Source organism: Thalassophryne amazonica, chromosome 11 (genome assembly GCF_902500255.1).
Source record: "Thalassophryne amazonica chromosome 11, fThaAma1.1, whole genome shotgun sequence".
Taxonomy (NCBI): Eukaryota; Metazoa; Chordata; class Actinopteri; order Batrachoidiformes; family Batrachoididae; genus Thalassophryne; species Thalassophryne amazonica.
The window spans coordinates 26093000-26165088 of record NC_047113.1 but is presented as its reverse complement, the minus strand read 5'-3'; the positions used below and the strand labels follow the sequence as shown (position 1 = coordinate 26165088).

Sequence of the window (72089 nt, the reverse complement as noted above, 5' to 3'; positions counted from 1 at the left end):
CAGCATGAGGAGTTTATTCGGACATTCCATTGTTAATAGACATTTTGTAATGAAAGAACGTGCGGGCAGAGTCGCATGTCGGGCCTGACCCGACCTCGGGGGGTCGCGACAGGAAAAACACCTCCGTTGGAAACCTTAATGGGCAAGTTGGAACATGCCCAAGCTGTTAAACAATTTCTCAGTTACTCACTTGTTGAAAGCAATCAAAAGCCGCCTGAATTTTACAAATGGTTTTCAACACGGAGGTGTTTTTCCTGTCGCGGCGCACACAGATTCGCCGAGTCGTCACGGAAACGACTCGGCGAATTTGCACGCACGTCTTTCATTAAAAAATGTCCTTAAACAGCGGAATGTCCGCATAAAGTCCTCATGCCGGCCTGTTCTGAATCTTCTCTGTTCTCTCACGACATCCTGGGTGAATTAAGCCTTAAATTAGAATGTTTTCAGGTTGAAACAGGCCGACGACGGCGCCTGGAAGCGCTGCGTGACGTCCCGCTCCGTGGGAAGTCCTTACAGCGATAGAAACACCCCATTAGTTCCCCCCTGGCAGATCCTGGGCAGTCGGGAAAGCAGGCTGACTGGGTGACTGTGAGGAGGAAGCGTAGCCCTAAACAGAAGCCCCGTGTACACCGTCAACCCGTTCACATCTCTAACCGTTTTTCCCCACTCGACGATACACTCGCCGAGGATCAAACTCTGGTTATTGGCGACTCTGTTTTGAGAAATGTGAAGTTAGCGACACCAGCAACCATTGTCAATTGTCTTCCGGGGGCCAGAGCAGGCGACATTGAAGGAAATTTGAAATTGCTGGCTAAGGCTAAGCGTAAATTTGGTAAGATTGTAATTCACGTCGGCAGTAATGACACTCGGTTACGCCAATCGGAGGTCACTAAAATTAACATTAAATCGGTGTGTAACTTTGCAAAAACAATGTCGGACTCTGTTGTTTTCTCTGGGCCCCTCCCCAATCAGACCGGGAGTGACATGTTTAGCCGCATGTTCTCCTTGAATTGCTGGCTGTCTGAGTGGTGTCCAAAAAATGAGGTGGGCTTCATAGATAATTGGCAAAGCTTCTGGGGAAAACCTGGTCTTGTTAGGAGAGACGGCATCCATCCCACTTTAGATGGAGCAGCTCTCATTTCTAGAAATCTGGCCAATTCTCTTGGATCCTCCAAACTGTGACTGTCTAGCGTTGGGACCAGGAGGCAGAGCTGTGGTCTTATACACCTCTCTGCAGCTTCTCTCCCCCTGCCATCCACCCCCGAGTCACACTAACTGTCAGAATGCTCGTAGCACGGGCCGGGGCGGAGGATTAGCAGCAATCTTCCATTCCAGCTTATTAATTAATCAAAAACCTAGACAGAGCTTTAATTCATTTGAAAGCTTGCCTCTTAGTCTTGTCCATCCAAATTGGAAGTCCCAAAAACCAGTTTTATTTGTTATTATCTATCGTCCACCTGGTCGTTACTGTGAGTTTCTCTGTGAATTTTCAGACCTTCTGTCTGACTTAGTGCTTAGCTCAGATAAGATACTTATAGTGGGCGATTTTAACATCCACACAGATGCTGAGAATGACAGCCTCAACACTGCATTTAATCTATTATTAGACTCTATTGGCTTTGCTCAAAAAGTAAATGAGTCCACCCACCACTTTAATCATATCTTAGATCTTGTTTTGAATTATGGTATGGAAATAGAAGACTTAACAGTATTCCCTGAAAACTCCCTTCTGTCTGATCATTTTTTAATAACATTTACATTTACTCTGATGGACTACCCTGCAGTGGGGAATAAGTTTCATTACACTAGAAGTCTTTCAGAAAGCGCTGTAACTAGGTTTAAGGATATGATTCCTTCTTTATGTTCTCTAATGTCATATACCAACACAGAGCAGAGTAGCTACCTAAACTCTGTAAGGGAGTTAGAGTATCTCGTCAATAGTTTTACATCCTCATTGAAGACAACTTTGGATGCTGTAGCTCCTCTGAAAAAGAGAGCTTTAAATCAGAAGTGTCTGACTCCGTGGTATAACTCACAAACTCGTAGCTTAAAGCAGATAACCCGTAAGTTGGAGAGGAAATGGCGTCTCACTAATTTAGAAGATCTTCACTTAGCCTGGAAAAAGAGTTTGTTGCTCTATAAAAAAGCCCTCCGTAAAGCTAGGACATCTTTCTACTCATCACTAATTGAAGAAAATAAGAACAACCCCAGGTTTCTTTTCAGCACTGTAGCCAGGCTGACAAAGAGTCAGAGCTCTATTGAGCTGAGTATTCCATTAACTTTAACTAGTAATGACTTCATGACTTTCTTTGCTAACAAAATTTTGACTATTAGAGAAAAAATTACTCATAACCATCCCAAAGATGTATCGTTATCTTTGGCTGCTTTCAGTGATGCCGGTATTTGGTTAGACTCTTTCTCTCCAATTGTTCTGTCTGAGTTATTTTCATTAGTTACTTCATCCAAACCATCAACATGTTTATTAGACCCCATTCCTGCCAGGCTGCTCAAGGAAGTCCTACCATTATTTAATGCTTCAATCTTAAATATGATCAACTTATCTTTGTTAGTTGGCTATGTACCACAGGCTTTTAAGGTGGCAGTAATTAAACCATTACTTAAAAAGCCATCTCTTGACCCAGCTATCTTAGCTAATTATAGGCCAATCTCCAACCTTCCTTTTCTCTCAAAGATTCTTGAGAGGGTAGTTGTAAAACAGCTAACTGATCACCTGCAGAGGAATGGTCTATTTGAAGAGGTTCAGTCAGGTTTTAGAATTCATCATAGTACAGAAACAGCATTAGTGAAGGTTACAAATGATCTTCTTATGGCTTCGGACAGTGGACTTATCTCTGTGCTTGTTCTGTTGGACCTCAGTGCTGCTTTTGATACTGTTGACCATAAAATTTTATTACAGAGATTAGAGCATGTCATAGGTATTAAAGGCACTGCGCTGCGGTGGTTTGAATCATATTTGTCTAATAGATTACAGTTTGTTCATGTAAATGGGGAATCTTCTTCACAGACTAAAGTTAATTATGGAGTTCCACAAGGTTCTGTGCTAGGACCAATTTTATTCACTTTATACATGCTTCCCTTAGGCAGTATTATTAGACGGTATTGCTTAAATTTTCATTGTTACGCAGATGATACCCAGCTTTATCTATCCATGAAACCAGAGGACACACACCAATTAGCTAAACTGCAGGATTGTCTTACAGACATAAAGACATGGATGACCTCTAATTTCCTGCTTTTAAACTCAGATAAAACTGAAGTTATTGTACTTGGCCCCACAAATCTTAGAAGCATGGTGTCTAACCAGATCTTTACTCTGGATGGCATTTCCCTGACCTCTAGTAATACTGTGAGAAATCTTGGAGTCATTTTTGATCAGGATATGTCATTCAAAGCGCATATTAAACAAATATGTAGGACTGCCTTTTTGCATTTACGCAATATCTCTAAAATCAGAAAGGTCTTGTCTCAGAGTGATGCTGAAAAACTAATTCATGCATTTATTTCCTCTAGGCTGGACTATTGTAATTCATTATTATCAGGTTGTCCTAAAAGTTCCCTAAAAAGCCTTCAGTTAATTCAAAATGCTGCAGCTAGAGTACTGACGGGGACTAGCAGGAGAGAGCATATCTCACCCGTGTTGGCCTCTCTTCATTGGCTTCCTGTTAATTCTAGAATAGAATTTAAAATTCTTCTTCTTACTTATAAGGTTTTGAATAATCAGGTCCCATCTTATCTTAGGGACCTCGTAGTACCATATTACCCCATTAGAGCGCTTCGCTCTCAGACTGCAGGCTTACTTGTAGTTCCTAGGGTTTGTAAGAGTAGAATGGGAGGCAGAGCCTTCAGCTTTCAGGCTCCTCTCCTGTGGAACCAGCTCCCAATTCAGATCAGGGAGACAGATACCCTCTCTACTTTTAAGATTAGGCTTAAAACTTTCCTTTTCGCTAAGGCTTATAGTTAGGGCTGGATCAGGTGACCCTGGACTATCCCTTGGTTATGCTGCTTTAGACGTAGACTGTGGGGGGGTTCCCATGATGCACTGTTTCTTTCTCTTTTTGCTCTGTATGCATCACTCCGCATTTAATCATTAGTGATCGATCTCTGCCCCCTTCCACAGCATGTCTTTTTCCTGGTTCTTTCCCTCAGCCCCAACCAGTCTCAGCAGAAGACTGCCCCTCCCTGAGCCTGGTTCTGCTGGAGGTTCTGCTGGAGGTTTTTTCTGCTGTTAAAATGGAGTTTTTCCTTCCCACTGTAGCCAAGTGCTTGCTCACAGAGGGTCGTTTTGACCGTTGGGGTTTTTCATAATTTTTTCATAATTATTGTATGGCCTTGCCTTACAATTTAAAGCGCCTTGGGGCAACTGTTTGTTATGATTTGGCGCTATATAAAAAAAAGTTGATTGATTGATTGATAATCTCTCATCAGCCGTTAAACTTTTTACCGAAAACCAGCTTAATTTCTCGAATAGTGTCCACTCGGATATCCCTCACAGGTTTTATTTTTTGAAAAAAATAAAAAGGACCACTTTTTTCATCACAGACCTCGTAAACCCAGAGAATATATTCACGAGAGTTTTAGGCACTAGAGTTTAATGCTGTTGTCCATGGAGCCTGAACAGAGTGTCTGAAATGAAATTGTCCTGTCGTGATCGTACTGAGATTACATCATCCTACCCATAATGCAGTGCTAGACACAGCATGTGCTCACAAAACCTTAAAAATTAGCGCATTACTTTAAAACTAAAACATATATCTGATATTTTCACTTTAGAAAACTTCAGACATGACAGTAATTTTAAATAACTTGTCCAAAATTAGTCTGGTTAAAATTTGAACCATAAGTTAAAAATGTATGCCTCTGGATGACTTAGGTGCTATTGCTAGCATACCAGTATGGTATTAAAGGAAATTTTTTTTTTTTTTTTTTTTTTGGCCATTTTGCCTTTGTCTACAGAGGATAGAGATGCTTTTCATAGAAGCAGCTCTCTTCTGTTAGCTCCGGGTATAACTGTCCATCTGTTACAAAACTTTTAACAGGTAGGTGCTGAACTGATGTTAATTTTTAAAAATGCTTGTTGCTGTTCAGTTTTGTTTACTAAAATTAATCGGAAGATAATTGGTCTGATAATGGTTTTTAAAGTTATCTAAAACGATAATCCGATAATAAAAACATTATCTTCGATAATTATCTGTTATTGGATTATCGGAAGTGTGCCCACCACTGGTCTACTACCTGCACTCTTTTACTATGAAGCCACACTGTTGTAACATGTGCAGAATGTGGCTTGGCATTGTCTTGCTGAAATAAGCAGGGATGTCCCTGAAAAAGACGTTGCTTGGATGGCAGCATGTGTTGCTCCAAAACCTGGATGAACCTTTTAGCATTGATTGGGCCATAACACATATGTGAGTTGCCCATGCCATGGGCACTAACACACCCCCATACCATCACAGACGTTGACTTTTGAACTTTGCACTCGTAACAATCTGGATGATCCTTTTCCTCTTTTCTCCAGACAACACGACGTCCGTGATTTCCAAAAATAATTTGAAATGTGGAATCATCAGACCACAGCACACTCTTCCACTTTGTGTCTGTCCATTTCAAATGAGCTTGGGCCCAGAGAAGGCTGCGACATTTCTGGATGTTGTTGATGTATGGCTTTTGCTTTGCATGGTAGAGTTTTAACTTGCACTTGTAGATGTAGTGACGAACTGTGTTAACTGCCTATGGTGCAGTGCTGCCTGAGCGATCGAAGGTCACGGGCATTCATTGTTGGTTTTCGGCCTTGCCGCTTACATGTATAAAGTTCTCCAGATTCTCTGAATCTTCTGATAATATTATGGACTGTAGATGATGGAATCCCTAAATTCCTTGCAATTGAACATTGAGAAACATTGTTCTTAAACTGTTGGACTATTTTTTTCATGCAGTTGTTCACAAAGCGGTGATCCTCACCCCATCTTTGCTTGTGAACAGCTGAGCCTTTTGGGGATGCTCCTTTTATACCCAATCATGACACTCACCTGTGTCCAATTAACCTGTTCACCTGTGGAATGTTCCAAACAGGTGTTCTTTGAGCATTCATCAACTTTCCCAGTCTTTTGTTGCCACTGATCCAGCTTTTTTTGAAATGTGTTGCAAGCATCCATTTCAAAATGAGCAAATATTTGCACAAAAACAATAAAGTTTATCAGTTTGAACATTAAATATCTTGTCTTTGTGGTGTATTCAATTGAATATAGGTTGAAGAGAATTTGCAAATCATTGTATTCTGTTTTTAATTACATTTCATACAACGTTCCAACTTCATTGGAATTGGGGTTGTATACAGTTGTTGTATATTCTTTGTAGTAGTATCGCGCCCGTGGCCGACGTGCTTAATGAATTCCTCTACAAAAAGTAGTTCCCAAACAATGCTGTATTTGTGATGATAGTGCGTTTTCATGGGTAACAAAAACAGTTGGCACAAGAACTTGTGTATCTCATGTGTTTTTATGCCTAAATGATCGTAAGTCAACATACACACACTCATCCAGCAGCATCTTCTCATGTCGACAAATTCAGCGCTGGGTCACGCAAAAGTAGTCTGGCGAGCTTTCCCACAGTTGCCAAAATAGGAGATGTCGCTCCAGTGAGAGCGGCACACTGTGCAGGGTGGGCTTAAATAAGGACAGACTAATAAAGGTGTAAATGGGGAACAGGTGTGTAGAAGGTTCTGGAAGGGGCGTGACAGAGGAAGACAGGGCTGGTGCAAGAAGGTGCAGTGAGACAAAAGCAAAGCGGACTGGGGCAAGATAAATAAGTGACAGAAAAACCAACGGTATAAAACGTGAAGTGCTTGACAAACAATAATTAATGTGAACAAAATAAAAGGGGAAAACTAGGAAATAATGTGTCTAATCAGTGACAAAAGAATACAGATGAAGCAACAAAGGAAAACACAGATGATGTTAATCAGTCAAATCACCTGGTGGAGTCAGTGGCTGCAATGAAACCTGCACCCTCTGGGCCCTTTCTGGAATACTTTGGACACCACGGACTAAAGTAATTGAACTACAAAAACTCAATAAATCAATAACACTAACAACACTGTTAAACTATCATGAACCACAATAACAACATTTAAAACCCGAACTCCCATGGTGCATTGCAGTACAATGTCCATTGTTTACTGGTTAGCTAAAATCGCCAATTTCTAAAAAAGTATGTTTCCTATCAACTTTCCATTTTCACAGCATTCATCCTTGACCCAAAATACATAAGTATACCAAACGGCAAAGGTCAGCTGTCTCTGGTTTCACCGTAATTGAAGCCATACACACACACAGAGGCCACTTGGCTATTATAATATATGACATATGCTGTAAGTGTTCATGAGAGAATTGTTGCCTTATAAGAGATGCTTGATGGCTGAAGGTCAATGTCAAAACAATTACACTCTTAAATCCAAACAGTGCTAAAGTACTCTGTAGAGTGTTGAAAAAATATTTTCATATGTCATAAAGTAACAGTGTCTGCAGGTTAACACTATGAAACAGTTAATATTATAAAAAGGCTGAGTGTAACTATAACTCTACCCCATGAGAATTTTATAAACACAGAAATATTGCTAATTTTAACACTGTTCAAGTTGAATAATCACTGTTTGCTGTGTAGTTTGTCAGACTTTATGAAACAGAAAATATCAGGCAATTTTAAACACGTGAGGCTACAAGTGAGCTTTTTCTACATCATATTAAATTCTGTGCTCTACACCATCTTTTCTGGGATGGGTGGTAAGGCTATAAAACAAATGCACCAAAATACAGATAAATCCTTCAGGTCTTTGTAAGCATTATGGACTACATCAGCTTAGAGCCACAAAATCTTTACATTTATACCACCCATACATGACACCATGGGAATGCGCATTAAGACATAATCATACTGAAACACGTGTGCCGCAGCTAACTGTGAGATCATAATCAATTAATCAATCAATTATTCTCTCAAGCCCTGCAATAGGCTGGCGACATGTCCATGGTGTACCCCGCCTCATGCCCTGTGACTGATAGGCTCCAGCTCCCTGTGAATCTTGACTGGAGTAACTGGAAAATGAATGAATGGTTTTCTTGATTAGTTGTTTGGTTTGGACGATGTCAAAAAAAGGTGAAAATGTCAATCAGTGTTATCTAGGGCCAACGATGATGCCTTCACATGTCTTGTTTTGTCTACAGCCTGAAAATATTCAGTTTGCTTCCAGATGGGAGTAAGCAGATGGTAAAATAAACCACAAGATATTTATATCCAAGAATCTGAAATCAAAGAATTTGAATATTTAAAAATAATGACTCAAAACTATGAATCAATTTTCAAAAAATAGCTGTTGCTTAATTCAATAATCAATTAATAATTGATTAATTGTTACATCTTTAGTGAGATGAGGAACACAGCAGCTGAAGTATGTTCAAAGCTTCTGCAATGTGACAGCTCCCTATTTCCATTTTACAACATCATAACATGCATTGTATCAAATCAAAATCAAATCAATTTCATTTATATAGCACCAAATCACAACAAACAGTTGCCCCAAGGCGCTTCATATTGCAAGGCAAAGCCATACAATAATTACAGAAAAACTCCAACTGTCAAACAACGCCCTGTGAGCAAGCACTTGGCGACAGTGGGAAGGAAAAACTCCCTTTTAACAGGAAGAAACCTCCAGCAGAACCAGGCTCAGGGAGGGGCAGTCTTCTGCTGGGACTGGTTGGGGCTGAGGGAGAGAACCAGGAAAAAGACATGCTGTGGAGAGGAGCAGAGATCAATCACTAATGATTAAATGCAGAGTGGTGCATACAGAGCAAAAAGAGAAAGAAACACTCAGTGCATCATGGGAACCCCCCAGCAGTCTAAGTCTATAGCAGCATAACTAAGGGATGGTTCAGGGTCACCTGATCCAGCCCTAACTATAAGCTTTAGAAAAAAGGAAAGTTTTAAGCCTAATCTTAAAAGTAGAGAGGGTGTCTGTCTCCCTGATCTGAATTGGGAGCTGGTTCCACAGGAGAGGAGCCTGAAAGCTGAAGGCTCTGCCTCCCATTCTACTCTTACAAACCCTAGGAACTACAAGTAAGCCTGCAGTCTGAGAGCGAAGCACTCTATTGGGGTGATATGGTACTGTGAGGTCCCTAAGATAAGATGGGACCTGATTATTCAAAACCTTATAAGTAAGAAGAAGAATTTTAAATTCTATTCTAGAATTAACAGGAAGCCAATGAAGAGAGGCCAATATGGGTGAGATATGCTCTCTCCTTCTAGTCCCTGTCAGTACTCTAGCTGCAGCATTTTGAATTAACTGAAGGCTTTTCAGGGAACGTTTAGGACAACCTGATAATAATGAATTACAATAGTCCAACCTAGAGGAAATAAATGCATGAATTAGTTTTTCAGCATCACTCTGAGACAAGACCTTTCTAATTTTAGAGATATTGCGCAAATGCAAAAAAGCAGTCCTACATATTTGTTTAATATGCGCATTGAATGACATATCCTGATCAAAAATGACTCCAAGATTTCTCACAGTATTACTAGAGGTCAGGGTAATGCCATCCAGAGTACGGATCTGGTTAGACACCATGTTTCTAAGATTTGTGGGGCCAAGTACAATAACTTGTATTGTATGGTGTTACACAGAGGTTATAACATTCAGACAGACATATAAAGGGGTGCACAAGTGTATACGTGTGCGCGCGCACACACACACGCGCGCGAAACTGGCAGCAGCCAAAAGAAAAACATGCGGCCAGTGTCCAGACTTCCACAAACAGATTGCGTGAGTAGGAGATGCATGTCTTTGTTGTTGAAACACGGAACAAAATTAGACAAAAGAGGAAAAAAAGGAAAGAAAATATGACCATCTCCAACTTCAGAGGTGTGCATGGATTCTTGAAGTTGGTCAAAGAGAGGGAAAAATAGAAAATAATGGATTGTGTCCAAAATCTTATTGCATGTAGGTGACATATAAGATGGTTCCATGGAATTATTCATTTGTGAGCATAAGTACTTAAATAATTTGTCAAATCATTGTAAAAGGCGATGTCCTGGCTCATTGCACGTCGCTGTGAGCAAACAAAATCTATTCTCTGCTCATTAAAAATGTGTTTTTATTATACACATAAACACCCATTGTTAACGTCTGTCATTGTAATGAATCTAGTCAAGGACCCCAGTGTAGAGAATGACAACGAAGGACAGTTTGAACAGATTTTATTGCCCAACAAGTTGCAGCAGCAACGTGACAGACAGGAAGAATGGTCGTGCTCACTGCAGGTCCAGTACACAAAAATCAGTTCAAATTTATCTCAGTTTCACTGAGGGAAGAACATATGTGATTTTCCAAAGCCAGGCAGAGTTTAAAAACCAGAGTTCATTCATCTCAACAGTCTATCAAAGGATAAAGCAATAATATTGACTAAAAACGTGAGTTCAAAAACAGGGAATTCTCATACAACAAAGTCCAAACAACAGTGAGAGTCCCGGTTATACTCCCAGGAGCAACCCCAAAGTCATAATTCCAGCTCATAAACGCATACAAACCCCACTTACTCTGAGTTCACAATCCAACATGACTGCTCCTCATGAAAACCCACACTCTCACAAGCGCCACTAGCTTAGCTTATGACAAGCTAAAAGTGGACGCTCTCGTTATGGCCAACCAAATTTCCAGTTTCTGGATATTCTGTGTTAGTACTCGCCCGCGGCCGACGTGCTTGATGATTTCTTGCACAAAAAGTAGTTTCCAGATAATTGTAATATATTCCTGTGAGATAATGAGTATATCTCATCTAAATTCATTCTAAAATTTTACCAGTAATAAAATTATGAAGATAAATGAAGTTTTAAGAGTGGCCATAATAAATATTTAAGAAACTTATATGAGCATTGTAAACACTGACACGATGGAGTTTGATGTGGAAGAGTTCAGAACGATACGATGGGAATGGTTTGATGACCATTTACAGTTGACAGTGAAAGACTTGGGTGTTAACTTTGTGTTAAATTCAGATCAGGGAGACAGACACCCTCTCTACTTTTAAGATTAGGCTTAAAACTTTCCTTTTTGCTAAAGCTTATAGTTAGGGCTGGATCAGGTGACACTGAACCATCCGTTAGTTATGCTGCTATAGACTTAGACTGCTGGGGGGTTCCCATGATGCACTGTTTCTTTCTCTTTTTGCTCTGTATGCACCACTCTGCATTTAATCATTAGTGACTGATCTCTGCTCCTCTCCACAGCATGTATTTTTCCTGGTTCTCTCCCTCAGCCCCAACCAGTCCCAGCAGAAGACTGCCCCTCCCTGAGCCTGGTTCTGCTGGAGGTTTCTTCCTGTTAAAAGGGAGTTTTTCCTTCCCACTGTAGCCAAGTGCTTGCTCACAGGGGGTCGTTTTGACCGTTGGGGTTTTACATAATTATTGTATGGCCTTGCCTTACAATATAAAGCGCCTTGGGGCAACTGTTTGTTGTGATTTGGCGCTATATAAAAAAAAAATTGATTGATTGATTGATTAAAGTCAGAACAAGAAGCTGCACTGAAAGAGATCTATTTGGGAAAAGACACATTCTGTGTTTTGTTGCTCCAACAAGAGCGGCACGCTGAGCAGTGCAGCGAAAGTAGTCCGGCAAGCTCAGTCTGTTGGCATGAGCTATCCCACAATGCTAAAATAGCATTGATCACATTTATCTTGGGCGTGACGTCATTCCGAGGTGCAACTTACAACTTCTAAAGTAAATGGAATACAGCATGAGATCAGTGATGCTGTAAAAAAAACACACACACACACACACACACACACACACACACACACACACACACACACACACACACACACACACACACACACACACACACACACACACACACACACCAACAGCAGGGAAAAGCAGAACTTCACAACAACAGTCAAAGCCAGCAACGCTGAGTCAATAAATACTGTAATGACAGTGCTAGAGAGAAGGGTGGAACCTAATACAATCTGTCAACTAGGAGACATTCTTATGGTTTTTATAATGAGCATGGAGTTATAATGCCACATTCACAACGGGCGCGATCAGACGCTACAAATTTGCGGGGGTCGCGTGGAGATGGATGCGCCTCCTTCGCCCAGTGTGTCGCTCTGCTTGGGTGGGCTTTCGCTGCGAAAATTCGCTCCAATGCATCATCAAATAGGAGGAGCTTCCATTCCGCTCGGCGTCAAGTCATCATGGCGGACTTTGATCACACGGAGCGAGTTGCTGTGGAAAGCTCCCAATACTGAGAGTATCATCATTTGCTGCAGGAGCTGCGTCTGGATGACGGCCGCTTTCAGTGGTCCTTCCACCTCTGCGGGACCCAGTTTGAGGACCAACTGTCCCGTTCACGCGCGCACATGTAAACAATAACAAAAAAAAAAAAAGAAACTCCGCTGCTTGCTGCAGCTCACTCTTCCCCCCCAAAAAACTCTGTCATAATTGTGTTTAGAAACCAGTCACCATTTGATTTATTATACATCTGTGTAGTTAATTAATAAAATATTCTCCACAGACGATTCACTCGCGCGCGCACGTAAAAAAACCCAAAAAACAAAGAATGAAACTCCGCTGCTTGCTGTGAGGCTGCTCCTCGCTCTTTCCCAAAAAAACTCTGTCATAATTGTGTTTAGAAACCAGTCACCATTTGCTTTATTATACGAGGTCTGTCAATAAAGTATAGGTCCTTTTTATTTTTTTTCAAAAACTATATGGATTTCATTCATATGTTTTTACGTCAGACATGCTTGAACCCTCGTGCGCATGCGTGAGTTTTTCCACGCCTGTCGGTGACGTCATTCGCCTGTGAGCACTCCTTGTGGGAGGAGTCGTCCAGCCCCTCGTCGGAATTCCTTTGTCTGAAAAGTGGCTGAGAGACTGGCGCTTTGTTTGATCAAAATTTTTTCTAAACCTGTGAGACACATCGAAGTGGACACGGTTCGAAAAATTAAGCTGCTTTTCAGTGAAAATTTTAACGGCTGATGAGAGATTTTGAGGTGATACTGTCGCTTTAAGGACTTCCCACGGTGCGAGACATCGCGCAGCGCTCTCAGGCGCCATCGTCAGCCTGTTTCAAGCTGAAAACCTCCACATTTCAGGCTCTATTGATCCAGGACGTCGTGAGAGAACAGAGAAGTTTCAGAAGAAGTCTGTTTCAGCATTTTATCCGGATATTCCACTGTTAAAGGAGATTTTTTTTAATGAAAGACGTGCGGACGGGTCCACACGTCGGGACGCAGCCGACGCGGTGCGGCGGCACAGGAAAAACACCTCCGTGTTGATAACCATTTGTAAAATCCAGGCGGCTTTTGATGGCTTTCAGTGGAGTGAGTATATGAGAAATTGTTTAACAGCTGGACATGTTCCAACTTGTCCTTAAGGCTTCCAACAGAGGTGTTTTTCCTGTGGCGGAGCGTCGCGGCGGCTGCGAGCCGACGCTGCAATCCGCCCGCACGTCTTTCATTAAAAAAATCTCCTTTAACAGTGGAATATCCGGATAAAATGCTGAAACAGACTTCTTATAAAAAAAATAGTCAGAAATAACTCAAACAACAGAACTGGAGATAAAATCTGACTTATACTGTAATATATCCTGCAGGGTCTTAATTTATATCTGAGTCCTATTTGTGGAACTGGAATTTTGATACAACAGAGACACTTTCATGTTTGCAGGAACTAATCAAACATTGGCAATAATAAGCTTTTGTACATGCAGTAACATTTTGAGTGTGGAATGAAATGTGGCCTTGTTACATATTAATTTCTCTCCCACTCAAATTCTGCATTGACCACAGATGGGACAACCTGTGCAGCGCAGCTCCTGCTCATACTTTAGTTTGCAAATACTGGCGCACACCGGAATATGCATGCTGTTTTCTGCATTTCTTCTTGAATATGTTTCTGTATTATGGTAATACAATACTGCATTACATCTATAAGACACAGTCTTATGTGTTATCAGGTATTGTGTGGCCGCTAAAACTTTATGCTTTCACAGACTTTTCTGGACTCTGTCTTCATAATTTGACTTTCTTGGACTTTCTTTTTTAAATCATCAGCAGACCCTTCCACGTGTCTGACATGGGTCTGGTTCTGCTTCAAAATATGAAAATCTGTTCTGTCTTTTAGAGAAAAAGAATAATGTACTAATAAAGTACTAAAATGCATGTTGAACCTTTAGAGATGGGCTCCTTTTGATGTAACACACAATCATGTGTTTTTTTTTTTTTTAATGAGAAACCAAACAGGAACCCTGTGATGTTTCTCAGTGATAAAGTGTAAGACTGGAATGCTGGGTACCTCAGAGGTATCACACTTGAACAAAAACTTCATGATCCCTCATAAACACAAAATGCCTGCACACATAAGCATAAACAATTTCATGCACACTGTGCACAGCAGGCGCATGAATGGGAGCAGATTGCATGTTCAGATCTTGTCAAATGGTTGTCCTGCTGAGCTCCACGTGGTGCTGATGTAAGCTTCATAGGGTGACAGAAAAGTCAGAAACCAAAACAGAAGCTTTGTGTTTTCTTTGGGGTTTTTTTGGGGGGTGGGGGGCAAACATTAAAATCTATTTGACCAAGTTAATATTATGTTGATTCCAAACCATCAACAGGTGTGGCAGCTGTAGGTAATGAGTAAAGAGCAGGAAACCCGTAATACTAATTAAAAAAAATGGTTATGGGTTGAAACTTACCTTTATTACTGTCCAAGATGACAACAAACTCTACTGTTGGTCCGGCGTTATTTGCTGCTACAACAGGAAATGAAGCTGCCCTTCTGTGTTTGTGTGGCAGGAGGTTTGTGGATGTATTTGTGTGTTTATGGAAGGTGACGGGATACTAATGTTTCATTATAATACAAAGACACAAACATGGATATCTGCCAAAACATGTCAGCTGACAGTGGACAGTCCTACACACACACAGTGTCATTCTACCACTACTAAAGTCCCCTGGGGCATCTGAGGTGAGAAACCATCCCGCTGGACATCTTCCTCTCGCCTCTGTGTCGTCGTCACAGCTCACCTTCTCACTCCCGCCTGTTCCAAACAGCCGATGTGTGGTGTGATAATATGCTGTCATGTTTGTCCTTGGACACTAGATTATCTACTTTTCATCTGTTCTACTGAGTTTGAAACGTTTCAAACTTCTGTTTCCATGCTACATTATTTTACTGCTATATATGTACTACTATGCAATATTATATACAGGGGGGGAAATAAGTATTTGATCCACTGTCAATTTTGCAAGTTTTCCCACCTACAAAGAATGGAGAGGTCTGTAATTTTTATCTTATGTACACTTCAACTGTGAGAGACAGAATCTAAAAAAAAAAAAAAACTCCAGAAAATCACATTGTATGATTTTTAAATAATTAATTTGCATGTTATTGTATGAAATAAGTATTTGATCCCGTACCAACCAGCAAGAATTCTGGCTCTCACAGACCTGTTAATTTTTCTTTAAGAAGCCCTCTTATTCTGCACTCTTTACCTGTATTAATTGCACCTGTTTGAACTTGTTACCTGTATAAAAGACACCTGTTCACACACTCAATCAATCACACTCCAACCTGTCCACCATAGCCAAGACCAAAGAGCTGTCTAAAGACACCAGGGACAAAACTGTAGACCTGCACAAGGCTGGGATGGAATACAGGACAACAGGCAAGCAGCTTGGTGAGAAGATTATTTATTAGAAAGTGAAAGAAACACAAGATGACTGTCAATCTCCCTCGGTCTGGGATTCCATGCAAGATCTCACTTTGTGGGGTAAGGATGATTCTGAGAAAGCTCAGAACTACACAGGAGAACCTGGTCAATGACCTGAAGAGAGCTGGGACCACAGTCACAAAGATTACATTAGTAACACATGATGCTGTCATGGTTTAAAATCCTGCAGGGCAGCAAGGTCCCCCTGCTCAAGCCAGCACATGTCCAGGCCCGTTTGAAGTTCACCAGTGACCATCTGGATGATCCAGAGGAGGCATGGGAGAAGGTCATGTGGTCAGATGAGACCAGAATAGAGTTTTTTGGAATCAGCTCCACTTACCATGTTTAGAGGATGAGAATAACCCCAAGAAAACCATCCCAACCGTGAAGCATGGGGGGTGGAAACATCATAATCTGGGGGTGCTCTTCTGGAAAGGAGACAGAACGACTGACCAGGAAACATCTGACCTCTGTAATGACAAATGTTTCAATCAATCAATTCAATCAATTTTATTTATATAGCGCCAAATCACAACAAACAGTTGCCCCAAGGCGCTTTATATTGTAAGGCAAGGCCATACAATAATTACGTAAAACCCCAACAGTCAAAACGACCCCCTGTGAGCAAGCACTTGGCTACAGTGGGAAGGAAAAACTCCCCTTTAACAGGAAGAAACCTCCAGCAGAACCAGGCTCAGGGAGGGGCAGTCCTCCGCTGGGACTGGTTGGGGCTGAGGGAGAGAACCAGGAAAAAGACATGCTGTGGAGGGGAGCAGAGATCAATCACTAATGATTAAATGCAGAGTAGTGCATACAGAGCAAAAAGAGAAAGAAACACTCAGTGCATCATGGGAACCCCCCAGCAGTCTAAGTCTATATCAGCATAACTAAGGGATGGTTCAGGGTCACCTGATCCAGCCCTAACTATAAGCTTTAGCAAAAAGGAAAGTTTTAAGCCTAATCTTAAAAGTAGAGAGGGTGTCTGTCTCCCTGATCCGAATTGGGAGCTGGTTCCACAGGAGAGGAGCCTGAAAGCTGAAGGCTCTGCCTCCCATTCTACTCTTACAAACCCTAGGAACTACAAGTAAGCCTGCAGTCTGAGAGCGAAGCGCTCTATTGGGGTGATATGGTACTACGAGGTCCCTAAGATAAGATGGGACCTGATTATTCTAGCGTATCAAATACTTATTTCATGCAATAAAATGCAAATTAATTATTTAAAAATGTGATTTTCTGGATTTTTTTTTTTTTTTTTTTTGATTCTGTCTCACAGTTGAAGTGTACCTACGATAAAAAAAATACAGACCTCTCCATTCTTTGTAGGTGGAGAAACCTGCAAAATTGACACTGGATCAAATACTTATTTCCCCCAACTCCATGAGGAGTTGTTTACTTGGTACCAACTGATGGAAAACCTTTTAAAATTTGAAAGAAATTATTAATACTGATTACAAATGCAAATATTTAGATGGACACAAGTTATACATTTTTTCAATGCGTTATTTTATCTGATGTTGCTAAATATGTATACTGTAACTGCAGAAAGATTTGGAATTAACAAAAAGAAATCATGGCATATGGCGCATTGCTGACGCTGTTTTATTGTTTTTGCAAAGAGAGATATGATGTCCATTTTGTGCCAAAAAATCCACAGTATTTTTCATACATTGAAACAAAAGCCTTCTATGTCACCACCTTCTACTTTTCTTTTCTTTTCATTTGTATTCTTGTAAAACTATCTGTCACTCTACAACACATTGTTTTACACACAGGAAACCAGGCCTGTTGCCGTAGCTAAGGGCCCCTTCACACATAGTGCGAAGTTTGGACAAAGTGCACACTTGGTGTGCATGACGCAGGAATTGTGTGCAAACCATGTAATGCCGTCCCTGCCTCCAACACTTCGTACACCTGTTGCTACAACTATTTGTGCACACAAGCACCTGAAAGACAAAGTGTGAGCTGTGCGAACCCATCGCACCCTCTCATGGCAGGTGCCGGCCAAATTCCAGGTGACACGCACGAACACCTAACACCACTCGCATGGCACTTAGACAATGTGTGGCCAGTCAACCCAGTGTCACGGCAAGTTGTGATTCAGCAGCACGAAATATACATTAACCTATTGGTTCATGATATTGTGATGAAAAGCACCTAATTTTTGTCACAGCAGCACAAATTCATTCTAATACATTCCGTGATGGTTGCACGAAATTAAAAGTGAAGCGGGGGGGGGGGGGGGTTATAGTGGAGGAGTGGGGTTAGTAATAGTGAGTTAAAAAAAAACCTGTGTCTGTTTGCTGTTATCAAGTGGACATAAATAAAAACATATCTCACTGTGGCGCACGGCGCGCACATGGACAGGCTGCTCCCGGGTTGAAACGGACCATCAGATCAGAACACGCAGCAGGTGATCTCTCTGCCACATCACCCACGTGAACTCTGTTCCACATAACGCGGTCCCCTGCGGCATGTCGTCCACAAGATGTGCGCGCGGCCAGTTGGAGACGCACCAGCATATGTGGACATGAATGAAACGAGTGAACTGCTTCTCATTCATGTCATTTCATAACTGTATGTCTGTGACCATGGGTCATCACCAGAGGAACAGACGGATCATATTTGTATTGCTCGCTTGATAAATGCTCTGTTTTTATATGGTGTGATTTTATTACATTTTTTTGTAACACTTCCATGTCTTTCCTGATATGAGGCAGATTCCTGCAGCTTTCAAAGGCAGCTCTGTAGCTCAGCTCTTACTGGCAATCAGAGCTTTTGGACAGCGCAGGTTCGCATCCAGTGGTTCGTATGTTTTTTTTTGTTTTCCACATAAGCAGTGCAATGTGTTCCCACAGGTACCGGCTGGTTTTTTATATTTCCTTCACATTAGCGGCGGGTTCATGCACACCTGCCCGTTTCGTGGTGCGCTAGTTTCAAACTGTTTCATGCTGTTTTGCCGTTTTCGTCCAAATGCCATCAAAACTTCGCACTATGTCTGAAGCGGCCATAAACAATAGCAACAAGGACCACCAACCCATCAATTAAATCTTCTGTTAGTCTACTGCTGATTTACTGCAAAGGGCTTCAAAATTTAAAAGGTCAAGAGTAAGTTCCAAGACCTCCTGGACTCAGTTAACAGAAGTGTAATGTTTTTCTTTGTATGTTTGTGTGTTTGTTTTTTTGTTTTTGTATTTGTAGTGAAAGTGTTAAGAGATTCCCTTGACTTAGTTGACTTAGTAGTGATGTTCATGTCTCTAGGTACTCAGCCTTTCAGATTGACATGAGGTACCAGGACAGACATGTTTGGCAATGCTGATATTTCTGCAGTACAACAAAAGCCTTTAGTGTCCTGATGTTTTCTGTCTTGCTGGATGATGAGAGACCTGGATCCTTGGGTACCATTCAAAAAGACTGTGTCAAATGAACGGTTACTTAAGGAGACTCAGATGATAAGAACTATACTAGCATTGCAACATCAGAACAGTTTTGCCATTTGATGTGTTCCAACAGGATGGCCACACATCAGCTGACTGCGAAAGATGGATGGCTACTTTTGGGAACTGAGAAGTTATCTGGAGTTGTGGTGGATGACTACTACTAATGTTCCTGCTTGTGTGATTTGACTCTTTTGCAAATACAACCTGTTAATTCTGAGTTAACCATCTAAAACGGCAACACACTAGTTTCTAGTACAGGAAATGACAGGTAACATTTCGATTGGTTTGTTTAATGTAGTGTTTCTCAAACCTTTTCAGAAAAAGGACCACTTAACCAATAAAAAAAAAAAATCTTTCAGCCCACCTAACTCCTCATATATCAAAAAAAAGTCTGTTGACCACTCCCACAGTACGTTACAACAATATATTACTTTTTGTTAGACTTTGAAGTTTTAAATCATTTGAGAAATGCTTTTAAGTTAGAGTGTGATATTAATTTCAAACTAGTGTACTGACTACCCGTCACTACGTGATGAGTGACTAATACTGTTAATCATAACTATTAAAAAGAGAAAGAACTAATATTATCATGCCAAAGCCTCTTTATAGCCCATATTTTTTGTTATGTTGTACATTGTCTTACACAAAAAGGATATCAGCAGTTCTTTCTCTGGCATTTCTTGGATTAACCTTTTCTTGGGTGCCTTTTCTCTTTTATCCTGCAGGAGCTCTTCTTTTTCTTCACCAGTTTTTGAATGATGTGACTTTAATTCTTTGCCTTTGCTTTGCCCCATTCTTCTTCCTTTTCTGCAGTTGATATCATTTTCCTCTGTTTAGCACTCAGCAAATATATTAATGTAAGTTTCCACATCATTTTAAATGTCTGAAATTAAGTTTAAAAATTCTGTCAATGCACATGTAACATGAGATGCGTTGGTTACAAAATACAAAAAATAAATAAATAATGAGGGAGCTTTTAGAATTGGTAGAAAAAAAAAAAATTCTGATTTATTTTGGGATTCAATTTGTAAAATCTGGACACATATTTTTATGCTTGAACATCCTTGAAGGGAAATCCTACCTACATAATAGTATGACTTCATCAGTCACTGCAACCAGGTCACAACCACTCAGTCACTGATGATATTTCTTTTACCTGCATCAACAAGCAGTCTATAAAATTAAAATGGGATGAAATCATAAAAGAAATAGACTGGGAAGAGTGTAGTGTGGTCATGTAAGTGGAGCGTGTAGTGTATAGGTTGGGGAGAGTATCGTGTGAAACTTAAAATACTGTATAATTTGAAATCGCTGTGTGAGTAGTTTATTAGTTGTGAATATACAGCAGAGATCTCAAACCGGTTCCAGAAAGGGCAGAGAGATTGCAGGCTTTTTGTGTAACCACCCACTCCAGCAGGTGATTTCACTGATTAACTGATTTCACCTGCTCAAAGTGATGTTAATCAGTGAAATCACCTGCTGGAGTGGGTGGTTACACAAAAAGCCTGCGATCTCTCGGCCCTTTCTGGAACCGGTTTGAGACGTCTGATATACAAGGTGTTTAAGAAAAATGTATATAATTTTGTAATCTAATAACTTGACCAATGTTGATTGAAATGATCTCAAATTTTAACAGCATGTGTAGGAACAAAATTCTAGGTTTAATGTTTTTCTTTTCCAATATCAGAACAGATGGTTGGGCAGGGTCGGGAAACATTTTTGCAAAACCCCAGGAAGTCCAGAAGAAGAGCAAGTCTGAAAACCCAGATTCCTCCATGACAGTCTGACTTGTCGACTGACTTGACGTGTGCCGTGTCACAGGCGATGCGCATATTGAAAACTTGTGAAATCGTTCATGAAAGACACATCTCTTTGAATTTTATATTCAAATTTTGATGAATAGCTCTTATTTTGCTCAAAATCATGCCTGTTTAGTTTTATTTGCTGAGACTATGTAGTTGCTCAGATATTTACATCTCAAAATGATATCAAATTTTTTTAAACACTCTGTACAGTGCAGTTGCAGTGTCATTAACTTTTGCTTCTTTTTCTTTTTTTTTTTTTCTTTTTTTTTTTTTTTGTTGCTGAAGTGCTTAAGTGAAGTACCATGCCAATTGGTCCAAAAGTTTTCCAAATGAAGAAGGTCAAGTCAAACCAGTGGAATGCAACAGGAAAATTTCTGTTCAGGATAAAGAATCAAAAAAACCTACATACCTCAGTACAGTGACTTTCTCTCCCTCCTCTCCCCTTATAGTTGAAGTAAGTGGAATTATTTGCTGTAACGTTAGTGAATGATTCTGTTTGTCAACATATTTGAGAGATTTGTCACTCAGAAGGGTCAAAATGGCAAACCTCTGTGATGCCTGAAGTGTCTGGTATTTTGCAATCTAAGTATGTGGACTGCCAGTGGGAGTGAATAAGCAGCCTGCACGCTAACTGTGGCCACAGAAAACTCAACAAGTTTTTTAGTGTAGCAGATAACTGAAACAATCATGCAAATGGTGATAAAAGCATCAAATGCGACAGAAATACTCCTTAGACACGCCTCTTTTGAAAAAAACGATTGGCCACTTGACTTTTCAGTCGGTGGTAAGGTAGGGGTCAATTGAAGAATTACACAGAGGTCAAAATTAAAAGATGCTCCAATCATATTCAAAGTGATACCACATTATGTATCTGATGACAATGATTCCAAAAAGGTATAGTTTGGACTATCTGTGACTGAATTCTATGGAGTTATGGGATAAAAACAGCAAGAATGGTGACAAAGGTCAGTTTCATTTTGTACAGGGGTCAAAATTTAAAGTTGCTCCAATTTTGGTAAAACGTGATGCAAATTATTGGTTGAGCTAATACGATTAATAAATGTTATAGTTTTGACAGTGCTGAATGCTTGGTCTCCAAAGTAAAGGTCAAACAAGGTCTATGTCTATTAGATTCTATGACATGTGACATGTTGCCCTGTAACGTGATAAGTAAGGATGATACATGGTCCAAACTATTCCTTTTTAAAACCATGTTAACTCAACTAGTAATCTGCATCACTTTTTACCAAAACTGGAGCAACTTTAACGTTTGACCCCTGTACAAATCAACACTGACCTTTGTCACCATTCTTGCTGTTTTTAATCCCATAACTACATAGAATTAGCAAAACAGAAACATTTCAATGACTGACAGACAGAGAGAAACAAACCTGCTCCGTCCAAAAAAAGCTTCTGAGCTACCATTCGAAAGTGATGGCTCGGATTTACAGAGAGGAGACAACACGCTTCACTCTGAAACTCTTAACTTTTCCAGAGTGTCAGATTTTGGAGCCTAAAGTGTGGTGATGCGCTGTTTGTGTGGATGCTCATTTAGTGAAGCTGTGGACATGGACGTGGGGACAACTGACACTGTTTTTAACCAACCCAGTCTCACGGCAAGTCGTAATTCAGCAGCACGAAATATACATTAATCTATTGGTTCGTGATATTGTGACAAAAAGCACCTCATTTTCGTCACAGCAGCACAAATTCATTCTCATTCATTCCGTGATGGCTGCACGAAATTAAAAGTGAAGCGAGGGGGAGGGATCGGGGTGGTCATGGGGGGAGGAGTAGGATTACATTATGCTTAAGGTTACGGTTTGGGGTAGGAGTAGGATTAGTAATAGTGAGTTAAAAAAAAAAGTCACAAAAATTTGACTCATTTCGTGATGGGCGCACAAAAAAAAAAAAAACGTGAGACTGGGCTGTTTTTAACAGACTGCCTGGACACAGAGATGGATTTGTACATTGGAAAAAGTCAGAATACATTATTTCCAGAAATTAATGGACATTATTTAATGTGCCATGATCGTGAGAGGCTGGAGCCGGCTTGACACACTTCTTTGTTCGTGTGGAGTTTACATTTTGAAAACAATATAACACGGTGAGTCTGGCATGTTCAGGATTTTACCCCTTCTGTTGTGTTTTGTGGCAATATTTTATTTATTTATTTATTTTTGCTTTGAGCAGCTGGAGTGTGTGTATGTGCTCCTGCTGCTGCTGCTGCTCACTGCCCCTCTCAGCTTGCTTCAAAAAGGAATGTCTCCAAGACGCTTGTTTTCTCCGGCTGCAGATGTATTTTTTTTAGATTTTATTGATAACAACACTCATATTTAATCATGAACAAAGCTGAACCTGGAACAAAGATGGTTATTGACAGGCTGTGTTTCTGACTCATGGCCATGCAGGTGCACAGAAACCTTCACAGAGCTGCTCCTTTTACTGTGACTGCTTCAAAATTAACAGTTATCACTTAAAAACGAGCCATTGTAACACAACATCACACTTATGTAAACTTTGGAATTAATCTGTTCCTCCGTTCTTAACATTATCAGCTACATTCCATTGAAGCGCATGCTGGGACGCTTCTAGTTGTGACGTCAACTGTCGGAAACACCCGAGTACTCACAAGTACTTTTTTTTTTATGTCTCAGTAGCTCTTTGTTGCCAATGCCGTATACTTTGAAACCGGTCACAGAAGTGCACAAAATAATTCCGGTGGATCATCAGATGACCACTAACAGCCTAAATCTTAATTGCTATGATTTTGGTGCGACATGTCCTTTAATGTTATGCGCAAAACATGCTAATGACTATACAGTCCCTCTGTGCACTGCATCCTATGTTGTGCTCAGATAGCTCACCCACTTATCTTCAGCCACTTATTTGGGATCGGGTTGAGGGGGTACTCAGATAACTCGCTGTGCAAATAGCAAAGTGGTGTTGTACATGGGACAAATGCATTCACACTATATGCTTTAAATTGTGTGCTATAAATAAAAAGCATAGCTCACAATGCTTTTTAGTGAATCATATGACACACTGATCATGGAATGATGTTGGTAAATGCAAGATAAGCAAAATAAAAATGATATTGCATCATAGGACCTTGGCTGATATTTGGTCTCTGAGTGTTCTCCCAGTTGTGTTCTATTTTTGAGCCTTCTACTGTGCCTTTCAGTTTCACTAATGCAATAAAGTGTCGTTCAGTGAATCAATCCATGACATTTTTATAACTGTAATAAGTTGTGATGGCTTTCAGTGGGTGAGAAAAAGGAACAACCAGAATACTAATATTTTGCACCACTAAATGACACCAAACACCAGGAAATTCTGTCATCCATCATTCTCTACAGACACTGTTTCCAGAACAAAACAAGACTTTTACATGTCAAATGTGCTAATCCCCAGAAGACCAATGGTGGCAATTACACAACGCAAATGAAAACAAATGAGCACAGAATTTCAAATATGTGCCATCATTTGGCAAATGGTGATTTTACCAAGTTTCAAGGTCAAAAACAAAGCACATGTCCAAAACAGTTATTTAGAAGATTATAAGGTATAATCAACAAAAATACAAATGCAGCACTCTTGATTTCACTTCCATTCTATTTTTCATGAGAAGAAAAATGAGAAAAGAAAACGTTTCCCACACTTCTTCTCTGTACATAAAAAGGTTTATTTTCCTTAGAAAAGATAAGATGTTGGAGTGGCTTATGGCAGTGAAATTAAGATTCAGCTCATGAGTGACAGCTGTGGTGGGCATTCCTGCAGTCAACATTGCATTGCCATACTCCATCAAACTTGTAATGACTATGTCATTGCCAGGTCATGTCTGGGAGCACGCGTTGGTGTCATGCATTGCCATATTCACCCCAACACAGAACCACCTTGGGATGGCAAACACTGAGGTAGACAACCAGTTCATTCCCATCTCTCAAAAGTAGCCATCAATCTACCACAGCCAGGTGAGACATGGGTGTGCCCTTGGCCTTCTCTAGCTACTGAGGACCTCAACCATGAGCCACTTTCATGCTGGATCATGCCTGGAAAAATGTGCTACATGGCCAAAGTGTCATAGCCCCCATAATGCAAGTGATACGTCTTCCCCAAGTAACTGCTCATTTGATGCAAAGTTATTCCAGCAGTGACCAAGCACCCGCCTGAGACATCTCACCATCATCTTACATCACTGGTTAGTGACCAGGTCTCACAACCATACAGTAAAATAGGAAGCAAAAGAGGGGCCTTTCATTGGGACCAGTCCAAGGCTCACCCCTCTGCAATAATCATGCTGCTTAATCAGCATCTTGATACTCTGTACCAGCCAGGTAGATGGATTATTAATTCACTAATATGGATTTTAATTTGTAAAGCCAATTTGAGAGAAATAGGTTTTTGTGCTCACAGACGAAATCCTTTTACTTCAATGCATGAAATTTGGGAATGAAAACTGAAGTGCTGCACAAAAACAAAGCACAACCACCACACAATTGAAACAGTCTTGCACCTAAACTAACCTACATTTTGGGTCATAAGTCATATTTCATGAAAATTACTCTCACTGCCAATTTCATTTTACAAATCCAGAAAAACATTAAAATATTAAAAATGTATGCAAGAAAAAAAAATCCTACATACCCACAATGATCACAAGGAGAGACACATAAGACCACAAGTGCATAGAACAGGTGTGAATCCCCCTCCACCAGCAGCAAAAATGAGATGATGAGTGAACCTTAATCTGCAAGTATGCTCCAGTCTGAGTGAATGTGCATTCAGATTATCAGTGGAACAGTCAAAACACCTCTCAGAATGGTTGACTATGAGGACTTGAAACAGCTCAAGCATGAAACGTAGGCGTGTAAATTTGCTGCAGCACTGTCTGGATCATTAGTAGCCGACGTTTTCATGGGTTGGATTAAAAAAGAAAAAATATACATGTGGCACATACGTGGTTCTAAAGACGCCTCAGTGTGCAGATCAAATTTTACTGATGAAAATCTGTCACTCTGGTCACCTGCTACAGATCACATTCTGATTTACTGGAACCTTGCTGAATGCTAATAAAGTGAAGTCCAGATTGAAAAGGCCTTCCTACTATCTTGGCTAGTGGAGAATTCCCCTATGGCTGACCTGGTAGATCCTTGGTCTCAAGTATGTGCAATCTGGAGTTTGAGCCCCACCGTGGCTGTGGCCACAAAGATGTGTCTAGTCACACTACTTTGAGTTTCCTTGACTCATACTACCCTTTTCTTTGTGACTGTAGCTTTTATCAACCTGATGGTTTGAGTGACAACTCTACAAGGGTCCTTGTCAAAGGGCCCTTAATACTTTATCTCACATGGGTTGTAATTGTTTAAGTTTTTAAATTGTGCATGTACAGTAGTGTTCAGAATAATAGTAGTGCTATGTGGCTAAAAAGATTAATCCAGGTTTTGAGTATATTTCTTATTGTTACATGGGAAACAAGGTACCATTAGATTCAGTAGATTCTCACAAATCCAACAAGACCAAGCATTCATGATATTTTATGTTATTGTATGTTATGTTTATGTATTTTATTTTAATTAAATGTATACATCACTGCATGTTTTTGTTTGTTTGTTTTATTTCATTGGCCATATTGTACCAAGTTTTTATGTTGTGTAATGGTGGAGTTGAAAACTTCAAACCCCCTGTATCAAATGGAAGATACAAGAAAGACGTGTTGTTGTGTGGTGCTGTTTTGTGTTACTCCCTTCATCTTTGAGAATAAGAAAGGGAGCAGCAAATTACTGCTGGAATTTAAAGATTTTATGAATTCTTTATGGTATGAGGACTCATACTCGACTAATATATACAGACAAGGGGTTAAATAACAAAGAAGAAGATACAAGAAAGATAGGTAATTTCTTGTTTCATATAAATATTGTAAACAGTGATGAAGTTTTTTTTTTAACATTCCTTCAGGTGGTGCCAAGGGGATATTTTGAAATAAATATATGAACTTTGACAGTGTGGCCATTTTTAACATGTTTTTTTCTCCCAATTAGATTAATAGGTAAAAACACCCATCTTTCTGTAGAAGTGAATGTTAAATCTAAAACATAAGGTCATAATTTATTGATGTTACATTTTTCGAGTTATGTTGATACCCAAATATGTAAAATTAGTTGAGAGCTGAAAGAAAGGCAAATGTGAGCCAGGATTTGGTCATTTATTTTCATTCAGGAGCATAAGTGAAGATTCTGAAGTGTTCAGATTGTATCCAGTGATGTCACCAAACAGGTCAATCAGATCTAGCAGTGAGTGTATGTGGGAGTGTCTAATAATTGCTTTGCAAACAAGATTATAACATTCTGTAATGGTCCTATTTTAATACTAACAGCACACATGGAGAGTTGGCACTTTTTGAGGTTTTTGAAGATTTATAACCTTAAATGGGTCTTTCCTGAGACACATGACATATAGGAAGCAATGGAGAACCTTCTTGTGTGGATACCACCTTGACAGACCAGTGGTCTGTGCAATAACAGCATTATTATTATTATTATAGCAATGACAATTTATTATATTAAAAGACCAAGGGAGGAAATGTCAGCGAGAAGGCCTTTGCTATGATTAGTTTGTGCAGATACTTTACTGACACACTGACATAGGACTAAATCATTCAGTTTGGATATATTTCAAATTGCTTTCTGGATTTCTGAGTTTCAGATCATAAGTTAATTGCCTTACAGATCATTTGTGATTCTTTGAACTGTAGTTGGCGAAGAGGCACATTGCAGATGATGGACCAATTATAGTAACAGTATAATTTGGGCAGCATGACTGATGCCACTCAGTTGGACCATATCTGCTCCTGTCAGTGCCAGCTGCCTTTTCTACGTAGAGTCATATGTTGTGTGGTGCTTTAATGAATCTAATCAGCTTATGTACCCGTTGTTCTTTAAAAAAAAAAATCTCAAAGTAGCCATGAATGTATAACAAAGTTGCATCACATTGCATGTCACAGTATCACCTTACTGACTTTCCATACGGCAGTGCACAGCCCAAGCAACAATTTCTCCATATACAGCCCCAATTCCAATGAAGTTGGGACGTTGTGTAAAATGTAAATAAAAACAGAATTCAATGATTTGCAAATCCTCTTCAACCTATATTCAATTGAATACACCACAAAGACAAAGATTTAATGTTCAACTGATAGACTTTATTGTTTTGTGCAAATATTTGCTCATTTTGAAATGGATGCCTGCAACATGTTGCAAAAAAGCTGGGACAGTGGTATGTTTACCACTGTGTTACATCACCTTTCCTTCTAACAACACTCAATAAGTGCTTGGGAACTGAGGACACTAATTGTTGAAGCTTTGTAGGTGGAATTCTTTCCCATTCTTGCTTGATGTACGACTTCAGTTGTTTAACAGTCCGGGATTTCTGTTGTCGTATTTTGCGCTTCATATTTTCAATGGGTGACAAGTCTGGACTGCAGGCAGGCCAGTCTAGTACCCGCACTCTTTTACTACGAAGCCACGCTGTTGTAATACGTGCAGAATGTGGCTTGGAATTGTCTTGCTGAAATAAGCAGGGACATCCCTGAAAAAGACGTTGCTTGGATGGCAGCATGTGTTGCTCCAAAACCTGGATGTACCTTTCAGCATTGATGGTTCCATCACAGATGTGTAAGTTGCCCATGCCATGGGCACTAACACACCCCCATACCATCATAGATGATGGCTTTTGAAATTTGCACTGGTAACAGTCTGGATGGTCTTTTCCCTCTTTTGCATTTTCAATGTTAAAAGTTAGCATTAAGCAGTTGCAGCTGTCATAACGTTCGGGTGCATTTGTTTTCAAATTGTAATATTTCTTACATTTATTTTTGTTTATATATTAATAATCTAATGATTATTATGAACAATTTTAGAGAAAGAGACAAAAAGAAATAGATCACTGTGCCAAGGAGGGAATCTGTTTAGGGTCAGTGACCCTATGGCCTTGTTTAGAGAAGTGTTTCATAAATGTTAAAAATTCATATATTTGCAGTTTAGTTGAATAATAAATTGAATTTTGTCTCATATTTGTTTTTGTCTATAAGCACATGCAATATCAATACCAGTGCTCAGATGACAGTAGCTTCTGGGAAAGGTGCAAGTTTATTTTTTATTTATTTAATAATATTTATTTCATTCATTTAAAATAAAAAAAAACAGAATAGCAGAAATAACAAAACTTTACAAACCCTTGAATGAAAAGGAGCAGATTGGAAGAACAAGTCTTATACAAGTTGCAGTAAACTGTGATACCAAGCGCTAAGGATACATGCTATCCAGTCACAGCAGATGAAACTTTTTTTACTACTGAGCAAACATCGTTACACTTTTTTTAGGTTCAATGATTCCACGGCGTGTAGATGTTATGGCGTCAGTGACCCCATGGCCTTGGCGGAGGTTTGCACTCTCTGAGTGCTTCTAGTTTTTTTATGACTTCAAAAAACAAAGGTCCAGCCAACAAATAATTTTAACCAAAAATAAAATGAGGAAATTATTCAAATGCAACAAAACTATTAAAATGATCATTGTTTCCATTACTAAACCAGCAGATTGTGTCACTAGTGTCAAATTAATTATAGAAAATTAAAAAATAACAGAAGTGAAAAGCACAAACAGAAAATAAATCAGTCGATACAATATGATGCTTTTATGCCAGAATAATAATAATAATAAAGTCTCGTGGTGAAGAGAGAGCTGAGTAGGGGGGCAAAGCTCTCGATTTACCGATCGATCTACATTCCGATCCTCACTTATGGTCATGAGATTTGGCTCATGACCGAACGAACGAGGTCGCGGGTACAAGCAGCCGAGATGAGTTTCCTCCGCAGGGTGGCTGGGCGCTCCCTTAGAGATAGGGTGAGGAGCTCAGTCACTCGGGAGGAGCTCGGAGTCGAGTCGCTGCTCCTCCATGTCGAAAGAAGTCAGTTGAAGTGGCTCGGGCATCTTTTCCGGATGCCCCCTGGACGCCTCGCTGGAGAGGTGTTCCGGGCACGTCCCATCGGGAGGAGGCCCCAGGGAAGACCCGGGACACGCTGGAGGGACTACGTCTCTCAGCTGGCTTGGGAACGCCTTGGGGTTCCCCCGGAGGAGCTGGGGGAGGTGTGTGGATCGGGAGGTCTGGGCGGCTTTGCTTGAGCTGCTGCCCCTGCGACCCGACTCCGGATAAAGCGGTAAAAAATGGATGGATGGATGGATAATAATAAAGTGCAATCAGACAAACAGAATACATTTTTATTTTTTTAATGTTATCTGGCAAGTCCATGGCATCTTTTGACAGACCATTGTGCATAAAAAAAAATCCCAGGATGCACAAGGGATGCAAACACAGCTTTCTGTCCTTCGACATCCCTTGTGCATTGTTTCAGCACGCTAAAGAGCAAATTTCTTGGGGCTCTGTCCATTTGCTGGGCATCCTCTGTGCAACCATGGAGTTCTGTGTTTCTGCTGAGCTTCCTTTACGCTTCCTCTGTGCCGCACTTCTGTGACCAATGGCATTTTTTGAGCATCTATTCACTGGTGCTTCTACCTCCTAGAAGACACCTGAGCATTTTTAGGTGACACTCACTCTCTGCCTAGCCATTGAAGAAACAACCCCTTCTGATTTGTTTGACTCTACCGGCTCATTTTAGATGCAAGCCTTGGGCTACAACGCTGTCCAAAGTGCTGAAAGAGTCTAGCGAAAATGCCCGCTGTGGATCTGTGCCTCATTATACAACCCCTGGCAATAATTATGGAATCACCGGCCTCGGAGGATGTTCATTCAGTTGTTTAATTTTGTAGAAAAAAAGCTTTTCACAGACATGACACAAAACTAAAGTCATTTCAAATGGCAACTTTCTGGCTTTAAGAAACACTATAAAAAAATCAAGGAAAAAAAATTGTGGCAGTCAGTAACGGTTACTTTTTTAGACCAAGCAGAGGAAAAAAATATGGACTCACTCAATTATGGGATCATGAAAAACAAAAGAACGCTTCAACACATCACTAGCATTTTGTTGCAACACCTCTGGCTTTTATGGACTCACTCAATTCTGAGGAATAAATTATGGAATCACCCTGTAAATTTTCATCCCCAAAACTAACACCTGCATCAAATCAGATCTGGTCGTTAGCCTGCATCTAAAAAGGAGTGATCACACCTTGGAGAGCTGTTGCACCAAGTGGACTGACATGAATCATGGCTCCAACACGAGAGATGTCAATTGAAACAAAGGAGAGGATTATCAAACTCTTAAAAGAGAGTAAATCATCACGCAATGTTGCAAAAGATGTTGGTTGTTCACAGTCAGCTGTGTCTAAACTCTGGACCAAATACAAACAACATGGGAAGGTTGTTAAAGGCAAACATACTGGTAGACCAAGGAAGACATCAAAGCATCAAGACAGAAAACTTAAAGCAATATGTCTCAAAAATCGAAAATGCACAACAAAACAAATGAGGAACGAATGGGAGGAAACTGGAGTCAACGTCTGTGACCGAACTGTAAGAAACCGCCTAAAGGAAATGGGATTTACATACAGAAAAGCTAAACGAAAGCCATCATTAACACCTAAACAGAAAAAAACAAGGTTACAATGGGCTAAGGAAAAGCAATCGTGGACTGTGGATGACTGGATGAAAGTCATATTCAGTGATGAATCTCGAATCTGCATTGGGCAAGGTGATGATGCTGGAACTTTTGTTTGGTGCCGTTCCAATGAGATTTATAAAGATGACTGCCTGAAGAGAACATGTAAACTTCCACAGTCAATGATATGGGGCTGCATGTCAGGTAAAGGCACTGGGGAGATGGCTGTCATTACATCATCAATAAATGCACAAGTTTACGTTGATATTTTGGACACTTTTCTTATCCCATCAATTGAAAGGATGTTTGGGGATGATGAAATCATTTTTCAAGATGATAATGCATCTTGCCATAGAGCAAAAACTGTGAAAACATTCCTTGCAAACCTGCAAAGCTGATCTGGCAACAGCAATCAGAGAAAGTTGGAGCCAGATTGATGAAGAGTACTGTTTGTCACTCATTAAGTCCATGCCTCAGAGACTGCAAGCTGTTATAAAAGCCAGAGGTGGTGCAACAAAATACTAGTGATGTGGTGGAGTGTTCTTTTGTTTTTCATGATTCCATAATTTTTTCCTCAGAATTGAGTGATTCCATATTTTTTTCCCCTCTGCTTTGTCTAAAAAAGTAACCGTTACTGACTGCCACAATTTTTTTTTCTTGATTTCTTATAGTGTTTCTTAAAGCCAGAACGTTGCCATTTTAAATGACTTTAGTTGTGTGTCATGTCTGTGATCTGCTTTTTTTCTACAAAATCAAACAAATGAATGACCATCCGCCGAAGGCCGGTGATTCCATAATTTTTGCCAGGGGTTGTAGGGGGCCGCCAGGGGTATTATGGGAAATGTTAAAAGTACAGAATACTCATTCACGGCGACCATGGCCTCCTGTGTGCTTCCACTGAGTGTTAATTGTGTGTTCTTGCCATCCATCAACATCCTCCCAGATTTTCTGGTCACACAAGAGAAATAACTGATTGACACATTCATTCCATCAGTACAAGGACTTCATTTATTTAGCACTATCTGAAGGCGCAAAAGGACTTTACATCAAGCAACTTTACATCAAACATGCCGTGATGCTGCCATAGGAGGTGCTCAATTGCACACTGGAAACAACTTGGACGTGAAGAACACTCACATCTTCAACCACTTATCCGGGATTGGGTCGCAGGGGACGTGAAGACCCTTGATAGTAATTAGTGCATTAAGTGCTGCTCCTTCACCTTCCCTAACCACGTGGGGTATGAATTTTTTTTCATTTTGCCCCGTCGCTCCTCTCAGAACATAGGCCGCTGACAACAGTCCGCCAGATTCCTCAGTCCTGGGCTGCCCTCTCCAGTTGTTTCCAAGTGTATCCCATCTTCTATCTTCCTCAAGGTCCCGTTGCCAGGTGTTTCTAGGCCGTCCTCTTTGCATTTTCCCTGGGGGTTCCATGCCAGCGCCTGTCTGGTGATGTTACTAGTTGGTTTCCTTTGGGTGTGCCCAATCCATCCCCATCTTCTGCGCCGGATCTCATCTTCGATTGGCAGTTGGTTGGTGCGCCCCCACAGGTCTAGATTGGTGATGGTGTTGGGCCAGTGGATCTGCAGTGGAGTATGAAACTATCAAGTATTTGTGGAGTTGATTTGCGTCCAACTCCAACAATCAGCAGCAGTTGGGTATCTGTCAAATGAGCTACAGTTCCATCTCAAGTTTGATGAATATTAAAATGTCTATATGAAAGGGTATGCAACTGGTTTTCAGCTTTCAAAACAGGTGAAGAAAAAGCCTAAGATCAACTGCATTAGAGAAACAAGACAGTTTTTGGTGCAGACAAATCACTTACAGATTACAAATATGAATTTCACAGTCAAACTTTGTACACTTCAGAGAAAGGGAAGTATAGGGGGCTTTACATATACTGTGTCACGAGACCAAATTACCTTTAACTAGGCAGTGCAAAAGATAAGCTTTAACACGTGGATGTGGCGCCACCTGGTGGTTAGAATACATGTTGCTTTACATTTTCACATTATTCCAAGAATAAAAATACGAATACTGAAGTACGAATTTCACGTGATGCAAACTGGCCCTGATATAATTTGTTTTAAAGTAGTATTCCTTTTAAATACTCACAAGCTTACAATATTGTGAACAATGCTTTTCTGTTTTGCAGAAATCACTGCAAACAATAACCTCAACATAAAAATAATGCAGAACACTCAATTGCTGAAAAAAGATTTAATGAGATTTTAAAATTGCACATAGTTTTTCCACCAGATTTACACAAACCAACCTGTTCTTAGAAACTAAAACAAGTACTTGTATATTATGTGAGTTCTACACTCTTGTGTAACATAGACCTAAGCATTATATCAATTTCATTCTATTACTTATTCTAATGTAATAGAAAAAAAATCTAGCAAAAACAAAGAATCAAAGCTTTCTAAAACCCTTAATACGTACATGAATCAATTAGTAATCAATAAATATCAATGCAAATTCTGTTGTCCCACACAGTGAAATGGTTAAAGATGACAAGCCCTTCCTAAGACTGAAACCTAAAATAAATTTTACAGACTTTACCACTTTTATAGTCCTAAGTATGTTATATTTGGTTTTCTAGAACTTTATGAAAACCTTTCATATCAACATTTAAAGTATCTTTTAAAAGTGACATTTGTATTAAGTTTCCTTCTATGGCAGTGTCTGTCTTCCCTCCAAACCGTCTCATGACTTTATGACAACCATCTCAAATCAAAGACATAATCTGTTGTCATGTACACATAGACTCCATCCAGTGTGAAAACTGAATCGATTTACTTTCAGGCTGTATGTCACATGGCATGGATTATTCGTCCCATTTGTGTTGCATTTAGTGTGCAAATTTGGTTCCATTTACCGTGCAAGTTTGATTCCATGTTTTGTACCACTGTTCACTGCGACCACCACTCACTAGTGGGGGTAGCATTTAGCTAAACATGCCGGAGTTTGTTTGCTGACAGATGATGATTTGAAGGAGCCAATTGACGGTGCTAATTCTTCTAACACAAAAAACAAGTCCACTACGCCGTGAGCCATCTGGAGGCATGAAGAGCTGTTAGGATGAAAAGCTGGACAAATTTCTGACGCGATCTTTCATTGGAGTGAGGAAAGCAGACGGCCGTCTATACACAAAGGCGGTGCACAATGTCACGGACTACATCGTCAGGATTGTTTTTTGCAAGCTGACTGAGGACAATTTTGGATTCCTATTTAAAGTTTGTGTTTGATTGTTGAAGTCAAAGCACCAGTGGCACACACCAAAATGTAAGTCCCTTTTCTGTTTATAAATTAATAAAAAATATCAAATAAGGATCTATTTTACTCATTATATAAAACAAATAAATGTTTTTAAGCATTCTTTCAATGGAACTCATCTCCTCACTGAATGTACGTTCCATCTTTTGCCGAATGAAATATTTGTATCATTGAACTCAAACATTCATTATTGTAGTACCTGTTGCAAGTCTATTCATCATGGAAAAGCCCTCCTTCCTTTCAGCTTCATCCATTTTATTATGTACTTATACTGTCATATTAGGTAATAAAAATAAATGTCATTTAAATGCTACAAAACATGATTGTCAAAATGACCCCTGATAATTATCGCTGTACCGCTACAACTTCTCATTCGCCGTCCCCCTGGTCTTTACTCTTCTCCCGTGGTATACGACCCATATTATAAAACTCTGGGTTTGGCCTCATATCAGTGACGTGGGCGAGCCGATTGGACATGGCAAAGAAAGCAGTGATGGCAGCAATATCCCATGCGTCTTCTCGGTCAAAGCCCACTTCCTCCAGGGCTTGAAAGTGTTGCTCAGTGATTGTGTCGCAGCGACACACAGCCAGTGCGAAGTCGAGCATTGCACGCTCCCGCTGTGTCAGGTCTGCGTTCTCATAATTTACAACAACCTGCGAGAAAATAGGCAAAGAGCTTATTAAAAAAAAAGAAAGAAAAAAAAAATTATTTTGGACTGCTGTCTCTACAAAGGTTTCTGAAAAAGGGACTTGATTGACTACCCATTTTATAACATGACAAAGCAAAAGTGAACTTTCCCTTTACCAAGAAAAAGGGAATATTCAAAGAATCTATTAAGTGTACATAGTGTGTCTTAAACAAAAAGATGTAGTCTGACAGCATATACCTCCACCACGACAATGGACAACCATTATTACCCCCAAGTGATAAAGGATGGACTCTAAATTTGGATCCATGAGTCTCCCTGTAATGTTTTTGGAGATAATTATTACAAGATCAGTTTGATTCATTCATTTTCAAATGCTTATCTGGGTCCAGGTCACAGTAGCAGCAGAGCAAGCAGCTCATCCCACACTTCTCTATCCCCAGCCAAGTCCTGTCACTCTTCCCGGGGAATCCCAAGGCGTTACCAAGCCATCTGGGAAATATAATCTCTCCATAGATTATATTGGGTCTTCCCCAGAGCCTCCTTCCAGTTGGTGGTACCTGGAAGACCTCCCTAGGGAGATGACCATGGAACATCCATACCAGGTGCCCGAACAACTCAATCGGCTCCTTTCGATGCGAAGAAGCAGGGGCTCTACTCAAAGTACCTCCCAGACAGTCAAGCTGCTCATTCTGCCCAGAATAAGCCCAGATACCCGACAGAGGAATCTCAGTTCCGCACCTTTTATCCATGATCTTATTCTTTCAGTCATTTCCCAAAGTTCATAACCATAGGTGAGGATAGGAGTGTAAATCATCTGGTAAATGGAAAGCCTCGTCTACCGGCTCAGCTCTGTCTTCACCACGATGGTCAGGTACAGATTCCATAAAACATCAGACGCTGCCCCAGTCTGTCTATTGATTTATACTATATTTTAAGAAAGGGTTTTTTTTGTTCCCCTACTCCTCCCAGGTTCTTTGGCAGACTTCCACCAAACTTGAAATGTAGATGATGTTCAACCCCCTTTAAAAAGTTTTTTCATCAAAATCATTAAAATTTTGCTACTAATTCCATTTGACAACAAAGCTGCACAATTAGGCATTTCATGACAAAAACCACTGTGCAAAAAAAAACCAAAAAAAAAAACCTGCTTGATTCTTGAGTCTCTAATGTAAACAGTAAATACCTGAAAAAATAAGAAGCTCATACCTGGTCACACAAGCTGGGTTTCTTAGAGTAGATGCGGTGCACTGCACTGTGTGCTACCACACAGTAAAGACACTTATTATGGGTACTGGTAGCCACCACAATCAGCTCACGATCTGCATTGGTTAATCCCCCTGAAACACATGACATTAAAACTAAATAAAAACAGCAAGATACAGGAACAGACAAGACAAGAGAAATACCACCTGCAGATTCCTTAAAGCTCACCACAGACAAATAATCATCCACTATAGGCTTTTTTTTTTGTTGTTGTTTTTTTTGGGGGGGGGGGGGGTGGAGTAGAGCGAGCAAGCAATTAAATGGGAATTGATGGGATTTCATTTGCTGTAAAACTGTCCGTGTTTTCAGAACATGTTTTGAGAGGAAAAACACACCAATAAAAGTCATATGCTTATGAGGGAAAACAAAGAGTACAAGATACAATCAATGATAAGCTGTCAGACTACAACTCCAGTATGAAGTTTTCGGTGACTTTCATTTAGTGAACGTTAGTTTGTAGGAAGAGTGAGTGTGCTATTATTGAACTGCTCTATAAAGGGTTGTCAGACCTGGTAGAACTGGTCTTCATATCTCACTGAAGAAAAAAGAAGAAAAAAAAAAAATCACGTACAGATGATGGTGGAAACCGTTAATAGTGTGAAAACATGAAGTCAGAGTGATGTGCACACCAGGGACACACTGACGAGCAATTAACACACCCATGTGTTTGCAATTATATGGGTGGATATTAAAGCATGTGCAAAGTGATGCATAAAATCGCACCAACAGTGGCTGCGTTAGAGCACCTTGCAAATGGTACAATCAGACGGGGGTGTGTATTCAGGAACGCAAGGGTTTTCTTGCATTGATGATAACTGGCTCATAAACCGAATTGATTAATAAAGCCACTATTACTGGAGTTGCGTGCAGAACTGCGGTCAGCCCAGAGCGCAATAGGGTGAGGATCCAGGGGGTTGTCTATGCCCGCACAGGTGCTGACTGTGCTGGGATTCTTTGCAACAGGGGCATTCCAGCAGGAGCTGGCCGACCAGTCACGAGTGTGCCAGTCAACCTTGAGCCGAGCCATGTCAGCTGTATGAAACACAATCCTCCTGGTTCATCACATTCCAACATTACAGTGCGATTTGCAGCGAGAGACTGTTTCCCTAATGTAATCGCATTTGTTTTTTGGCAGTAGGGAACAATTTCATTCCATCAATGTTCAAACCACATGTGATGCGCAAATGCATCTAACTAAACTGTGGCTGGGTGTCCCGGTTCAACACATGACTCATTCACCCTGACTAACAGAAAGGTGTGAGACTGAGCTGCCCCAATAACACTGTCATGCTCCTGTTATGAACTGTGTGACATTTCCATGATGCAGATTTTTTATTTTATTAGTCTAACCCCAGCAGCTTCTCCTAACCCCAACCATGACCCCCCACCCCCCCACATTTCATGCCCCGGTGTGGCACGTGAGCGATGAGTAAAAAGTTAATTTGCGTAAATTGTCCCAAAAGAAACCAGCAGGTGCACATTCAATTTTTTTCCTTTATTATCATTATTATCATCATCGTGACACTAGAACTTCTTAACAGGCCTGAACTGTCCCCCTGCTTTAGTCAATAAACATGTGTCCCTCAGTGTGTGTGTGTGTACTGCCCTGAGTCTACAATGTTGCGGCCTCTCTCTCTCTCTCTCACACTCACACTTTTACAGTTTACTCCGTGTGATTATAAAACACACACACACTATCCCTGTGCATCCACGTAATTCCCAGTCATCTGTAGCTGACATGCCGTATGATTTATTTTCTGTGTTCATGTTGACTGATGCAGGGCTGTGAAATGACACTTGGAAAATCTGAGGAAAATTTGCAGGGGGTCTGGGGTCTCAGGCCCTGTGGGATCCCAGAAACCAAATAATTTTTTTATTTAATGATACATTTTCAGCATCTCCTGGGAAAAAAAAAAAAAAAAAAAAAAATCTCAAAATTAGTGCATATTTAAATGATCCTGTATTCAACTTTTCATTTGAATCGTCAATGATCATGTTGAAATAAGAGAATATGACATGAAAGGAGGACCTGGAATGATTTTCCTTTAAATCGTAAACCAAATGATGCATTGACTCAGAACAATTAAACTAGATGAAATTCATGAAGACTGAAAAGACTGTCAAAGCATTTCAACAATCACAGCTAAAGCTTGGAGAATATTTTGGAAATCAGGGTAAAATATCAATAACATATAGTAAAAAAAGTCACATATTCTTGTAAATCCACTCAAAACCAGTGTCTTTTTCCCATGAAGAAAGTCTACATTAATAAAACTCATTTATGGGTGATTCTTAGACTACGGGCACTTATGTCCTTTGATCATATTGTATGAAAAACGGAAAAAAAGGGGAAATTTCACACTTTTATAGTTATCTTTACAATGAAAGTGTGTTAAGAACTTTGTTCTAGTAGTCTATGATGACTTTCACCTTTTTTCAGCATCATTATATGCAAATATTGCCGTTTTGTGCTTGTCCCACACCCAGACTTTTGATCTTCAATGATAAAAATCAATGGTAAAGAAACATTTTTCTAATGTTTTAAAACATTTCTGAATAAAATATCAGTAAAATAATCAAAACATAATTGGGGTTTTCAATGTCATACAACTGTTGTGGGTTTTTTTTTTTTTTTTAAACAAAATGTAGTTGTCCCACACTATTGCCGTAATTTCCACCACAACACTGTAATGTCCCTTTAAACAGTTTGTATGAAAGATTGTTTGGGTAGTTTCTATGGAGATAAACAGTGACATCAGAGCACATGTATATAGCGCCAAATCACAACAAACAGTTGCCCCAAGGCGCTTTATACTGTAAGGCAATGGTGTGGTGGAAATTACATTTACAAGGCCAATAGTGCCCGTAGTTAAAGAATCACCCTTATATTCTTGTGTAAATTCATGTAAATCCATTCAAAGCCACGTTTTTTTTCCAATGAAAGAAAGCCCAGATTACTGACAAAAGTCGCATAATCTTTTTTTAAAATCCTGTTTGAACAGCACAATGTTTACTTTCCAGAGAGAAAAATTTTTACCATGTTTCCTGATGGAACAGTTCACTTTTCCCGTTTCTTTTCTTTCATCTTTCAGGTGTGTTCATGAAGCCAGCGACAATTCCACGGATTCTTGTCATTATCAAACCGTCTTTCTCGCCATCTTCCCTCTGTTCGACGTCGATCTGTGACAGGTCTTCTTTTAAAAACTTTAGAGCGCTAAAGGTTTGCGATGTCCACATGCTACGTTTAGCTTAAGCTTTGTGCAGAAGACACACAGCGTCGCTGCAGCAACCAACCAGTCTCACTTTACGACAACTGTCGCAACAACCAGGCTTTGAGAGGGATTTTTCTCCTTGAAACTCCGCGGATCCGAGGACACTTGATTTGTATTTGTAACACATAGATCAGTGTCCGCGGACCCCCGCGGACTTCTAAAATTTGCACGATGTAAAAAAAGTACATTTTGCGATAGACATTTTAAAAACTCAGTGACGATCACAGAGTAAAACACTAACACCCTCCCCTCCTCCCCATGATGAAATCCGCGGAATTTCGCAGATCCGGAGTTTTCACAGCCCTGCTTTTGTGACAGAATGGGGAATTCCAGCTCCAAAGGCCTATTTACATGGATTTGCATATTTAAAGAGGGGCGTGGCCAGGGCAGAGTGTGGTGCGTGTGCACTGAATTTCTCGTTCAGTGGGATGTACAAATGGAATGTGCATGGATCCATGCCTACGCATACTTTGATACATCTGGATATTTTCACGCTTACACCAGGTTCTGGGCTTTGGTGTACGCCATGTTTCAGTAGGAAATTCATACAAGTCTTTGTACATGAGGCCCCTGAACCTCTGGCTCCAAAAAAATGCCATCAATCAATCAATCAATTTTTTTTTTATATAGCGCCAAATCACAACAAACAGTTGCCCCAAGGCGCTTTATATTGTAAGGCAAGGCCATACAATAATTATGTAAAACCCCAACGGTCAAAACGACCCCCTGTGAGCAAGCACTTGGCTACAGTGGGAAGGAAAAACTCCCTTTTAACAGGAAGAAACCTCCAGCAGAACCAGGCTCAGGGAGGGGCAGTCTTCTGCTGGGACTGGTTGGGGCTGAGGGAGAGAACCAGGAAAAAGACATGCTGTGGAGGGGAGCAGAGATCGATCACTAATGATTAAATGCAGAGTGGTGCATACAGAGCAAAAAGAGAAAGAAACAGTGCATCATGGGAACCCCCCAGCAGTCTACGTCTATAACAACATAACTAAGGGATGGTTCAGGGCCATCAGTGGATTACTACAGATAAGTCGACACATGATGTCTAAAACTGATTGGACAAATGTTTCACCAAAACAATGTGATTCTTGGTCAGTGCCAGAAGATATGAGCTAACAAAGACAAAAGTTGACAAAAGTTTTTCCTTTGACAGATGCAAGCAGGGTAAAACGTTAGACTCTAAGAGCCTGTGTTCATTCCAGATTAAAGATGAATGCACTAACAAATTGGGCCTCCGCTCTGTAAACAGCTCCTTTGTAATGGCTATGCCTAGATCATCTTCCTAAGCTGTCTAGATGGACTGCAATTTTATAGTAGTTCTCTACCTGATGAAGACATTCAAAGTGCTTCAAAAAGATCACTCTCATTCATTCACTCACTCCCATCAGGGTACTGCAGTGCAAAGCACTAAACTGTACAATGGGAGCAATTTGGGGGCTCAATGGGAACGTCAGCGTTTTTCCAACCTGGACTCTATTTTTATACTGGTTGGATTAATCTTGGGACAATGGTGACTTTAATCAGTGTGGTATTGATTTACAGCACAAACACTGCCACGGGCTAAAGAGTTACATGATGTAATTCTATGGGGCAAGCTAAAAACAGACATGCACACAAACTGCTTCTTTTCACCACTGAACAGAAGAAAATGTCACTGGAAGTGTCTCTGCATGGAAAGGATCCCTAGGGTGCTAAGCACATGCATGTGTACCTCACAAAATGTAAAGAAACTTTTTAAAACACCTGATTATACAATTAGTCTCATTTTGTAGTGTATATGCTGCTCTAATCCATGGTATATTCCAGTAGTACAGGGCACTCCAAAAGTATCTGAACACACTACTTTGTTTATGCCATTTCAAATACAAAAACTAAAATTTAACTCAAACTGAAAGCAAATCTCTACAACTTGATATAAATGAATTAAAAATACAAAATAAGTAATGGAACACTTTGGTATAATACCTGTAAATAGTCAGTTTTATTGCTAGTTTTCACCAGACAAGTCAGGGGATGGATACATGAACATTTCCAAGTTACTGAATGTGTCTTGGACCTTATTTACAACAGTTACGAAGAAATACAAACAGTATGGCACTCTATGGTAAATCTGTGTGGAGCAGATAGTTCTGAAAAACTGAGTGATTGTGCAAGGACTGTGGATTAGTATTTTAAAATTGTTCCAATCTCACCAATTGTTGTCCACACTACTGGGACTCATCTCTTCACTTCCTGTTTGTCTTTTCAGGCATTGGTCACTGTAATTGTTCAAACAAAGTCATTTTTGGTTGCTTAGGGGCATTTTCACGGTATCGTAGCGCGCTGGGGTTGCACCAAAATTGGCTTTATACTGTATTTCCAGTATCTAAACATATTAGGTAAAATGTCATATATGGATAAGTACATGATAGAATGAAGTACCTGTAAATAAAAAAAATAAACAAAAACTATTTGTTTTTCTTGAAAATATATCAAACAGTTGAATTTTGGACAGAAATGACTTTCCCATTTGAAAAAATTCACAGTTTTCCAAGTTGAATAATTTCCAAGACAGAATATTCACCACAAAAATATTCACTGGTAAAATACATTAGAATATGTACTTTTACTAAATGATGCAGTAGTGGCTATATCCAGGATTTTTTCCGCACAGGGTAGAATTGAATCCGCATGGAGTAAGTTTCTGTCCAAAATGTCCACTCCGACTTTTCCATCTGTTGCTCTAACAAGAAATACATCTTTGTGAATCAGATACACTTTTAATAAAGTGCATCTATGTTTGCCACCTTAGGGCAAAATATATCTGAACTATCTTCTGAAACTTGGTATTGAGAAGCATGTGAACATCATTCCGTCCAAAAGTGTCCACTCCGAAATACAGGTTTAAGTCCTCGGTATGTTAACACTGTAAATATTTCTGCTAAGGCAAGGTAACAAAAAATATCCACTCACTTCATAATATACATATTATGCACGTGGAAAATTATTGGCTGTTAATTTTGAATAAGGCCCACAAGGAATGTGTCTAAAATATTTTGTCCACTCTGAAACCATTGATATCATAATATCACAAATCTTAAAGTATCCTGTATCATCAATCTTTCCTGATTTTATTGATTTCTCTAATATATCAAGACACTTGTGACATTATATACTTTTGAACTATTTCTGACAGTCTTGACATTGTTTTAATTTTTTGCAGCCTATTGACTTAATATAATTATCCGAACTCCAACAAAAGATGCACAAATTGCTGGAATACAGTACAAGAGTTACTACTTTGGGCCATGTATTAATATTTTCTTGAAACTATGGATTAACACTTATAATAAAAACATAATTTGTTGTTATTCATACAAAAGAATAACATTTAGCTCTCATATTTGTCCCTTATGGGTAGAAAATTTTGGCACCAGAGGAAAATATTTCACTAAGACTCAAATTTTTAGTGAAACTTCCAGCTTCTACATCAACATAAGTCATCCAGTAAATGATATAAATAATCCAGGTAAGTTTTACTAAGAAACTTGAACTTATTTTAACTTGGAAATATGGCTATTTTCTTGTATTTTTAGCCTTTTGGACATGTATACTTTGAAAGACCAGAACTTGAGAGAAAATAAAGTTACAGCCGAAATTTAAAAAGTTTCTGCAACCATAAAGGTTAGAGATATAAACTAATTACTAAAAACAGCAAATTGAAAACATCAATTTTTGACCTCTTTGGGACTCAATGCTCTACGGTATTGTGAAAATGCCCTTAGCCACAACATTTCTGTCAATAGCATGTTCTGAAAATTCCTTGTTGTATACTTTTATTTTTATTTTGTTTGGTGGGGCCAAAGCAGATGGTCACCCCACTGAATCTTGTCTGCTCAAGCTTTTTTCCTATAATTAAAAATAAATGAATAATTAGAAAAATAAAATACATGCCAGAGGGAGTTTTACCCTTAGGCTTTTGACAATGCACTAGCTCACGGTTGGTTAGGTTTAAACATTGCATGCATGTAGGCTCTTGGGGTAACTCCCATTGTAATTTGGCATTATATAAATAAAATATTTAGTTCCTCCATTTAATCATGGGCTCTAAAAATGGAGAGATGGTGGATTAAAAACTGCAGTCATTCCTAAATGGTCAATGCCGTATTTTTGTTGAACTCCTACAATGAAATATTAAAGTCCTCACTACAAGCACATCTACATTACATCCGACAGGAGCTAGAGATATCAATGACAAGACAGTGCAATTGGCTGTTCCTTAAGGACACCTTTTGACTGTACCTGAATTATCACATTTTGGAATGTTCAACCCTGTAATACTAAAGACAACACAGAGCTGTAACATTTCGGAGTAACACAAGCTCCTTGGATCAAACCTTTCAAGATATGCAGCCTAATCATTGTTGCACTCTGTTGGAAAAAAGTCACCGAGGTGCTTATGCTGCTATGTTTTGGACTATTCTGTGGACACTCTTGTGGTACACACAGCTTCTCCTTCCTTTTACAACTGGCTTTGGGCCACAACTTAAAATAAACACTGCATTAATATCACCTGGCCCTAAGCTTGTGTAAATTCAATATATGCGCTCTCCAGCTGGGCCACACCACATCGCACACATTCTTTCAGTAAACATGCTACGCAAAAGTCACCCTCCACAGGGGGTCTACTTGTATAGTTACTTACCATTACTCATGGCCAAATTCCATACCACCCATCTGGACCACCACCATCCCTTTCCTTAGTCTACAACCCCAATTCCAATGAAGATGGGACATTGTGTAAAATGTAAATAAAAACAGAACACAATGATTTGCAAATCCTCTTCAACCTATATTCAAATGAATATAAAACAAAGACAAGATATTTAATGTTCAAACTGATAAATTTTTATTGTTTTTGCACAAATATTTGCTCATTTTGAAATGGATGCCTGCAACGCATTTCAAAAAAGCTGGGACAGTGGTATGTTTACCACTGTGTTACATCACCTTTCCTTCTAACAACACGAATTGTACGGGGATGGTAAGCAATATCCCATTTCTTTATCAATTGTAACACTACACATGTAGTATACCTTCTAAAATGTCCTTGTGGATTGGCATATATTGGCCAAACAAAACGTCAACTCAAATTACGGATAGCTGAACATAAAACAGCAATCCGTACCCAGGATCTAACTTATGCCATGGCAAGGCATTACACGTAAACAAGCCGGATATGGCTCTCCAGCATCTTTAAAATTCTGGGGGATTGAGAAAATTACAAATCCACCCAGAAGGGGTGATATCATTAAAAAACGTTTATGTGGAGAAGCATTTTGGATTTATACTTTGGCACTTTGGAACCATTTGGTTTGAATGAAGAATTGAACTTCTTTTCTTTCACATTAATATTATTATAATATTGTAATTTTGTTTTTTTAATTGGGACGGTGTGTCTCTAATTTTGTACTAATTATAAACTGAGTGAGTGCCTTGACTGACGGATGGTCACACCCCTTTTACAAATTATGACACCTGGCTCCAGTTAGTATTTAGGCTGCACCATCCAGGTTTTTTCAGGATTCTGAAGAAGATGCGATTTGCACATCGAAACACTTTTTCCTTGTTTTCAGCACCGTAACAAATTTTCAGCACCTACTTCTGTGTTGCACCAGCTGCTTTCCTTTTTTTTTTTTTACAAGTCAGTCCAACCTGGTTGCACCAGATTTTTGTAGCGCAGAGAACTCTCCTTTATTGTTTTATCTAATATTTTCAGTTCCTCACTTGTTATGCAGGTAATGTACGTGTTGTTTTTCAGGTTTGAAATGACGTATGTACCTGTTGCTAAAGGGGAGCGTGGGGGGTTCCGCCCTCCAGTATCACATTTTTCTGATGTCAAGGACGATAAATTTATTTATTTATTTATTTTTTTTTTTTTAAAATGGGGCCTAAACAAGCCTCGAACTGAACAAATCCACACCCAGGTCCTAAGAGAAGCTGGGTGTGGAATTGTAAAATTACCTGCACAGAACCAACTTACAGCTACAGTGTGTAGGATTTAGTGTAATTACTAATTCACTTATGTAGTGCAGTTTGTGAGGATGCAAATGCACTTGTCATTGCCAGTCACGATTTTGTTTACCTTCATGTTGTCACTTCTTTAATGATGGAGACTCACGCACCCTTGCCTTTGCTTGTGAAAAGCAATATGTATCATTTTACAAAAAATGAGGGCTTTCATGCTTGTGAGACTGCACGAGCAACCAGTAAACAGTTTATAGGGGAGTAACCACCGATTCATCCGTTTCTACTTCCAGCTGCACTGCAAAATCTCAAAAGGTGAAAAATATGTGCACATTTAGGCTACTGTATTAACGTGACAGTACAAAATGACCTCCCATACACACAACGGGCTCATTCTAAGCTTATGAAAACACTGATTAATTGTTGCAGGCAATTATCAAATAATGAACAGATACTTACGAATGCTTTCCTACACACTATAATTTTAACTTTTAAAGATGGACACATTTGCATCCCTGAAAAAAAAAACAAAACACAAAAAACAGTGGCTTTACATTTAGCATACCTTGCTACCCAGTCTTGCATCATAGTGCAACCCTCAGGCAGCCAACTGATCTTTAGTCAAGGACAGTCTGTTTTAACTTATTATCCAAACTGGCCTTTGACTGTTTATTCCGACATTCCAAAAAGCCAACACCACCACATGAGTTTGGCAATTTGACAGCCTTTAAAATCAAGTGGCACCTGTTAAACTAGTCAAACATAAACTTTCTGGCTGACTGCTGTGCTGTGTATGTTTTGTGCCCATATGCCACTGACACAGGTATAAATTATGGCCAGCCTATGTACAAAACACTGACCTGTCTCTTTGCTCATAAGTTCATTGTAGTAAGAGAAGAAGGCTTTGAACTCTGATGGTCTGTGAGCGAGGACTTTGAAGACATTGGGCAAAAAACCACACTGTAAATAAGCAAAATAAATTAAGGTTTTATAAATCATACAGTACAATATCCTGTATTTCTCAGACATGTGTAAACTGTTGTGGCCATTTTCAGTGGAAACGTAAAGGAACACCTTCAGGCTATTTTTACGTAGCTTCCAGACTGTATGCACATCTCAAGAGTTCCCAATTTCAAATTTAATTCCAAATCTAAAACAGCCAACGCAACACTTGTTGTTTCTAAAACGATAAGTTAGTGGGAAAGCCCTAATAGTGGGCCAGCTCACAAGTTGGCTTACTTAATACATCTAGTTTAATACATTTTTTTAAATAATTTAAGCGACCTTGATTCTTTGATTTCTTTGTTGAGGTTGTTCCATAATTTTACACCATTCACTGCAATACTCCATTTCTTTACTTTGGTTCTGAATCTTGGTTTTTAAAGACTTCTATTTCTTTCAAAATATAACTACTTACTCTTTTTTCAAACATATTTTGAATGTTTATTGATAAGGTATTTTTATTTGCTTGGTGCATTGTTTGTAATATTTTCAAATCAACTAAATCATGAAATTTAAGTACCCTATACTTAATGAATAATGGATTAGATGGATCTCTAAACGACTATTGCTAATCATTTTTAAAGCTCTTTTCTGCAGAATAAATAATGGTTGTGTATAAGTTTTACATGTTGATCCCCAGATTTCTACACAATAAGTTAAATATGGGACAATCAATGAATTGTACAATGTTAATAAACCATAACTATTTAACGAAAATTTTACTTTATGCAAAACGGCAATGGCTTTCGCTATTTTTCCTGTTGTGTAATTTATGTGCGACTTCCATGTAAGATCTTCATCAATCATGACGCCTAGAAATTTCGTTTCTTTTACCCTTTGTATGTCCATTCCACCGGATAAAGCGGAAGAAAATGGATGGATGGATGGATGTCCATTCCATCTATTTTTAATGACATTATTTTTTTCCACTCTGTCATTAAACAATATGAAATTTGTCTTATTAAGATTTAGTGACAATCTGTTTATATCAAACCAATGTTTAACTTTTTCCAGCTCTGTATTTATCACTTGTACTACTTCCTGTATATCTGATCCAGAGTAAAATAATGTTGTATCATCAGGAAATAATATGCTGCCAAGTACTTTAGATACATTCACAAAGTCACTGATATACAAAATAAACAGTTTGGGTCCAAGTACCAACCCTTGTGGTACTCCATAAATAATGTTACATAATTCTGATTTAGTATTATTTATCTGAACAAACTGTTTTCTATTTTCTAAGTAGCTTTTACCCACTGATGTGCAATACCTCTAATTCCATATTGTTGTAACTTGTGAAGCAATCTTGAGTGGTCGATAACATCAAAAGCTTTTTTCAGGTTGATAAAAATACTTACAAAATAATACTTATCTATTGTTGTTGATATTTTCTCTGTTAATTCCATAATTGCCACAGCTGTCAAATGTTTTGTTCTGAATCCATACTGAGCATTACTTAAAATATGATGTTTCTCAATGAATTTGTCCAACCTTGTCACAAAAACTTTTTCCATAATTTTAGAAAACTGTGGAAGCAATGACACTGGCCTGTAATTTGAAAAATTATGTTTGTCTCCATTTTTATATAATGGGACTACCTTGGCAATTTTCATTTCATCTGGGAAAATTCCTGTTGACAGAGACAGATTACAAATGTAAGTGAATGATTCAATAACAGTTTCTATTATACTTTTTACAGTCATCATGTCTAAATCTTCATAGTCAGTTGATCTTTTGCTTACATAGTTTTTTACAATATTTCTTATTTCATCTTTTTCCACATTGTCAAGGAAAATACTATCGACCGTATTTACAAGTGTATTTAATTTATCTTCTACTATTAGTTTATTTCCCACCAGACTTGATCCCACATTTGAAAAATAATCATTAAACTCATCTGCAACTTCTTTTATGTCATATATCTCTTTATTTTCCTTGACAAAGTAATTTGGAAAAGTTGATTTCGCTCCATCACTTTCAATCACACCATTTATAATTACCCATGTTACCTTTATATTATTTTTACTCTTATTTAATTGTTCACTATAATAATCTTTTTTTTGTTTCCTAATTATTGTCAATAGTTTATTTTTATATTTTTTTGTATCTGTGTTCTGTTTCCTTTGTTTGCATTTTTAAAAAGCACCTATATAAATAGTTTTTCTTTACGCAAGCATTTTTTATTCCCTTAGTCAGCCATGGTTTATTTACTCTTTTCTTACTAATTTCTATTAATTTACAGTTTATTATATGATTTCATCAGTATTTTCATAAATGAATTATATGCTACATTAACGTCGCCGACATTTTGATTTTTAAGGTCATAATTTAATGCCTCTAAGGCTTTTACTGACTTATCTCTTAAAATTTATAACAGTTTTTTTCTTGTACCAATTTTTGTATTTAAATATTGAAATATTATTTAGTGGTAAATGATCACTAAGATCTGTCATCAAGATCCCATTCTTAATAATTTCATCTGTTCTATGTGTGAATATATTGTCAATTACAGTTGCACTTTGCGATGTAATTCTGGTGGTTTTGTTATCAATCAATCAATCAATTTTTTTATATAGCGCCAAATCACAACAAACAGTTGCCCCAAGGCGCTTTATATTGTAAGGCAAGGCCATACAATAATTATGTAAAACCCCAACGGTCAAAACGACCCCCTGTGAGCAAGCACTTGGCTACAGTGGGAAGGAAAAACTCCCTTTTAACAGGAAGAAACCTCCAGCAGAACCAGGCTCAGGGAGGGGCAGTCTTCTGCTGGGACTGGTTGGGGCTGAGGGAGAGAACCAGGAAAAAGACATGCTGTGGAGGGGAGCAGAGATCGATCACTAATGATTAAATGCAGAGTGGTGCATACAGAGCAAAAAGAGAAAGAAACAGTGCATCATGGGAACCCCCCAGCAGTCTACGTCTATAGCAGCATAACTAAGGGATGGTTCAGGGTCACCTGATCCAGCCCTAACTATAAGCTTTAGCAAAAAGGAAAGTTTTAAGCCTAATCTTAAAAGTAGAGAGGGTGTCTGTCTCCCTGATCTGAATTGGGAGCTGGTTCCACAGGAGAGGAGGAGCCTGAAAGCTGAAGGCTCTGCCTCCCATTCTACTCTTACAAACCCTAGGAACTACAAGTAAGCCTGCAGTCTGAGAGCGAAGCGCTCTATTGGGGTGATATGTTACTACGAGGTCCCTAAGATAAGATGGGACCTGATTATTCAAAACCTTATAAGTAAGAAGAAGAATTTTAAATTCTATTCTAGAATTAACAGGAAGCCAATGAAGAGAGGCCAATATGGGTGAGATATGCTCTCTCCTAGTCCCCGTCAGTACTCTAGCTGCAGCATTTTGAATTAACTGAAGGCTTTTTAGGGAACTTCTAGGACAACCTGATAATAATGAATTACAATAGTCCAGCCTAGAGGAAATAAATGCATGAATTAGTTTTTCAGCATCACTCTGAGACAAGACCTTTCTGATTTTAGAGATATTGCGTAAATGCAAAAAAGCAGTCCTACATATTTGTTTAATATGCGCTTTGAATGACATATCCTGATCAAAAATGACTCCAAGATTTCTCACAGTATTACTAGAGGTCAGGGTAATGCCATCCAGAGTAAGGATCTGGTTAGACACCATGTTTCTAAGATTTGTGGGGCCAAGTACAATAACTTCAGTTTTATCTGAGTTTAAAAGCAGGAAATTAGAGGTCATCCATGTCTTTATGTCTGTAAGACAATCCTGCAGTTTAGCTAATTGGTGTGTGTCCTCTGGCTTCATGGATAGATAAAGCTGGGTATCATCTGCGTAACAATGAAAATTTAAGCAATACCGTCTAATAATACTGCCTAAGGGAAGCATGTATAAAGTGAATAAAATTGGTCCTAGCACAGAACCTTGTGGAACTCCATAATTAACTTTAGTCTGTGAAGAAGATTCCCCATTTACATGAACAAATTGTAATCTATTAGACAAATATGATTCAAGCCACCGCAGCGCAGTGCCTTTAATACCTATGGCATGCTCTAATCTCTGTAATAAAATTTTATGGTCAACAGTATCAAAAGCAGCACTGAGGTCTAACAGAACAAGCAGAGATGAGTCCACTGTCCGAGGCCATAAGAAGATCATTTGTAACCTTCACTAATGCTGTTTCTGTACTATGATGAATTCTAAAACCTGACTGAAACTCTTCAAATAGACCATTCCTCTGCAGATGATCAGTTAGCTGTTTTACAACTACCCTTTCAAGAATTTTTGAGAGAAAAGGAAGGTTGGAGATTGGCCTATAATTAGCTAAGATAGCCGGGTCAAGTGATGGCTTTTTAAGTAATGGTTTAATTACTGCCACCTTAAAAGCCTGTGGTACATAGCCAACTAACAAAGATAGATTGATCATATTTAAGATCGAAGCATTAAATAATGGTAGGGCTTCCTTGAGCAGCCTGGTAGGAATGGGGTCTAATAAACATGTTGATGGTTTGGATGAAGTAACTAATGAAAATAACTCAGACAGAACAATCGGAGAGAAAGAGTCTAACCAAATACCGGCATCACTGAAAGCAGCCAAAGATGACGATACGTCTTTGGGATGGTTATGAGTAATTTTTTTCTCTAATAGTTAAAATTTTGTTAGCAAAGAAAGTCATGAAGTCATTACTAGTTAAAGTTAATGGAATACTCAGCTCAATAGAGCTCTGACTCTTTGTCAGCCTGGCTACAGTGCTGAAAAGAAACCTGGGGTTGTTCTTATTTTCTTCAATTAGTGATGAGTAGAAAGATGTCCTAGCTTTACGGAGGGCTTTTTTATAGAGCAACAGACTCTTTTTCCAGGCTAAGTGAAGATCTTCTAAATTAGTGAGACGCCATTTCCTCTCCAACTTACGGGTTATCTGCTTTAAGCTACGAGTTTGTGAGTTATACCACGGAGTCAGGCACTTCTGATTTAAAGCTCTCTTTTTCAGAGGAGCTACAGCATCCAAAGTTGTCTTCAATGAGGATGTAAAACTATTGACGAGATACTCTATCTCCCTTACAGAGTTTAGGTAGCTACTCTGCACTGTGTTGGTATATGGCATTAGAGAACATAAAGAAGGAATCATATCCTTAAACCTAGTTACAGCGCTTTCTGAAAGACTTCTAGTGTAATGAAACTTATTCCCCACTGCTGGGTAGTCCATCAGAGTAAATGTAAATGTTATTAAGAAATGATCAGACAGAAGGGAGTTTTCAGGGAATACTGTTAAGTCTTCTATTTCCATACCATAAGTCAGAACAAGATCTAAGATATGATTAAAGTGGTGGGTGGACTCATTTACTTTTTGAGCAAAGCCAATAGAGTCTAATAATAGATTAAATGCAGTGTTGAGGCTGTCATTCTCAGCATCTGTGTGGATGTTAAAATTGCCCACTATAATTATCTTATCTGAGCTAAGCACTAAGTCAGACAAAAGGTCTGAAAATTCACAGAGAAACTTACAGTAACGGTGGACGATAGATAATAACAAATAAAACTGTTTTTTGGGATTTCCAATTTGGATGGACAAGACTAAGAGTCAAGCTTTCAAATGAATTAAAGCTCTGTCTGGGTTTTGATTAATTAATAAGCTGGAATGGAAGATTGCTGCTAATCCTCCGCCCCAGCCCGTGCTACGAGCATTCTGACAGTTAGTGTGACTCGGGGGTGTTGACTCATTTAAACTAACATATTCATCCTGCTGTAACCAGGTTTCTGTAAGGCAGAATAAATCAATATGTTGATCAATTATTATATCATTTATCAACAGGGACTTAGAAGAGAGAGACCTAATGTTTAATAGACCACATTTAACTGTTTTAGTCTGTGGTGCAGCTGAAGGTGCTATATTATTTTTTCTTTTTGAATTTTTATGCTTAAATAGATTTTTGCTGGTTATTGGTAGTCTGGGAGCAGGCACCGTCTCTACGGGGATGGGGCAATGAGGGGATGGCAGGGGGAGAGAAGCTGCAGAGAGGTGTGTAAGACTACAACTCTGCTTCCTGGTCCCAACCCTGGATAGTCATGGTTTGTAGGATTTAAGAAAATTGGCCAGATTTCTAGACATGAGAGCTGCTCCATCCAAAGTGGGATGGATGCCGTCTCTCCTAACAAGACCAGGTTTTCCCCAGAAGCTTTGCCAATTATCAATGAAGCCCACCTCATTTTTTGGACACCACTCAGACAGCCAGCAATTCAAGGAGAACATGCGGCTAAACATGTCACTCCTGGTCCGATTGGGGAGGGGCCCAGAGAAAACTACAGAGTCCGACATTGTTTTTGCAAAGTTACACACCGATTTAATGTTAATTTTAGTGACCTCCGATTGGCGTAACCGGGTGTCATTACTGCCGACGTGAATTACAATCTTACCAAATTTACGCTTAGCCTTAGCCAGCAGTTTCAAATTTCCTTCAATGTCGCCTGCTCTGGCCCCCGGAAGACAACTGACTATGGTTGCTGGTGTCGCTAACTTCACATTTCTCAAAACAGAGTCGCCAATAACCAGAGTTTGATCCTCGGCGGGTGTGTCGTCGAGTGGGGAAAAACGGTTAGAGATGTGAACGGGTTGGCGGTGTACACGGGGCTTCTGTTAGGGCTACGCTTCCTCCTCACAGTCACCCAGTCAGCCTGCTTTCCCGGCTGCTCGGGATCTGCCAGGGGGGAACTAACGGCGGCTAAGCTACCTTGGTCCGCACCGACTACAGGGGCCTGGCTAGCTGTTATGAAGGGGAATAAACCCAAACTATACATTGAATTCACAAAGTCACTTGTTCTTTGGCAACTGGAGCTTTCTATATTAATGTTAATGTCTCCACACATAAAAAGAATTTTGTTTTTGATTTTATGGAATAATTCTATTATTTTATCTGTAAATTTCACAACGCAAGAGTCTGGTGCTCTGTATACACAACTAATTACAATATTCTTAGATGTTTCATGTACAATTTCCACTGTTACAATTTCTATGACATCATCTATAATTGTTATTTCTTCTATTTCTTTCTTCTACTGTTTTTGTGTACAAAGCAATACCTCCGCCTTTTTTTTTTATCTCTTCTGTTTACAAAATACAGCACATCAGCCATGAGGTCATCTTTAAGCCAAGATTCTGTGATTGCAACAATGCTGAATCTATTTTTAAACCGATTTAAATAATCTTTTATTTTTGACATTTTACAACACAAGTTTCGACTGTTTATATGTTTGAGTGACAGGGTATCTTCTGTAATTTTATCACTATTTAGCTGTTCTTCCATATAATGCTCACAACCGATTGTTTTTAAGTCAAATATACTTTCATCAATGTTGGTGTCTATGTCATATATTTTATCATCTGTTTCCATGTTTGATCTGATTTTTGTTAGTCAAATTACCAGCTGGCGTCATACTTAATTGTCTATTCAGGTCTGTATTTTGTAAGGTCATCCATGTTTTTAATTTGTATACCATTTGTTCCTTCTTTCACTCTAACCCACACCCTACAGTTCACCCTACAGATTCGTGTGCGCGTGACTGAGGTTACGTCAAAAGAGCCTGCGCGTGCCTTTACGGTTCCGTAAAAAGAGCCACTGCGTTTTTCTTCAATACCTTTGCCTCAACTTCTTCCATTAATTCCACTATATCATACGAGAGGTCTTTCTTATAGGGCACCGGGAAGCGACTGATCCTCTCCGGAGGCGCGTTGCTGGATAAATGTCTGCCCGCTGCCACCGTTACTGCTTTGCCCCGAAGCACAGAGTCTGACCGCAGAGACACCTGCACACAGCAGTCACACAATAAAAGTCAAACAGCATGGAGAAAGTAAGGAAAAATACTTACAAACAACTTGAAGACCGGAAGACGAAATAACTTCCACACGAAACCGTTTGCCATTTCAGTGAGCTTATAAGACTGTTAAGGAATTCCTCCTCCTCCTCCTTCGTCTTCGTCTTCTTCTTCTTCTTCTTGCAATTTATTGGCGGTTGGCATCCAGAATGTTGCATTACCGCCACCAACTGTACTATTGTGAAACTACAGATGTGGAGCATCGACGACGGAGTGACAAAATAAATAAATAAACAAATTAAAAAAACAAACAAACAAACGGTTAACTAAATCCTATCAAAAAGCCCTGTGTTCTTAAGGAACTTAAACACAAATCTCCAAGCTGACGGCACAGAGAAGGAAAGTAGTCCCTCAAGAGAGAGCCTGGTCACAGTTCTCTGACCTCCTCTAGCAGAATACGTCTTTCTATGCTGTACGCTCGGCAGGCTAACAGAACATGATGAACGGTCTCCAAGACACACTGACCCGTAGCATGCTTTTCAAAAATGTGGAGATTATGGTTCAGCCTAGTGTGCCCTATCCTAAGCCTTGTTATTACCTGCTCTTCTTTACTACTCCAACTACACTGTCTTCTAGTGGGAACCCGTTTTTGAACAGTGCGAAGGAAGCCGCCCTTACTCTCCCTGTCCCACTGCCCCTGCCATAAGCCTAGCATTTTAGTAACTATTATGTGCTTAACTTCTGCTTTACCGAGTGGAATGTTCAACTGAACCGCAGAATTCAAAGCATCCTTAGCAAGCCGGTCCGCAACCTCATTCCCTTCAATACCTGAATGAGAAGGAACCCATAAGAAAGTAACCAAAATATCTTGCTGATGCAGCCTGAAAAGACTTTGAAGAACATCATATAGTAAGTCAGGTCTACACGCTGACTTGCCACGTAGGATACTAGTCAATGCCGACAAAGAATCAGAGCAAATAACATTACAGCTGGTCTTTACCACCTCTATCCATTCCAACGCAAGGCAGATTGCAAATAGCTCCACCGAATAAACTGCAAGGTGGTCAGACAGTCATCTTTTAATTTCTTTCTCATATTTCGGGATAAACACTGCAGCTGCAGCCTTCCCTGTGTCAGGGCTTTAGAGCCATCCGTAAAAATCTGAACCCTGTCAGAATATTTGGTACGCATATGCTCATTAATCAAATATTTCACAGCCCTTGTCTCCCCAGCAGCATTGCGCATTGTAACCAAATCAAGATCCACTGTAGGCTTAACAAAAAACCAGGGTGGAACAACCGGCAGCGGTACCACACAACTATGAGCCAACTTGGTTAGGCCAAGTTTCTCAGCCTGACAATTCCCAACCCACCCAAAACTATCAAAATTTGCTTTACCATGTTCCCAACACTGATTTAAAATGTGCTTAGTATGATGAGTGTCTTTATGACCTTGTAAGTTCGTCCAGTACACCATAGCCAGCTGCTGACGTCTTAAAGACAAGGGCAATTCACCTGCTTCTACCAGAAGAGCTGGAACTGATGAGGTCCTAAATGCCCCACTGCACACACGTAATGCCTGTGCTTGAATTACATCAAGTTTCAGCAAATGTGTCTTTGCCGCTGATCCATACGCAACACACGCATAATCTAACGCAGATCTGATGAGTGCAATATATACATGTTTTAGCGACATCATAGTGGCACCCCAATCACTCCCCACTAAACATCTAAGTAGATTCACTGCCTTCTTACACTTAACAACAACTCTCTGGATATGATCTCTAAAAGTCACTTTACTATCCATCCAATCCTGCTCCTTCTTCTTCTTCTTCTGTGGCGTTTAACGGCAGCTGGCATCCTTATTGGTGCCACCTTTTGCATCAGTCCGTTATAGCAGTACTAAATCCTCTCCATGAGTCCAGTGTCTAGCTATCCCTAAAATACTTTTTTTTTAATATATATATATATATATTTACTTCATTCATTTAAAAGAAAAACAGAAAAGCAAAAAACAAAAGCACCACAATACCAGAATGAAAAGGAGCAGAAAGAAGAACAAGTCTTATGATTTCTGCCCCTTTTAACAATACAATCTTTCAATATACAGCATCATAGTCAACATTATTTAACAGATTGCATTTCTTTAACTTGTCACATACCACTGACCCATTTCATAATTATGACCATAATTAATAGATTACATCACTGATAGGTACATTTAAACTTAAGACACTCCAAACATTATTAAGTTTACTTTTTTTTTTTTTTACTTTCTTGCAGCCCACTGACTTACTTCATAGTTTCATACTTACTTAATACATCTAATTTAATATGTTTTTTAAATAATTTAAGCGACCTTAATTCTTTAATTTCTTTATTAAGATTGTTCCATAATTTGACACCATTTACTGCAATACTCCTTTCCTTTACTTTGGTTCTAAATCTTGGTTTTTTAAAGACTTCTATTCCTTTCAATTTATAACTACTTACTCTTTTTTCAAACATATTTTGAATGTTTGTTGGTAAAGTATTTTTATTAACTTGGTACATCGTTTGTAATATTTTCAAATCGACTAAATCATGAAATTTAAGTACCCTATACTTAATAAACAATGGATTAGATTTCCGCCCATTCTTCTAAATTCTGAGAGAAGCTCGTGCCTTTCTCTGGAATATGTATTACAATATGAGAACATGCTGCAGCGTCTCTGATTCTTGACATTCCAGAGTCCACCCTGATGCTTTCAGAGGAGGAAGAGAGAATTGTTCAAGAAAGTATGACCAATAGAGGTGGGCGGATCGATCCTAATATCGATAATATCGATACCAACGCTGATATTGAATGATCCTCGTGTAAAAAGATCGATACTCAAGCTTTTTTTTCTCTCCCGCACGCACTGACCGCTGTGCACGCAGATTCATCAAAGTCTACTCTCTGTCTCTAAGAGCAGCGCTGCGCCGTGTCACACAACACAGAGCAGCGCACCCTTGTATTGTGGTTTGTCAGCTCTCTACCTCAGGAGATTTTGTTTTAAGTTGTGTTGAGTGATTTTTTTTAAACAAAAATGTTGATTGTGATAATAAAGTATTTTGTTGTCACATACAATGTTTGGTGAAATTCTATCCTTGGTCTTTTGGATCCTTTGGATCTATGAAGCTTAAATATGAAAAAGTATCGGTATCAATATCGGCGATACTGGGCCTGTATTTACTTGGTATCAGACCAATACCAAAATTCACGGTATCGCCCACCTTTAATGACCAATTATCAGTCTAGTAATAGTGACTTCATCCTTTCTTTTCCACCCTTTTCTTCTACAACTATTTACTTTTACTGAATCAGTCACTGCTAGCTATTGAAAATAAATGTCTACCCTTTAGTCTCCTGCTCCCAGCATTTTGCCATTGTAAGTTAATTTCCCTCCCGACGATTCACTTTCCCTCTGCTTTTTGAAATATTGATACCGATGTCTATGTTTTCTTTAGTCACTGCTTTTTTTTGCCAACCTATCCATCTTCTCATTTGTTGGAATACCTATATGCACTGGAGCCTACGTCAATGTTACCTACACCCGTTTTCTTGCCACATGTTGTGAAAGTGTCGTGACACGGACCCACAACAGGGGGCGTTAATGAACGGACAATGGATAAGCCAAAAAGTAACAATTTAATGTTGTGAATCACACAAGGACGTACAGACAATAACAATACAGTGACTGTCAATCATACACCAGGTGACGTGTGGGCAGGCTCGACGATAGAAGACGCCTGGCGAGAGAAAAGCCGGATCCACACAGCTTCCACCGCCAACGGAGCTGAAGAACACCGGAGCCGCCAAGCCCTGCGCCCCAGGTGGCCGCCGTCTTCAGCAGTCAGACCCGGTACTGCTGGCAGAGAACAGAGACAGTCCAGATGAGTGTGAGGTCGCACACTCAGTAATCCCACAGTCTGTATTCAGTAAAGGAGGGAGAACCTCCACCTCCAATCACACACTCGTGCAGCTCCTGAGATAACCACTTATCTGGGTGGGGTGTGAGGCGAAGCCGTCGCAGTCCACACCAAACGCCAACTCCACAGACAAGGTATCCGTCCCAGGAAAACGGCTGCAAAAAGAGATCAGACTAATACTCGAATTTGAGGTTTAGCAGAGAATTACCTGATTGGTAGTTGATTTCTCGGCGAGGAGGTGGAGTTGCAGTCCGGCCTTTATGGTGATGGTGATGAGATGAATGAGTGACAGCTGGTGCTGAGGATGAGTGACAGCTGTCACTCCCAGTGGCTCCGGCGCCCTCTCGTGCTTGAAGCCCGCACTCCAAGCAGGGTGCCATCTGGTGGTGGTGGGCCAGCAGTACCTCCTCTTCAGCGGCCCACACAACACCACATCCCTAATCACCAAAAGAATGTTGGAGGAACTTGTCCCAGTACTATTGATAGCTGACACAGAGTCACTGCACACCAACACTTTACGATGATCTATCTGTGCTGTCCACTGAACTGCCATTAGAATAGCAAATAACTCCACTGTGAATACATTCAGGAAATCAGATGTTGTCTTGCATGACTCAATATTCCATCCTTGGAAGCTGCTCCAGTAGCACCTGTTTCTGGATCCATTGACCTGTCAGTAAAACATGTTGTTGGTACCTCTCTGATACATGTTCATAAAATTCATTGACTCGAACACTATTGTTATTCTCCGCCTTAGTGCTAGGTCAGCCTTGGCTGTCTCTAGCTGCCACAAAGGAACAAGAGGCCACAAAACTCTGCAACAGAAGATTGTCATGCAATGTTAGTTCCTTTGCTCACAGAGTACCCATCATACCACTTCCTTTATAAGTAGCCTTTGAAGGAAGTAATCAACTACGTCCAGGGGGCGTGTGCTGCTCTGTACGCAAATAATGTGCAAATCTTGCATTTACCGTCATTCATAATAATTCTCTTTGGTCATTTTATTCATTTTATGGCAAATCATAAAGTAAGGCACATCACAGTGCTCCATAAGATCAAGACCAATGATTTCCAAAGTGTGGGCTGCCCTGTGAATTGTAGCAGTTCAGATATGTGTTACAGTAACTGGGGAGCTAATACCCCTTTTACACTAGTGTATAATACAGTGCCCTCCAAAAATATTGGGCCGCTCGATATTTGACATATTTTAATTTGTTTATGCCAAAACAAAGATGTGACGGAGAAGAGAACACTGGACAAACTGCTGGACATTATGGACGATGCTAGTCACCATCTGCACACCATCATCAGCAACCAGGGGAGCCTGTTCAGGCAAAGACTGCTCCTCCACAAGTGCAGGACCAACAGGCTGAAAAACTCCTTTGTCCCTCAGAGACTGTACAGCTCCTCACTCGGGGGAAGGAGTAACAGGAAGACAGAGGACGGAAATGAGAGGAACAGTAGTAGCCATTAAGCCAGTACTTCTGGTATTTATATTTGTATTTACTTTTTACAAATAGTTTCTTACTTCTACTTTTGATACTCTGTGTGCACTTACCCTGTGTGCTACTGTCCAGTGTTGCTGGAACCTCAATTTCCCAGATGGAGTCTTCCCAAGGGATTAGTAAAATTCTATTTAATCTAATCATTTTCAAATACAAAAAGTAAATCAGACTTATCAATATAAAAATTGTAGAATTATCTTCCTTAAACTCAAACTCAAAGCAAATCTCTATAATCTCTAAAAATATAAAAGCCAAAATGATGGGCTGAAGAATTAATGGGCCCCTTTGGTGTAATACCTGTAAATAATCAGTTTTATTGCCAGTTTTCTTCAGACAAGTCAGGGGATGGATACATGAACATTTTCAAGTCACTGAATATGTCTTGGACTTTATTTACATCAGTTATGAAGAAATACAAACAGTCTGGCACTCTGGTAAATCTGTATGGAGTAGACAGTTCTGAAAAACTAAGTGACTGTGCAAGAAGGAGAAGAGTGAGGAAAGCCACCAAAACAACCAGACAACCCAGAAGAAGTTATAGGCTTCTGTGGCTGTGATTGGAGAAATTGTGCATCATGCATGTTTTGCATTTTGTATCCCCAGTTATTCAGTTTTGTGATGAAGTGGTATAGAGGAGGATTTTCTTTCACCAAAACATCAAATCTAGACTTGCATCTCAGATGTACCTTCTGGCAAATTGTCACTGAACTTTCAGATCTTATTTGTATTTGAAATGGCATTGAAATGGGGAATTGTGCAGCGAGACTAGAATGGATCTAAACAGTAAACAGTTATCAAATTCAAGAACCTCCAAAGTCAAGCTTAAGGATGGTTGGATATTTGTAACAGCATACCACACAAAATTGAAATGTCACATGGCTACCATCATGGGTGCTACTAAAGGCTCACATTGAATGCACATTGATTAACTGTCGCAGTTACAACAGCCAAGAATGCCCAAAATGACCCAAGAATAAGAAACATGTTATATTTCCCTCTGACCGCATTTTTTGTAATACTGAAGTGAGAATGGGTGGCACGGTGGATTAGTGGTTAGCATTGTTGCCATTGTTGCAAGAAGTTTCCTGGGATTGCTTCCCACCTAGTGTTGGGTCTAGCGCAAGCATGGCAGGCAGATGGAGCAGGACACAAATGCAAACTCTCAAACACCGATGATGGAGTAAGGAGAAAGGTTTCATATAGAAGACAAGCACAGATTCGGTACACAGGATGTCAAGCAGCCAGGCGGAGTTAACAGGCAATTGAGAGGCTGAGGCCTGGTCCAAGAAGCAAGCAGAGTTCAAAATACACAGTGTGGTGAAGTTCAATGGCAGAGACAAAATCAAGGTAAAAAACAAGGCAGGGTCAGAATGCATGCAGGCAGCAGAACAAGGCAAAACAAAAGGCTGGAACGCGAATGTAAACTCAACAAACTGGCAGAGAGGTGGAGAACGCAAAGGGCTTAAACAGGACAGGTGGTATTAGGAAAACAAGACAGTTGTGAGAGAACAATCCGGAAGGGACAAGACACACCCATATAAAACCCTGAACACCAGACAAGAGCGTGCAGTTAGACAAATGCAAAGTGAACAGGACCCAACTAAAAGATGAACCTAAAACCACAGTGATCCAAATAAAATACTAAAACCAAAGATGAACAAAACCCAAGGCCTAATCAACCAGAAATAAAATAAAGAAGACCCAACATGAAGGAACAAGGAATTAAACCAGGAAACAAATGTAAGAACTGAAAAGGGATCAACAAGAAAATAAAGGCTAAGACAAAATTAGAACGGAACTCACATGTGGCAAAAGTATAATAGATAACACATCTAATGATTACACAATGGAGAAAAACAAACGCTGGACAGAAACTAGAAAGGCACTAAAAATATGCCTAAAGTATGATAAACAGAAAACAAATGGACTGCAAATGGTAAATGGACTACATTTATATAGCGCTTTTCCATCTGCATCAGATGCTCAAAGCGCTTTACAATTATGCCTCACATTCACCCCGATGCCAGGGTGCTGCCATACAAGGTGCTCACTACACACCAGGAGCAATAGGGGATTAAAGGCCTTGCCCAAGCACCCTTAGTGATTTTCCAGTCAGGCGGGGATTTGAACCCATGATCTTCTGGACTCAAGCCCAACACCTTAACCACCAGACCATCACCTCCCCAAAAACCAGTGACTACAATATAACAAACACAAAATCAAAGACTGAGGATCAAAGAGGGAGGGCATAGATACAGACATGAGACAAAACCATAACAAGAGCCCAGAATGGGCAGATTCAGTCCTTTCTGTGTGTAGTTTGCATTTTCCCCCATGTTTGCCCTTACCAAAAAGTAGTATATGCAAGTTGTTGGGGAAAGTGTAGTGACACGGACCCACAACAGGGGGCGCAAATGAACGGTCAATAGATGAGCCAAAAGGTAACAATTTAATGTTGTGAATTAGCACAACGACTATACAGACAATCTCAGAATATGATAGCAGTCAATACACAAAGGTGACGTGTGGGCAGGCTCGAGGATAGAAGACGTCTGTCCTGAGAAGAGCCGGAACCACATGATTTCCGCCGCCACCGAACCTGGTGAATACTGGAGCCGCCAAGTCCCGAATTCCCAGGTGATCACCGTCCCCAACTGTCGGATCTGGTGCTGCTGGTGAGGAGCACAAACAGTGAGATGTGGGTGTGTGCACACCCAGTAACAAAAACAGTCAGAAGGTGGAAAGTCACCTCCACCTCTAATCACACACTCGTGCAGCTCCTGTTAACCACTTATCTGGTTGGAGTGTGAAGCGAAGCCGTCGCTGATCACACCAAATGCCAATCCCACAGATAAGGAAACACTTACAGGAAAACAGCTGCAAAGAAGTTCAGACTATTAGTCAGTGTTTTCAGTTTAGCAGAGAATTACGTTCACAGGTAGATGATATCTCGGCAATGAGGTGGAGATGACGTCCGGGTTTTATGGAGTAGTATGATGAAGTGTAGATGGGTGACAGCTGTCATGAGATAATGAGTGACAGCTGTCACCCCCGGCTGTGTCCGTGGCGGCAGCGCCCTCTCGTGCCTGAAGCCCGCACTTCAGGCAGGGCGCCCTCTGGTGGCGGGCCAGCAGTACCTCCTCTTCTGGTGGCCCACACAACAGGACCCCCCCCCCCCCCCCCCTCAATGGGCGCCTCCTGGCGCCTGACCAGGTTTATCCGGGTGTCGGCGGTAGAAATCGGCCAGGAGGGCCGGGTCCAGGATGAAGCTCCTCTTCACCCAGGAGCGTTCTTCGGGTCCATACCCCTCCCAGTCCACCAAATACTGGAACCCCCGGCCCATTCGACGGACGTCCAGGAACCGGCGCACTGTCCAAGCCGGCTCCCCGTCAATGATCCGGGCAGGAGGCGGCGCCGGACCGGGAGCACAGAGGGGTGAGGTGAGGTGTGGTTTAATCCGGGAGACATGAAAAACAGGGTGGATCCGCAGTGAAGCCGGGAGCTGGAGCTTCACTGCAGCAGGACTGGGGATTTTGACGATCTTGAATGGTCCAATGAACCTGTCCATCAGTTTGGGGGAGTCCACCTGCAGGGGAATGTCCTTGGTTGATAACCACACCTCCTGCCCGGGCTGGTATGCAGGAACCGGGGACCGCCGGCGGTCTGTATGGGCCTTAGCCCTCGTCCGGGCCTTTAACAAGGCAGAATGGGCGGTGCGCCACACCCGACGGCACCTCTGCAGGTGGGCCTGGACCGAGGGCACACAACCTCTCCCTCCACCACGGGAAACAATGGGGGCTGGTACCCCAGACACACCTCAAATGGGGAGAGGCCGGTGGCAGAAGACACCTGGCTGTTATGTGCATACTCGATCCAGGCCAGATGGTTACTCCAGGCCGTCGGGTGCGTGGATGTCACACAGCGGAGGGTCTGTTCCAACTCTTGGTTGGCCCGTTCTGCCTGTCCGTTCGTCTGTGGGTGGTACCCGGACGAGAGGCTCACGGTGGCCCCCAGTTCTCTGCAGAAACTCCTCCAGACTTGAGAGGAAAACTGGGGACCACGATCCGAGACTACATCAGTTGGTATCCCATGCCGACGGACGACGTGGTGGACCAGGTGGTCTGCTGTCTCCTGGGCCGTTGGGAGCTTCGGGAGGGCCACGAAGTGGGCCACCTTGGAGAATTGGTCCACTATCGTGAGGATGGTGGTGTTGCCCTGGGACGGCGGGAGGCCCGTGACGAAATCCAGGCCGATATGGGACCAGGGGCGATGAGGCACTGGAAGCGGCTGGAGAAGCCCTTGGGACCTTTTGTGGTCTGCCTTGCCCCTGGCACAGGTGGTGCAGGCCTGGATATACTCCCGGATGTCAGCCTCCATAGACACCCTCCAGAAGCGCTGCCGGACAACTGCCATGGTCCTTCGCACCCCTGGATGACAGGAGAGCTTGGAACCATGACAGAAATCCAAGACTGCAGCTATGGCCTCTGGTGGGACGTACATACGATTCTGCGGACCAGTTCCGGGGTCCGGGCTCCGTGCCAGGGCCTCCTGGACGGTCTTCTCCACGTCCCAGGTGAGGGTGGCCACGATAGTGGACTCCGGAATGATGGGCTCCGGTGGATCCGACAGCACAGTTTTGACTTCGTCTTCGTGTACCCGGGACAAGGCATCCAATCTCTGGTTCTTGGTCCCGGGGCAATAGGTGATCCGGAAGTCAAAACGTCCGAAGAACAGTGACCAGCGGGCTTGCCTGGGGTTCAGCCGCTTGGCAGTCCTGATATACTCCAGGTTCCGATGGTCAGTGAAAACCGTGAACGGCACAGACGCTCCCTCCAACAGATGTCTCCACTCCTCAAGAGCCTCTTTCACCGCAAGGAGTTCTCAATTGCCGACGTCATAGTTCCGTTCAGCGGGGGTCAACCTGCAAGAAAAGTAGGCACATGGGTGAAGAACCTTATCAGTCTCCCCTCTCTGGGATAGCATGGCTCCTATCCCTGAGTCAGAGGTGTCCACTTCAACCACAAACTGGCGGCTAGGGTCGGGCTGCACCAGAACTGGTGCAGTCGAGAACCGGCGTTTCAACTCCTTGAACGCGGCTTCGCACCGATCCGACCAGGTGAAGGGGACTTTTGGAGAGGTCAGGGCTGTCAGGGGGCTAACTACCTGACTGTAGCCCTTAATGAACCTCCTGTAGAAATTTGCAAAGCCGAGGAACTGTTGCAGCTTCCTACGGCTGGTTGGTTGGGGCCAATCTCTCACCGCCGCAACCTTGGCCGGATCAGGGGTGACGGAGTTGCAGGAGATGATGAACCCCAGGAAAGACAAAGAGGTGCGGTGAAACTCACACTTCTCGCCCTTCACAAACAGCCAGTTCTCCAACAACCGCTGCAGGACCTGATGTACATGCTGGACATGAGTCTCAGGATCCGGGGAAAAGATGAGTATGTCATACAGATATACAAAGACGAATCGGTGCAGGAAGTCCCGCAAGACGTCATTTACCAAAGCTTGGAACGTCGCAGGGGCATTGGTGAGGCCAAACGGCATGACCAGGTACTCAAAATGACCTAATGGGGTGTTAAATGCCGTCTTCCATTCGTCTCCCTTCCGGATCCGAACCAGGTGATACGCATTCCTAAGGTCCAGTTTTGTGAAAATTTGGGCTTCATGCAGGGGCGTGAACACTGAATCCAACAGGGGTAAAGGGTATCGATTGCGAACCGTTATGTCGTTCAGCCCCCTGTAATCAATGCATGGACGGAGTCCGCCGTCTTTCTTGCCCACAAAAAAGAAACCTGCACCCATCGGGGAGGTGGAATTCCGGATCAGCCCGGCAGCTAATGAGTCCCGGATGTAGGTCTCCAGTGATTCGCGCTCAGGACGTGAGAGGTTGTACAGCCTGCTGGACGGGTACTCAGCGCCCGGGACCAAATCAATGGCACAATCGTACGGACGGTGCGGGGGAAGGGTGAGCGCCAGATCCTTGCTGAAGACATCAGCAAGGTCGTGGTACTCAACCGGCACCGCCGTCAGATTGGGAGGGACTTTAACCTCCTCATTAACATTTACACCGGGAGGAACCGAGGATCCTAAACAATTCCGGTGGCAGGTTTCGCTCCACTGAGTCACAACCCCAGACGGCCAATCAATCCGGGGATTGTGTTTAGTCATCCATGGGAAGCCCAAAATCACGCGGGAGGTAGAAGGAGTTACAAAAAACTCAATCTCCTCCCGGTGATTCCCAGACACTACCAGGGTTACAGGTAGAGTCTTGTGTGTGATAAAAGGGAGAAGAGTGCCATCTAGTGCTCGCACCTTCACTGGCGAAGAAAGCGCCACCAGAGGGAGCCCTACCTCCCTTGCCCATCTGCTATCCAGCAGATTCCCTTCTGACCCCTTGTCCACCAGTGCTGGGGCTTGAAGGTTTAAATCCCCGCTCAGGATTTTAACTGGGAGTCGTGTAGACAGATGTGTATGACCCACGTGAATGTTTTGACCCCACCTCAGCCCAGTCTCTAAGGGCGGGCGTTTGTGTTTTGACCGTTTGAGGCAGTCTCTCTGCTGATGCTCACTCGAGCCGCAGACAAAGCACTCCCCATGGACCAGCCTCCTCTGTCTGAATGTGGCCCTGCTCGTGTCCCTAGCACCGTCAGCAGGGGGAGCTGTAGCCACACGGAGCGCTGTGGCTGTGGAGCGTGGGGAAGACGGCTTCGGACCCGGGAGGAAGAGGGACGGCTCGTACCTGACCACGCCCTTCGCCTCGCTCCCGTCGGCGTTCTTCTAACTGATTGTCCAACCGTATAACCAAATCGATAAGCTCAGCCAAATTCCACAGTTCCTCCTTAGCCACCAGGTGCTCCTTCAGGACCGACGACAGTCCGTTTATGAAGGCGGCGCGGAGTGCAGTCATATTCCAGCCGGACCTCGCAGCCGTGATGCGGAAGTCGACTGCATATTCGGCTATGCTCCAACGCCCCTGTCTCATTGACAGCAGCACGGTAGATGCGGTTTCGCCTCTGTTAGGGTGATCAAAAACGGTCCTGAGCTCCCTCACAAACCCAGTATAAGTGGTAAGGAGCCGTGAACCTTGCTCCCAAAGCGCTGTAGCCCAAGCGCGTGCCTCACCCCGAAGCAAATTAATCACGTAAGCCACCTTGCTGGAGTCAGACGCGTACATCACGGGACGTTGTGCAAAGACGAGCGAACACTGCATAAGAAAGGCCGCGCACGTCTCCACACAACCTCCGTACAGCTCTGGGGGGCTTATGTATGCTTCAGGGGATGGTGGGGGGGGGTCGTTGAATGACCAGTGGAACGTCTGTATTCAGCACCGGGTCGGCAGGAGGAGGAGCTGCAGCAGCGCCCTGAGCGCGCGCTTCCACCTGCGCAGTGAGAGCCTCCATCCTGCGATTAAGGATGACCTTTTGCTCGGTCATCAGGTTATGAGGATATGCTGCAACTCACCAATCACGCCTCCAGCCGACGCCTGTGCACCCTGCTCTTCCATTGGCTGTCCAGCAGATGGTTGACGCCCCTCGGGATCCATGACATTGGCCGAGATTTCCTGTTGGGGAAAGTGTAGTGACACGGACCCACAACAGGGGGCGCAAATGAACGGTCAATAGATGAGCCAAAAGGTAACAATTTAATGTTGTGAATGTGCACAACATTAAATTGGTCTCAGTAACTCTTAGTTTGGATTTAAAAGTGCTCAAAGAAATTAATTCATTTAGTTTCCAGTCTTTCTGTAGCATGTTCCACGCATAAGGTGCAGAATAAACAAAGGCTCTTTTGCCCAATTCCGTCCGAGCAAAGGGGACAGAAAGCAACAAATACTCTTTTGAATGAAGAGAATAGGATTCAACATTTCTCAGAGTAATTAATGAGCAAATGTATCAATCAATCAATCAATCAATTTTTTTTATATAGCGCCAAATCACAACAAACAGTTGCCCCAAGGCGCTTTATATTGTAAGGCAAGGCCATACAATAATTATGTAAAACCCCAACGGTCAAAACGACCCCCTGTGAGCAAGCACTTGGCTACAGTGGGAAGGAAAAACTCCCTTTTAACAGGAAGAAACCTCCAGCAGAACCAGGCTCAGGGAGGGGCAGTCTTCTGCTGGGACTGGTTGGGGCTGAGGGAGAGAACCAGGAAAAAGACATGCTGTGGAGGGGAGCAGAGATCGATCACTAATGATTAAATGCAGAGTGGTGCATACAGAGCAAAAAGAAAAAGAAACAGTGCAAATGTATGAAGGCAGCAATCCCAAAATTGCCTTATAAATAAAAGTGTAGAGATGACTAGCCCTTCGAGTGGCCAGAGCAGACCATCCTACTCGAGTGTATAATTCACAGTGGTGAGTAGACATTTTACAGTTCGTAATGAACCTCAAGGCAGCATGAGAAACAGTATCAACTGTTTGTAAACATTGAGCACCAGCATTCATGTTCAGAAGATCTCCATAATCCAACACAGATACAAATGTTGCAGCAACAAGACGCTTTTTCACATTAAAAGAAAAACACAACTTATCACGAAAATAAAAAACAATTTTTAGCTTCAGCTTCTTAACAAGATTTTCTATATGTGGCTTGAAAGTGAGTGAATCATCAATAAAGACACCTAAATATTTATACATATGAACCACCTGTATTTCACTGCCCTCAAGAGTGGACACAGTGGGTACCATTTGAGGCTTTTTGCAGTTAGAGAATAACATAAGCTTTGTTTTTTCAGCATTAAGAACAAGTTTCAAGTGTATTAGAGAGTGCTGAACAGCTACAAAAGCTTTCTGCAAAGATTCTACAGCCTGAACAAGAGTTGGTCCACAACTGTAAATAACTGTGTCATCAGCATAGAAATGCATATTTGCATCGGACACATTTAGATCCAAGTGATTGATATAAATAATAAATAAGAGGGGGCCCAGTACAGAACCCTGTGGCACCCCCTTATGAACAGTAACAAATTCAGAACACAGATCATCATATTTAATACACTGAGACCTGTTACTGAGATAATTTGAGAACCAAGCAACTGTGTGCTCTGAAAATCTTGAATGACGCAATCTAAGTTTTAAAAAGTCATGATGAACAGTGGCAAACGCTTTTGACAATTCAATAAAAAGAGATGCACAGTGTTGTTGTTTGTCAAGTGCAACAGTAATGTCATTTACCACCTTCATTGCTGCTGTAATAGTACTGTGTTTTTTTCTGAAGCCAGATTGATGTTTTGATAGGATGTCATTTGCATACAAAAACTCCTTCACTTGCTCACTAACAAGAGATTCAAGAATTTTGGCCAAAATTGAAATATTGGATATTGATCTATAATATGTCAGAATTGCAGGGTCACCCCCTTTTAATAATGGGAAGACATAAGCAGTTTTCCATAGAGATGGTATGTAATTTCTTTCCACTGTGAGGTTAAAAAGGATTGTAAAAGGCTCTGCCACAAAGTCGGCAGCCAGTTTCAAAAAATAAGGATCTATCAAATCTGGACCAGAGAGTTTTCTATGATCTAATGTTTTGAGGGCTTTATGAACTTCCTGCACAGAAAAAGGTACTAAATTAAAAGGGTCTCCAGTGTAAGTTGGAGAATTTGCGCAGGGTTTCAGTGGGACAGTGCCAAGAGAATCAAACAAAGAGCCAGATTTTATAAAATGCTTATTAAAACAATTTAAAATTTCAAGTTTATTATACACAGGCGAAGAGCCGTCTAAAATATTGGTAGGTAGAAGAGTGCTTTTAGTCACTGAAAGCGACTTTATAACTTTCCAAAATTTATGTGGATTGTTTAAGTTTTCAGTCGTGATAGACAAAAAGTATTCTGATTTGGCTTTTTTTTATGAAGGAAGAATATTTGTTCCTTAATTGTCTAAAAATAGACCAATCTGTGGGAGAATCTGTTTGTCTTGCCTTAGCCCAGGCTTGATTTCGTTCATAAAGAGCATCCGCCAACTCTGGAGAGAACCATGGGTTTTCCCGCCCCTTAACCCTGTATCTCCTTAATGGGGCATGTTTATTGTATTGTTGTACCCTGCCTCTCACCCTATGACTACTGGGATAGGCTCCAGTTCTTTGTGACCCTTGACTGGAGTAAGTGGGTATAGAAAATTAATAAAGGGAGAACTCATAGTGGAAAATGGCTGTCACACAACCCAAGATTTGAATGTGATGGATGGCAAAAGGTTTTAGAAGCTGGGAAAAAAACCTTAAAAAACTACTGGTCCAAATCAGAGGCCCATGAGGCCAGATATTATAGAAAATGTAGGTGGCAGTATACCATGGACCCACAGTACTGGAGAACTAGTGACGGTGTGCAAACTGAGTTTTATATGTACATCAGATGTAGTGAAGTCAAATCACAACCAAATATATTTCTTATATCAGCTGCTTTGCTTTTTTTCGGCACCATCTTGTTTTCCACTCACCTGAAACTTTTCTTCTTTTTCATGCGTTGAGCATGGCTTGTATGCAAAAAATGTGAGTGATCTGCATTCTTTCAGACACGATAACTCCAAGACTAAGAATGCCAAATTCTTATTGTTTGCGACGCCACATGCGGACATGGAAGTGATGATGTGATTAACTTTTGATAGGTACTGGGTAGGCAGCACGGTAGCTTAGTGGTTAACACTGTGGCCTCACAGCAAGAAGGTCATAGGGTCGATTCCCACCTGTGGCCTTTCTGTGTGGAGTTTGGATGTTCTCCCCGTGTTTGCGTGGGTTCCCTCCGGGTGCTCCCATTCCCTCCCAAATACATGCAAGTTAAGTGGATTGGAAACTTTAAAACTGGCCGTAGGTGTGTGTAATTTCTACCCCGGTTATTTTTGTAATTTACTGCCCCTTACCAAAAACCAACCCATTATTTTCCTCATTTTGAGTTTATTAAAGGTCATGTGAAAACGAGGCCTGGGACCCTCACAGACAGTGTCCATCCTATGAATGGCCCAAAAAATGGGTCATACAGCACTTTTTATACAATTTGGGCGTTTACAGTGGGTGTGGTTTAGTCTCACATTTCTAATGTTACTGGCTCTCACAGATAGGGGGCGCCCTCCTTGTCTCTAAAACTTACACATAAGTGATGGATTTGAAACTTAACTCTTATGTTTAAACATTAAACCAGATCCCAGAGACGTCCAATCAAATAGCAAAGGCAAATACTTGATAACTAACATAAAATAAGGAATTAGCACAGATGTTATCTAAAATGTGCGTGCGGGTGTGATTGTGTTTGTCTGTCTTTATATGGCCCTGCGACAGACTGGCGTCCTGTCCAGGGTGTACCCTGCCTCATGCCCTATGATTGCTGGGATAGACTCCAGCCCCCGTGACCCTTAAATGGAGCAAGGGGTTGAAGATGGTGTGTGTGTGTGTGTGTGTGTGTGGTATTGGGTAAGTAAGTCCCTTCAGCTGCTCCCTTGTTTGTGCTCTGGGTTGCCACAGCAAATCCGAATTGGATCTGCATGTTGAACTGGCACATGTTTACGCCGGATGCCCTTCCTGACACAACTCCACATTAAATGGAGGAATGTGGCAGGCGTGGTTTGAACCAGGAACCTTCCGCATTGAAACCAAGTGCACCAACCACTTGGCCACCTGTTCAAATATTAATTGACTGACTTTAAATGCGAACCTGGCTGGCTGTCTTCCACTTCCACATCCAGGTAACTGTTCTTTTATCTGCCCTTGTGACTGCCTGCCAGATGCACTCAGACATATTGGTT

General features: G+C 40.9%; 1 protein-coding gene across 2 annotated transcripts; it reads right to left on the bottom strand.

Moving 5' to 3' along the window:
- Nucleotides 1–33836: 33836 nt before the first annotated feature.
- Nucleotides 33837–55172, bottom strand: si:ch211-175m2.5 (uncharacterized protein LOC568697 homolog). Of its 2 annotated transcripts, XM_034181718.1 has the most exons (6): nucleotides 55167–55172; nucleotides 54954–55025; nucleotides 54723–54890; nucleotides 46969–47068; nucleotides 36771–36901; nucleotides 33837–35568 (listed from the first exon to the last, which is right to left on the bottom strand). In XM_034181718.1, exons 2-6 carry the CDS (start codon nucleotides 55005–55007, stop codon nucleotides 35284–35286), a joined length of 738 nt encoding a protein of 245 aa, XP_034037609.1. In that variant the 5' UTR covers nucleotides 55008–55025; nucleotides 55167–55172; the 3' UTR covers nucleotides 33837–35283. The 2 variants fall into 2 exon arrangements, with proteins under 2 accessions (XP_034037609.1, XP_034037608.1); XM_034181717.1 differs by lacking the exon at nucleotides 55167–55172 and having other exon boundaries at nucleotides 54954–55069.
- Between the last annotated feature and the right edge of the window lie 16917 nt (nucleotides 55173–72089).

Bases quoted from the DNA above. Each gene is read 5' to 3' on its own strand.
- si:ch211-175m2.5 (XM_034181718.1), bottom strand. From the start codon at position 55,007: ATGGCAAACGGTTTCGTGTGGAAGTTATTTCGTCTTCCGGTCTTCAAG. The intron at 54,891-54,953 runs GTAAGTATTTTT...TGCTGTGTGCAG, and splicing joins TTCCGGTCTTCAAGTTGTTT to GTGTCTCTGCGGTCAGACTC. The intron at 47,069-54,722 runs GTATTGAAGAAA...GCTTATTTACAG, and splicing joins TGGAAGAAGTTGAGGCAAAG to TGTGGTTTTTTGCCCAATGT.